The sequence below is a fragment of the Erigeron canadensis genome, chromosome 6 (genome assembly GCF_010389155.1).
Source record: "Erigeron canadensis isolate Cc75 chromosome 6, C_canadensis_v1, whole genome shotgun sequence".
Lineage (NCBI taxonomy): Eukaryota > Viridiplantae > Streptophyta > Magnoliopsida > Asterales > Asteraceae > Erigeron > Erigeron canadensis.
The window spans coordinates 26,864,748-26,918,690 of record NC_057766.1 but is presented as its reverse complement, the minus strand read 5'-3'; the positions used below and the strand labels follow the sequence as shown (position 1 = coordinate 26,918,690).

The 53,943-nt window shown below is 30.9% G+C and overlaps 4 protein-coding genes across 4 annotated transcripts; 1 reads left to right on the top strand and 3 right to left on the bottom strand.

Moving 5' to 3' along the window:
* Positions 1-8,809: 8,809 nt before the first annotated feature.
* LOC122603983 (kinesin-like protein KIN-14R) lies at positions 8,810-14,432 on the top strand. Its single transcript, XM_043776856.1, has 18 exons — positions 8,810-9,130; positions 9,444-9,742; positions 9,839-10,010; positions 10,097-10,167; positions 10,249-10,432; positions 10,535-10,644; positions 10,721-10,820; positions 10,905-10,991; positions 11,071-11,247; positions 11,327-11,600; positions 11,693-11,854; positions 12,289-12,542; positions 12,676-12,839; positions 12,931-13,182; positions 13,264-13,329; positions 13,418-13,492; positions 13,595-13,663; positions 13,759-14,432. The coding sequence occupies exons 1-18, from the start codon at positions 8,899-8,901 to the stop codon at positions 14,230-14,232; spliced, it is 3,222 nt and encodes a 1,073-aa protein (XP_043632791.1). The 5' UTR covers positions 8,810-8,898; the 3' UTR covers positions 14,233-14,432.
* A 5,204-nt stretch (positions 14,433-19,636) lies between these two features.
* Positions 19,637-21,037, bottom strand: LOC122605994 (dof zinc finger protein DOF5.7-like). Its single transcript, XM_043778962.1, has one exon. The coding sequence runs from the start codon at positions 20,866-20,868 to the stop codon at positions 19,792-19,794; it is 1,077 nt and encodes a 358-aa protein (XP_043634897.1). The 5' UTR covers positions 20,869-21,037; the 3' UTR covers positions 19,637-19,791.
* Positions 21,038-35,473: 14,436 nt separating this feature from the next.
* On the bottom strand, positions 35,474-37,542 carry LOC122603360 (8-hydroxygeraniol dehydrogenase-like). Its single transcript, XM_043776036.1, has 5 exons — positions 37,353-37,542; positions 37,144-37,257; positions 36,187-36,703; positions 35,951-36,104; positions 35,474-35,831 (listed from the first exon to the last, which is right to left on the bottom strand). Exons 1-5 carry the CDS (start codon positions 37,448-37,450, stop codon positions 35,629-35,631), a joined length of 1,086 nt encoding a protein of 361 aa, XP_043631971.1. The 5' UTR covers positions 37,451-37,542; the 3' UTR covers positions 35,474-35,628.
* Positions 37,543-43,309: 5,767 nt separating this feature from the next.
* On the bottom strand, positions 43,310-46,278 carry LOC122602767 (8-hydroxygeraniol dehydrogenase-like). The gene is made up of 5 exons (XM_043775361.1): positions 46,102-46,278; positions 45,206-45,319; positions 43,973-44,486; positions 43,724-43,877; positions 43,310-43,636 (listed from the first exon to the last, which is right to left on the bottom strand). Exons 1-5 carry the CDS (start codon positions 46,197-46,199, stop codon positions 43,434-43,436), a joined length of 1,083 nt encoding a protein of 360 aa, XP_043631296.1. The 5' UTR covers positions 46,200-46,278; the 3' UTR covers positions 43,310-43,433.
* Between the last annotated feature and the right edge of the window lie 7,665 nt (positions 46,279-53,943).

Below are 53,943 nucleotides of genomic sequence, written 5' to 3'. Positions count from 1 at the left end.
GACAAAAATATTTCTAATTAAGCTGTCAAAAATTCAGGGCATATATACTAAAATAACGAATTATTTCAACAAAGGAATTTGCGGGGTCCAAAATTTTCTAGTATAGATTATATGTACTCTTGAATAGGAAGAAGATGCATATTATACATATGATGAAGAAAAATCCTGATCTCCGATCCGAACAAAGCTAATTTTGTTAAAGAATTATGTGTTATGATTTTTGATAGAATATGAGATTAGATTTATTGTTTTTTGAGATGTATGAAATTGAAATGGATGAATATCCGTATTTTGGGATATCTATATCTATATATAATATATATATAATATATATAATATATCTATATCTATGTATATAAGATAGGGTAAAGTTATTTTGAGAACTTTTTTTTTTTGTGAGAACCTTTGAGAACTTTTCAAATCAAGTCCAACCGATGATTGTTCTTTACATGAAAATAGTTTTTTAATTATTTTCTAAACAATTTATGTATAATTTTGAAGTTTATAATTGTGTGGAGCATGGATTATCATCCATTATATAAATGTGGAGATTTAGATTCTTGATCACATGTGCACGAATATTGCTATGATCACATGTATGCAGGTCAATCACATGTAATCATAGCAATATTCGTGCACATGTGATCAAGAACCCAAATCTCCACATAATTGTATAACGGATAATAATCCATGCTTTTACCCAATTATAAATTTCAAAATTACACATAAGTTATTTAGAAAACAATCAAAAAACAATTTTCATGTAAAAAATAATCATCGATTGGGCTTAATTTGAAAAGTTCTCAAAGGTTCTCGCAAAAAAAAATTCTCAAAATAATTTTTATATATATATATATATATATAGATATATATGTAGTACTCGTAATAGCAAATGAGTATATGGGAAGACTCAAACTCCCTACACTTTCCAACACAAATGTCTCCACTTTCTATGCCTTTTTTTTTCTAACGGGACTTTCTATGCTCTCTTCATAATCTTATCTCCCACCATCAACCTCACCCCATTACATATACATATACATAATACACTAACAGGTTATAAATATATTAGTAGAGAGCATGACAAACTTTGAAGAATAACGTACTTGTATATATCATCAAAGTGTATGAGGCCAAGCTCATTACATATATATTTACAGAAACACACACATACACACACACACATATATATATATATGAAATATCATCAAATCATCACATCTGAAGACTGAAGTCAATACCTATGAGGATATCGGTCTTCCCATTCTACTACATATTAAGGTATCACGGATTTTACCGGGTCAAATTGGCAACCCACGGTTTTGACCCGGCCCGAACCGAAAACTGAGAATCACGAATTTTATGAACCGTGAACCGACCCGTTTGGGCGTCAGGCGGGTCAAGCAAGTCCGGGTCGCGGGTTTCAGTCCAAATGCTCATCCCTAACCGACATTATTTATCCATTCAATTATTTTATCGATTCAGTCACTTAATGGCTAAAAAAACGAACAGGCCCTAAGAGTTATTCTTGAATGGTAAATAAGATAAAAACCTTGAATATGAAATAGGGTTCGGTTACCTTAAATATTCGAGTTAAGTAGGGTTTGTATTTTGTAGTTTTTTTCTAATAATAAAAAAATTATTTAGATCCAAAAAAAGTTTTTAGCATAATAAAAGTTTTTGGTTTAAAACAAAAAAACTATATATAATACTTGAACATTGATCATGTTTTAATAATACACCAAATTGTTACTATATACGATGAGATGATGTCATTCAAATGAGTTATCTATAAACCCTTATAGGTATTGGTTTTAAGAAATTAAGCAACTTTTTCATTCCCATAATACCCTTCTTACTTTTATTGTTTTTTACACCTCCTCAAGTATCTACCGAAAGTACCCTTATCAAAAATTTAAACCCACAAAACACACAACATCATTCTCCTTCGCATTCTTCGATCACCACCACCGCCTTCATTTTATATTGTCCTCATCTTCTAGCCGCTGCAACGTGCGAGTACTATGCGAGTACTAACAAACATTTATAGCTCCATTCGAATGATCAACGATGATGTCATTGAAATGAATGAAATTAAAAGCACATAAATGCCCTATGAATGGAAACATATTGCACATCCGTACAATTAAAGAAATTAGACTTATGATCAAGATCAACAACCCTATGTTTGTCTCTTTCAGCAACAACACCAAACTTCATGATCAAAACAACGACATCCTCTTGTAGGATTTAGTTCATATTTGAATTATGACACCCAGTGCATTTTAACACATGCTTGAATCAATCTGGCCTGAACCAACAATAAAAAAAAAAACGATCTCAAAAAAGAAACAAAAAACAATTGAAATAGACGTGGAAAACAAAGCAAATATATGCTTCATTTACAATTTACCCTCATTAAAGAAGGATTATATTCCATACACAATATATAAGAGCCTTCATGTTCTAGAAATCATGGTCAGAATAAAGATCTTTAATTTAACATGAACTCCTTACATGATCAAAGCAACTCAAACAATGAAAAAGATGAACAAGAGATATATTTGAATGTGTTTGAATTCTATGATTGCTAATCAAATCAAACTTGTGAAGGAAGATTAGTGATGTGAAATACTCAGAGTTAGACTGAGTCAACTCACTAAACACAAGCACAACGGAATTAAAACTATTTTTGTAAGATTTTTAGGATTTTGTAACAAAACACACTCAAGCCGACTATAAGAACAAATAGCACAACAATAAAACAGTGAAATTAAACTGAAACAAGAACAAATTAATAAGGATAGATAAGAATCTAATACTTGACTCGTAAAAGACTGAACCACCAGAATCAAATACAAGAAACACTCCAAAACCACCATTATATTTGATAAAGGTTGAGCCACCACAAATACAGATAAAAGTAATGAAGATTTTAAGATCTCACCACAATAATCTATAAAGGCAAAGCCACCAAGATTACTGACAAAGGGACCACTTCAAACCACCAAGATCAAAGATCCATAAAGGTAAAAAAGATTTTTAAAATGAATAGAATTCAGGTCTATCAAACTTTCATAAACACACTATGATTTTTACAATAAAAGGCAGCCTCTATTTATAGAGGAAATACAAGAGACAAGGAATATTCTACCCTAGACAACTAGTACAAGGTTGTTATAAATCAACCAATAGGAATAGAGAACACAAACTGCAGCTGTAGGGTAGTGGAAGGTTCTCTCTCTGGTCCCCACTTGTATTCTTCTTCTCCCACGATCATGTGTCACCAAAACATAACAAAAACACAAAACTGAATCCTTATCCTTATTCAGAATCATCTAGAACAGCCACACACACGTGCTAATCACATGACTTGACCTGGTTATTGAAAGCATCAAAATAGACTAGTGTTTGAAAATCCCAGGCTGGTTCAGTTCCAAGCTGACTCTGCCCAAGCTGACCCAGACTGGTCGTCCCAAGTTGACTCTTCTTCCAAGCTGACCCTGATTGGACGAATTTGCGAGCTGATCTTCAAACTTCCCCCACATTTCAGTCTTCCATTTTAAATAAGGTGAATCCTATGGGGAATATAGGATCACCAATCATCTTCCCAAAGTGTGCCATCGAGGGAAACATCATCATGGCCTGAGCTGAGTCCAAGTTGACTCTGTCTAAACTGAGTTCAAGGCAACTCAGGGGCATTTTTGTATCAATAAGAAAGTCAAAAGATTAAGGTTCCAAAGCGCACAATTAGGCAATGTTTTAAACACAAGCATTTTTATCGTACCGGTGTGGTTACTTTTTCCCGGTATTCTGCTGATACGGCTAATTTAATTAAAAAATAATATATTTATACTCCCTTATTAAAAAAATATGAACCCCCCCCTTTTAAATTTAAGAAACTGACGAGCATGGTACCCGCGCAATGCGACGGCGGTGGTGTGGAAGGCGGTCTAGTGGTGTCGGTGATGATACTATTGGTGGTGGTGGTGGTGGTGGTGGTGGCGGTGTTAAGTGGTGTAGGTTGATGTAATCGTGATAGTGGAAATTTTTAGAAGATAAGGGATTAAAGTTTTAATTATTAAAATACAGGTTTAAAGTGTAAATTATAATTTATTAAGGGCAAAACATAAAACGTCAAGGATAATTCTGGTAATTTAAAGGTAGAATTACCTAAAATAAAAAGAGGCTATTTTCTTTATAAAGGAGTAAAGATATGTTTAATTTACTTTCGATTTTAATACATCCTTATTTCCATTTTATAGACTGTGACTAAAATGTCCTTTAAAAAAATTCAACCTCTATCTCTCTCTCATGTATAAACACATAACAAAAATCTCTAATTCACAATTCGTCCCCCCCCCCCCCTTGCACATCTCACCGCAAATATTCATCACATCGTCGACCGCAATGAAATTTCTTTTACGTAAATAACCATACCGCCACCGCCTCACCGCCGCTGTATTACGCGAGCACCAATCTAACATATATATATATATATATATATATATGTTCTTCGCAAACTAGTGTTTTATAACACTAGTCAAATTACAATCACAATCCACCATGAAATAATATTAAATAAGTATTTTATAATAAAATACAAGTTTTAAAGTTCACAAATAATAAAGAATAACATTAAAGTATTATAAAAATAATTTTTAAAATGTATATATATATATATGAAACTAAAAATTCCGATAATACGGTAACGATGATACCAGATTACCAGCTGATATTTTTTGAAAATAATGGACAAAGTACCAAAACAGTTGTACCGAAATACTTTCCGTTACCAGTATTATTGTTAATATCAAGCAGTATATATCTATATTTAAAACATTGCAATTAGATATTGATATGTCCATGCTTAAAGCCTAGATGTGGGCAAAAGATCGGAACCGGTCAACGCGCCGAAAAACCGCTTCTTGGTCAACGTTTGACCTTTTTTCGATTTTTTTTTGTCCAAGAACCGATTTGGAATCGATTTTTGATCCTAAAGTGGAACCGGTTCCAAACCAATCGATTCTTGAGGAACCGAAATTGGTTCTTAAGGAACTGTTTTTTTTCAATCCTAAATCCGGATAACCTGAACCGGTTTTTTTGCCCATGTCTATCAGAGCCACGTTGGGAACCAGATGGGCCAAGGCCCACACTAAAATGTTTATAAATAGTTATACATTGTTTATAAACATATAGATCTATATAAATATTAAAACAGTAAGAATTCTAGCATTTTAAAGCATTTTTCAGATTAAAGCTATTTTTAAAAATTGTCACATAGGTCTTTATCCTATGTGGCATCTTTATATTTTTTTACAATATATAAATCCACAAAGTTATACTATCTAAATATATTTCTTTAAATAAAAATAAAATCTATATATACACAAATTTTTAAAAAAGCAAAAGTGAAAGATCAAATCCTATATTATGAAAGAAACCGTATGAACTGAAAATCTATGTACAAAATTAGATAATATTTAGTTTTCAAAATATTTATATCTTATTCTTTTATCCACTATAACCTAAAACCAATAGAATATATCATATTGTGATTTAGTTTTTTTTTTTTAATATCATTTTCTTGGTAGTGATTTACGTTTTTGAAGCATTAGTTTGTTCTTTGTAATCTACTGTAATTTTAATTTGGTTTCTAACTATATTTAAAGTTTTTCGGTTTTTATGAATTTTAATATTTGATGAAGCAAGTTTTATGAAACTATTTCATTTGAATGAGTGTGATGAAATTCTAATAAATCATCTATCACTTTGCAAAAAATAACATGTCGTTATGATTTTACATTACATTTATATTTTAACTTAATTTTATGTTAATTAGTATTGCATGAAGTACAGTATAATATAAGATTAAGAAAAAAGTCATACAAATATATTTTAGGTTTTTATAGTTTCGTTAGACTCAATATATAATAAAAAAGACACCATGAAATATGAATCACAAACATTTTTCCACCAATATTTTGTTTAGCCTTTTCGTAATCTTCTACTTTGATTGTATAATTACGTATTGAAAGCAAAAACATTAGATAATCGCGCATCGTGCAGGGTAAAATACCTAGTAAATAGACATAAGTCCATCTAAATCAATTTTGGCCCACCCTTGCAAGATCTGTAAATAAATATGGACATTGCACATTAACACAACATTTCTTTTCTTAAAAAAAAGCACATCGAATTTTCTTATTTTCTTAAAAAATATTTTGACCCAACTAAATAGATAACACCTCAAACACCGGTATTAAATCCTCAATGAAATAAGACTTTGTTCCACGACAAACATATTTATAACCACTAGCCTTGTACCCGCGCGATGCGGCGAGACATAGGAAAAAGACATTGGTTAAGTAGCGGTACCGTGTTATTACATGAATGTATGATTCAACTCAAGTGTTTTTTAGTCCGACTGAAAGTGCAAACCGTCGTTGTTGTTTTAGAGTGAGCGTTTTTTATGTTGATTGATTATTAAATTCAGTAACGCATGTGTGTTTTTTGGGTATACTATGTGAGTAACTTCAGGGAAGAAAAGGGACACGCGTAAGGTTTTTTTAAGGGTATTTTTGAAATTTCAGGGATACAGTGTTTGATGGTATTATAGATTAAAAGGGTAAATTAGAAATTTTAAAGGTAGAGTGTTAAATTTTTTTGGGATTGTTTGTTTATATAAATAGTATAGATATTCAATTTGATTTGTTAGTTTACAATTTTTTGATTATCTTTACTATCTAATAAAGCAAAAGCCTATTTTTATTTTTAGAAAGTTCTGTCTTTGAAATACCGAAAGTGCCTTTAGACATTTTATGTTTTTAATGAATTAATTTACACTTCAACCCTTATTTTCTAAAATATTTCCACTATCACCTTTACATCAACCTACAATCTTACACCATTTGACACCGCCACCACCACCAATAATACCATCACCAACAACACAAAACCGCCGTCCCCGTTAACACTGCCGCATTGCACGGGTACCATGCTCGTGTATAATGTAAATAAACATCTAATCGTGACAGACATAGATTTGAAAGTCGCTCTTACACTTTATCTGTTGAAGTTGAGGCTAAACATTGTTTATTGGTTACTTTTATTATATATCTTTGTTTGCGCCTATTAAATCTACTACTTTAATACTTCATTTCAACAAACACTCATTAACTTGTGATGCAAATTTGAGAATTATCAAAGTTAATTTTATTAACCTTGTGAGTTTTGAACACTTATTTGGTTATTTTTGAATAATGGAATTTTATTACAATGAGAAATATTTAGAGCGTGGTTTGAATGATACATTAAGGAAAACATCAAGTGCAATTCATTTCTATACATGTTGAAACCGTAAATGCCGATATGATTTAAAATTCATCCAAAACAATGGTGGAACCAACATAAGGGTTTTTTTTCCTCATTGGAGGAGGTTATATTATATAAATCTTAGAAAATCTTCGGCTGAACTATAGAAAAGTCGTTGCATTTTTGCATATAGGGGGAGGCTTAGCACCCCCTAGCCCACTTTGTGTCCGCCTCAAATCCAAAACTTGAACCGACACGTGAGTACATTTATTTTCGGTTCTTGATTCATAAATATATTATAAAATAATTGGCCCACCCAAAAGTGAATTACTGGCTACACCACTGTCCATGCCAATTAACGAAGTCCTAGCTGAAATATCTCTTTTCTTATTTCGTTTGAAAGGGAAAGTTGAATATTAACTAATAGATGGACTCGAAGGGCGAGACAAAGAGAAGTCAATCTAGAATTTCCACTCCTTTTCACACCAAATTCCGTAACAACCTCCTTAAATCATCAAACAATTCACTTTTAAGACGTAAACATGTAGATACTCGATAAACAACCAAATCTGATCTCATAAGCTAGCCTTTTTTAACTGAAGAGGGTGTTATACTACTACATAATATTAAGGGATAAGTGCGCCGGAATGCAATCAACTAATCACCAAAGTTATTGTATACACGAACTTTAGGTCGACTTTATTGTATTCAAAAAACTTGAAATTATGTTTATTGTGAACATAAAATAGATGTGAGATCGGTTACTTCACATAAAACTTGTTTATTTTCATATATTTTTTTTTATTGTGTACATAAACTAATCCCAAAAAGTTATTGTGTGCATGCCGCGTAAGCAGTCAACGCCCAACGGATCAACGTAAAAGTGGTGACCGACTAACTTCTTACCTGGTAACTTGTGTTTACTATGAGACTCTTGAACAAGTTTCCTAAATACAATAAGGCCGACCTAGAATTCGTGCACACAATAACTTTTCAGGATTAGTTGACTGCATTCCGGCGCACTTAGCTCTAATATTAATATTCAAATATGATTTTAGTCATTACTAAAAAAAATTGTTAACTAGTAATTTAGACCCCTAAAATTGATCTTGTTTAAGACATTGAAAAAGTTTAAATAAACATTCCTCAAGAGACCTTAATTAAAAGATTCAAAATAAAAATAAGTAACGATTGCATAATAATATTACGAAGTAATATTTATGATCCAAGACTATACTGTAAAGTGTAAATAACAAAATTCAAAAGCTAAATAAGTAACAATTGGATACCCGTTTCGAAATGTAGACATATTACGAGTATTTTTTTTTTTTTTTTAAACAACAAATATATACCATGAGCAACTTTTTTATACAAAAGTAAAACTTTTATTTTAATCTCTCCCAAAAGTTACACATTGAGAAGCAACGGTCATCCCAACATTTCATTTCAAAATTCTCATTCTCATTCCCACCTTCACCCATTTTCAAAATCCAAATCCACCATCTTGTCTTTCATTCCAAAATCCTCACACATATTTTCACAAAAAAATAAAATTAAATAATAATAAAAGCCCTAATAATTTCAATGGATCCCGAAACAACAAATTGTGACCCATTACAAGAAACCCATCTTCAAGATTTTACTATTTCTGAAAAAACCCTAATGGCCAATGATACCTTTTGCACGGATCATGTTCTTCATTCAGACGAGAAAGCGAGCCAGGTTTCTTTCGTCGGAGAGGACGAACTCGATTCGATGGTCTGCGATTCAAGTTCAAGATTAATCCCAAATGGGTTTTTGAAATCCAACTGTAAAGGTTTGAACTTTCACTTGTTTTTGATTTGGGTATTTCTTTAAATCTTGATACATATATATATATATATATATATATATATATATATAAATTGAAATTAATTGATCAGTATAGGATGAATGTGTTGGTTTTGTGTGTTAGATGAAGTAGTTATGTTTGAAATTTGACTTATTTTGACTTTAGGAATTAGGGTTTTAAATGTAGATATTTAAGTTTTTGTCAGTTTTTGTGATTTAACAGATGAGAATATAACTATTTAAGTGATTTAATTAGGGTTAAATTTTTGTTGATTTTTGTGGTAAAATATTTGTGTCAGATGAAGTAGTTATGTTTGTGAATGTGGGAGCCGAGACAATAGTGGAATCTGAATCGGATATGAACCTCGTGGCGGATAAGTATTATCAAGGGGGTGATGTGTTTCAAACGAATGAGTACATAAGTGACGGTGGTGACGTTTCATTCATTTACCATACTGCTAGACTAGGGGAATTTCAGTATCGGTTTGATAATCTGCCAGAGGGAGATTACTATGTCGACCTTCATTTTGTTGAGATAATTAACACATTTGGTCCTAAAGGGATGAGAGTGTTCAATGTCTACTTGCAGGACGAAAAGGCAAGTCCAGTTTCCGTTTATTGAAAAAAAAATCAAGTTCTTTCGAAAAGCAATGAGGAAATATGAAATTTGAAGTTTGTCTTGTTTTTCTGACAGGTTCTTTCAGATTTTGATATCTTTTCTGTTGTTGGAGCAAATAAACCGTTACAGTTAGTTGACTCGAGAGTCACTGTCAAGATGGGTGAGGAGATTGTAATTAGGTTTGAAGGGATTAATGGTAGTCCTTTGGTCAGTGGAATCTGCATAAGAAGAGCTCCTAAACTTCTTGGTAGTTTGATATACCCTGTCGATTTTTAATTGTAATATGAATTGCGACAAGTGACTTGAAATTAAACTTCTTTGATTTATTCGCAGATGATGATTTGAAACATGATTTTATAAAATGTCAAAACTGTGCTGCTGATATAGAAGTCCCTTCAGCTCAGGTATGGTTTTTTTTTTTTTTTTGATGAATTTATGCTACTAAATGATGCATAAATGGTATTGAGTTATATTAAATATTGCAGAAGAAAGTGATGCGAAAGAAATCAGTAGAGAAGTATGAGAAGAGGATACAAGAGTTGACTGATCAATGTCAACGAAAGGCTGACGAATGCTATCAAGCTTGGATGTCATTGACTGCAGCAAACAAGCAGCTGGAGAAGGTCCGCTCGGAACTTGACAACAAGTTGTTCCAGACATCATCTCTTGGTAAGTTTGTGAAGGCATACATTATACTCGTTTTTAGTCAATGTGAACGTGTATATTGTATTGATTATTGAATTTGTATGCTTTATCGACTTATTTTTTTAGACCTAAAGATGGAGAAACAATCTGAACAACTGAGGGACATATCAAGTAGATATGAACATGACAAGAAGGTCTGGGTTGCTGCTGTGAATGAACTATCACACAGGATAACGGTAAAATTTTCAGCCAAGCATTATAAAAGTTATAAAAGGTTATGTGTTTTACTTATGTAAATGATCCGTTTATTAGGTCTTAAAACAAGACCACTCCCGGCTCGCTCGTCAAGCACACCAGTGCGCCGACACAGTTCCTGATCTAAATAATATGGTTTCTGCTGTTCAGGCATTGGGTAAATCTCAAAAAATTTCTTTATCTGCTCACTTTTCCTTAAATAAATATATATGTACTTTACCTGATATTTCTTTTCTTATAGTGGCTCAGTGTGAGGATCTTAAAATGAAGTACAATGAAGAACAAGCAAAAAGAAGAAAGCTTCATAATCAAATTGAAGATGCAAAAGGTCTGCTAATTGTTTCTATTTATAATAATTACAAATACTCTTTAGCTACATCTTTAATTTGACAAGTATTAATTATCAGGGAGTATAAGGGTGTTTTGTCGATGCCGTCCATTAAGCAAAACAGAATCTTCAACTGGTTGTTCAACAATTGTAGACTTTGATACAGCAGAAAACGGGGAACTCGGGGTTCTGAATAGCGGTTCCACTAAAAAGACCTTCAGATTTGACAGAGTTTTCACACCAAATGACAATCAAGGTTGATTAATTTTTAAGCGAATAAGTTTCAACTTTTAATTGGATAACTATATATTAATGCTATACTGTTTGTTCCTTAGTTGATGTTTTCGCACAAGCTTTACCGTTGGTAACTTCAGTTTTGGATGGCTACAACGTATGCATCTTTGCATATGGGCAAACGGGAACTGGAAAGACATTCACAATGGAAGGAACAGCGGAAAATCGTGGGGTTAATTACCGAACACTCGAAGAGTTGTTTAAGATTGCAAAAGAGAGAATCGACACTTTTTCTTACAACATATCAGTTAGCGTGCTTGAAGTCTACAATGAACAAATAAGGGACCTACTCGCGTCATCATCAACTTCCAAGAAGTAAATATTCATCCATATGGGATTACAGATTTCTTGTACTTAAGAAATATTGTTTTTTGCTTTCCTATGTTAAATTTATATTGAAAATGTAGGTTGGAGGTAAAACAAGCATCTGAAGGGCTTCATAATATTCCGGGGCTTGTTGAAGCAAAAGTTGAAAACGTAATGGAAGTGTGGAAAGTACTGCAAGCTGGAAGTAGTGCTCGCGCTGTTGGATCAAATAATGTGAACGAACATAGCAGCCGCTCTCATTGGTAAAGAACTAATGCATTTACCTTTTTTTGGCAGCTTTGATTTGTACTGATCCATTGGTCTGTTTGGTTATGTTTTAACTAATGGGTAACTGGGTAGGGATAGGTAAAAAGAAAATGGGTCAAACAGGCTGAAAATGCCTTAAGTTCGCCATTAAACATATAACACCTATAAACATCATTTAAAAATTTAGATTGTTGCTCGAATACTTAAGACTAATTTATCATATATGAAAGACTTATTATTATTAAAAATTATCTTTTTAGATCAAAAAGTGTTTCGAGTCAACCCAACCAGTCCCATAGTTACCCTTTTTGAACCAAACCCACTTCACCACCTCATATTTCACCTCTGCATGCACTACATAGTTGAATTTGTCTAGTGATAATTTATCTCGCCTCATATTGATCTTTTCCCCTCTTTTTGCTTTTTGTAGTATGCTTTGTATTATGGTAAGAGCAAAGAACTTGATAACTGGTGAGTGCACTAAGAGCAAGCTATGGCTTGTGGACCTAGCTGGCAGTGAGAGGCTTGCAAAGACAGATGCTCAGGGTGAACGGCTCAAGGAGGCTCAAAATATCAATCGATCTCTATCTGCTCTTGGAGATGTGATATCTGCTTTAGCAAACAAGAGCAGTCACATTCCATATAGGAATTCAAAGCTCACACATCTACTTCAAGACTCGTTAGGTAAGTTTAGATTTTCTTTTATTATAATCCACTCGTTTACAAAACACAAAGGCATAAACATCCTCAAAGGATTACTTGAATCCTGACATTGCAATATGTTTGTACAGATGTTAAGTTGTTTTGGTTTTTGCAGGGGGTGACTCAAAAACTTTAATGTTTGTGCAAATTAGTCCCTCAGATCATGACCTAAGCGAGACTTTAAGTTCATTAAACTTTGCAACGAGAGTTAGAGGAGTTGAGTTGGGTCCTGCTAGAAAGCAAATTGATACAAGTGAGCTTCAGAAAATGAAATTGATGGTATGTATATACGACTAGTTATTATGATTTTCTTAATAAATGCTTTCAAAAAAGTACTGTTAATTATGATTTTTTGGTACCCCTCATGAAGCTTGATAAAGCAAAGCAAGAATCACGTTTGAAAGACGAGTCATTGAGGAAGTTAGAAGAGAGTTTACAGAATGTAGAAGGGAAGATTAAAGGAAAAGATCAAGTACATAAAAACCACATGGAAAAGATTAAGGAGCTTGAAGGCCAGATTGAGTTCAAAACAGGATTACATACTCAGTTAGAAAGACAAATTTCACATCTTTCTGAAAAGATAAGGGCAAAAGAGGAATCCAACAGCGGGCTCCAACACAAGGTAACAATATCATCAATTTTATTCGTCAAAGTTCACCTAGTTTAGACGTTTAGTGAAAACATATATGTATATGATATAAAGGTCAAGGAGCTCGAGAAGAAGCTTACAGAGCGAGAACATACAGGGGCTCTAACACACCAACAGAAGGTACTTGTATAAAATTTTCAACATATTTCTAGTGAAGATTGAAAATTTTCCATTACATAAACTTGGAATACTGTAATTCTGTAAACAGGTCAGGGAACTCGAAGACAAGCTGAAAGCGCAAATCAAAGAGTCAAAGTCCTATACCATGACCCTTCAAGAAAAGGTCATAAACATTTTACAATCTATAAAGATCGTATGTTTATCCTCATTAAGAATATGCAGAATGGAAATAACGATTATTTATCCTTAACTTTTGCTGTTTCAGATTGAAGAACTTGAAAGGAAACTGAAAGAACAGGAACAATATTCTGATTCAACCTCACTCCATCTAAAGGTCATGCCTTTTTTTAATATATATTCTCTCGCTTGATTCTAGCATTCTTTTATGCAATCCTTTTTGTTAATAAACATAAGTCTGTCGAAATGCAGATTAAGGAGCTTGAGGACAAGCTTAAAGAACAAGAAAGACGAATGTCTATTGTTACAATTGCAGATTCATCTAGTTCCATGAAATCAACACCTTATGAAGAAGGTAAAAATGTGGCTGGTGGTTCAAGAGACAATAAGCTCACGGGCGACATGGAACAATATATTTTAAGGAGTTCAAATATAATGAACCGTCAAACGGCTGCTAGCTACAACCGCTCAAAGAGAACTGACTCTCTTGGTAGCATTGGCGCTGAAGTTGGAAGAAAGAGGCTGTCAAGAAACAGCGAAGTAGAGAATGTTGAGAACAATGAGAACAAGTCAAGGAAGTCTGACCCGCCTAGACCACGCCAGAGGGTACCGGCGAGAAATATCAAACCAGCACCAGCAGCTCAGAGACCGGTGCCTCTTAGCAGACCAAGTAATCCAAGTCAGGGAGTCAAAGACCGAGAGACAAAGAAAAGGGGGTGGGCTTGATTGTGAAAAGGTCATTTGGTACTTAGCTGTGCTGTTTTTCTTGGATAGATTGTGAACATATAGTATGCAAGCCAATTTGCATTGATTCTTATTTCCTCCTACATTAATTGATTCATATTGATATGTTGTTTGTCATCCGACGACTTTGCATCAACATTTCATCTTTACATCAATTTTATGTTTTTAGTGTTTTTTAGTTACATAATGGGTAATCGATCCATCATAATCATTTATCATTACAATAATATTACTTGCATCAGTTATTAACATCAAAATATTTGATTTGACATAATTATTAGCAGAATAAAATTAAATCCAGTATGCACTTTGCTGGTCCCAAAGAGATTCACATAACTATTTAGACTTCTACCCAAAATAGGTTTGAAATATCAACCAAAAACATGTGCAGATGCTATATCAGATGACTGAAATGACACCCTTTGCTATTTGCCTATAGTATATGGTTTCAAGATCGGAGGCTGGGTCAATTGGTAAGGTATAAACGATCAAACGAAACATGAAGGAACTTTGGTCCTACATTATCCGTGTTTCATTTGATCACGAGGAATGTCCCATGTTTTAACTTCTAAATTGTTTCTGTTGTATGACTTGTATCTAAGTACAGTGAAACCTCTATAAATTAATAGTGTTGGGGCCGGGATATTTTATTTAATTGAGCGAGTTATTAATTTATCAAGTGTTCTTTCCACTAATCACTTAAGTTGGGTCTGGACAAATTATTAACTTTATCGAGGTATTAATTTATAGAGGTTTGACTGTATACGCATGTTGGGTAGATGGGTCACTTGTTTGAAGCATGTCCCGGACATAATGCCATGTAAATGGATTATCATCTTTTAGTATTATGCCATTGGGTGGGTTCAAAACAAGTAAAAATGAAACTTCATGAATGGGCATTTCTCATACGTTAACAGTTGTCAACCTAGACATTGGGGCCTTGGTTAAAAGGTTAAAGACAGTAAAGTATTATACATAAGACCATTAACAGTTAAAAGTTATTTCATATTTCTATAAAACAGTGAGTATTTTTTATGCATTTTATCACATTTTTCCACATATTAAAAATAACGTTCGGGAATTCCATTAATCTATATGTCAGAATAGAACATAGGCGCATTTAAGTCCATTCCATATGCAGATCACCCAAAATTAATAGGTTCCTTTGGGGGAACACCTCTTCATTCACTGCCAATTTGTGAGATCCCTCTGGTGCTACTTGCAAACATGGTGCCGCACCCCAAACTCCAAGCCTAACAATCTTAAGGAACTTATGGAATATCAGAAAACTGCAAGCTCGTCCCTGAAAAATCAGAAACTAATCCAACTGGCTACACTCTCTTTTTGTTGGACGATTTGGAAGTCTTGGAATGAAGTTATCTTCTCCAACAAGCAGCCATCACTTCGTTTTGCTTTCAAGTTTCAAAGAACTCAAAGGAACAAGCTTCTTATGGCTCTCCAGCAGATCACATACCCACAACTCCGGATGGGAAAACTGGAAGAAATTTATAATTTAATCTCATGTACTCGGAACAATTAGCGTTTTCTATTTTTTCACTAGTCTCTTTTTCACATATTTGTATGATCAACCTAGCTCCTTGCTAGAAGTTCATATCAATAAAATCCTTTTTGAATGTTAAAAAAAAATAGGTTCCTTTGGCATGCCATAATAAAAAGGGGAATGAAATATATTATTACGATGGAATGAAAAAAATTTGTTTGTTGAGGAATGTGATTCCATCTAAAGTCTGTAACTACCATGTTCATTCAAAGGGGGTTTTTTTTTTATTTTTTTATTATTGTTAACTTTTCATTCAATTATAAAATGGAATGAAATTACACTATAAATAATGTTGCATTTATCCACACTTTTAGTTAGTATGTACAAATTAAAAATTTTGTCACGCTTTTATGTGTGTAAAAATATATATAACTAAAGGCGTGTAAAAAAATTTTCACACTAAAAAGTGTGTAAATTTAAAAGTTCACACTTTTAAGTATAAACAGTCATAATTATTTTATAACATTCTATTTGTTCACGTTAACTAAATAAATAAAAAGTTATAACTATAAATATAACTTCACCAATTGATCACTTTCACTACCTTTTATTTTAGGGAAGTGATATTTATATAACAAATATTAGCTATCTACAACAAAAGTATACAATTTATTACGCAGTGTACAACTGTATTATGCAGGATTTGTTGTAGAAGGCTAAAACAAGTTTTAGCAATATCACTTCCCTTTATTTTATCATATGTATATTGGATATATTTTGGTTCTTTTTTATTTATTCCGTTTCATTCCATTATTACAACCAAACATTACAACAAATAGTTATGACTGAATGAGTTACGATGCTAATCTCATTACTAAGTTAATTCAATTTTGTCATTATAATCAAACATATGATTAGTTTGCATGCAATTATGCAAAATCATGATCTTCTTGAGGTTTTTAAAAATGACAAATTAACACCACATGATCCACGCATATACAAGATATGAATCATATGATCTGCCGTGTAAACCTTGGCCATCCATATAGTTTATTCAGCCAGCCACCCCATCACGTTAATCATGTACGAATACCACTACTATCTTCACCGTGCCTCTCTCTAAAGAGTTCCAGCAAAATTACGAAACCATCCCTTTAGAAAGAGATATGGACCTTTATGAGTATTTTCAAAGATTATGTTATACAAAAGATTTAGGATGCTTTTACTAACAGAAAATTCGAAATACGAGTACTTTCTAGAAAATGTTTCAAGGGAACTATGTAACCCGGAAAAAATGTACAAAAGTGACGAATGTCCAAAAATAATTTTCATTGAAAACGAAAAACTCATTCCAACTTTTAATTACGTACACCACTAGAAAAAAAAAAAAAAACAAATGTGACAAAAAGTTTTACGGAGGACAAAATATGTTCTCAAAAATTTTTAATTTTGATCTTTTTTAAGAGTCTAAAGTCAAACAAGAAAAATGGTTGAAGATAGTTTGAATAAAGCCTTTGGCGAGAAACATACTCGCTAAAGGTTCTTATATATATATTACATATCTTTTCCACGCTGTTCTCAAGATTTGTTTAAGTTTTAAAAATCTTATGCAAGTATCAAAATGAAACTCCGAAATAGAAAATCTAGTGACCTTAACTCAATGAGCTTAATTTTCAATGATCCTACATAAATTTAGACAATATAACGGGAATACGCAATTTTTTCAAAAAATATATCAATTTATCCAAGTTTTTTTGGATTTTCACATAATAATCAACAAAACCGCAATAAAAGGAAAAATCGCAACAAGATTCTCAAAATCTCAATGAAATGCTAAGAAGCGCAGTGAGATAATATAAAATCAAAATGAGATTGAAGTTTTTTATGCGATTCAGAAGCTCTTTATGAGACTTTGAAGTTCTATTTACGATTTGGAAGTTTTTTATGCAATTCTGAACTTCTTTATGAGATTTTGAAGTTCTTTATGCATACTTGAACTTCTTTATGCGGTTGTTAAATTCTTTATGCGATTATGATGTTATTTACGCGAATTTCATAAAAGAGAAAGATGAATTAGGATGCTTCCTGTATATATGGTTTTGGAAAAAGAACTTCAAAATCTTGTAAAAAGTTTCATAATCACATAAAGAATTTCATAATCACATAAAAAACTTTCAAACTCTTATTGCGATTTTAACAATCTTTTTGTGATTTTCAGGTTCCTATTGCGGTCTTTAAAATATCGTTGTATTTTTTTTCCCTTTTATTGCGATTTTTTTCCCGACTATATATATAGGCATTTGGCATGCAATTAGCATCTCCACCCCTAATTAATTAAACCTTTTACCTATGGGACTTGCTTATCACATAATTATCGATATATTAATAAACATCAAAGTCACAAGTACGTAGCTCTCCATCTTTCTTTTAGTCCCTTTTGTGCGATGTTTTCAAATCCAAGTCAACTCATCCGGGTTAATTGGCATATGAATAAATCCCTCTGATATTTCACCTATGTAATTGGCATATGAATAAATTAAATTTTATAACTACATAATCAGTGTGCAATGCAGGGGTTTAACATAGTTAATTAATAGACAAGTTTACATAATGTGTCAATGAATGATAATAGCTAGTGCATGTAAACTGTAGTACTAATTAAACGTATATCTGTCAATATATACTGATCAATATACGTACAATACATGAGGTGGAATATATAGTAAATACCAAGGATCAAACAGTAGAATATATATATATAGGGGCCTAGCTAGCTAGGGGGACAAGTAATTAAAAAGACATAGTATATATGTGTATTAGTTGTGGTCTGATCATCAGGACTTCTGTTTCAAACAGTCATTGATATGTACAGACAATATAAGCAATAGATTGATCTATCTAGCTTAAATACTGAATTAACATTAAGTGATTCTTTTCTACCTACACAAACAATACACAATGAAGTAGTTAAGTGTGTGTGGACAGACTTATGGGGGTTGAGTCAGAAAAGGGCATGCATAGGGTTCTGTTGCAGTGTAGGTGATAAAGTGAAAAAACAAAAAAAAAATAAAAAATTCAAAAGTTGGCTTTAGCTCTAGTTATGTTTCATAAAAGCATCTACTATTAAAACTGAGTGATGCAGTTACTGGATTAAGAAAGGGACTATGAGTGAGTGAGAGTAGTATAGTACTTCTATTATATTATACTATAAAACAAATTAAACCCATCATGTACTATACGTACGTACATATATACCACCTCTTCTTTTCTAGCAAAAAGAAATCGGTGGAGATCGAGACCTTGTACGTACACATGATCTTTTGGACTCAACTGATCGATCATTTTCTAAGGACTAGTCCCAGTCAATGGGCGACGTCGTTGGGTACCACTCTATAAAGTTGGGAACGGATTTGAGCCTTTCTAAAAAAGTCCTCTATGCTAGCCTCATAAGCATTTGTGATCGGAGAATGAATTGAATATATTTGATAACACTTGATCCGAAGATAAATATTTGTAACACGTACTTCTTTTTTAAATTCATAATCTTAATTACTCTTTAACAATTTACATTCATGGTGTGTTAATTAATTTGTTTGTTGATCTAGAGATTATTAGGGGTGTAGGTTTCATTAATTTGTAAAATGGAAAATGAGTACGTATGAATAGAAATTTCATTATTAATAATGTCATACTCAATTATTTATTAATCTAATTTATCAAATACATGTAGAACCTTAATTATTTCTTCTCTAAAATGAACGTTGTGTTAATTTCAATTAAAGTAACCAATAGTAAAAAACATAAAATATATTTGTGACTTGTGAGTAACCTATAATGATTCTTTGAAACCGTTACAACAATTTAATTACTCAACTTCAATTACAAAGAACTTATTAATCCTCGTCATAGCTTGGTTAAATAACAACCAATGTTAATTAAAGTAAAAAAGAAGACATGATAATACAAGTAAGAGTTAATTAAAAGATAAACTACCTTAATAATATTCTTCATATGGAATTAATTTTAGTAGATGGACGTACTTAATTCAACTGATTCCAATTTTGAATCCCATTCCAATGATTATTTATGCTTCCATTTTGATCATTCCCTCCGCTGTTGCTATTGGTTGAAGTCTCCGGATTGATATTCGTGGCCGGCGCATAACTATTATCAAAGAACCATTCAGTTGCCAAACCACTAGCACCACCCGCGATACCTTTTCTTGGATCACCATCCATTAAGGATTGTGCTGGTTTTGAAATCTCAAGATTTTGAAACAAAATGGGTTGTAATTTCTGAGCGGCCGGTTGTTCAAAATCTACTTGTTTTTTCTGTTGTTGATGATCGCTTTCTTTGTCACTGCCACCACCACCGCCAAATAACATAGCTAGTCTTTGTTGTTGAAGCTTCCAGTGTAAATCTTGGTTTATAGAGCTTAAAGACTCTATAGAAGAAGCAAGATCAGTATTGTGATGATGAAGTTGGTTATATGTAGGAATTTCATGCAAATTTGCCAACCCTACTTCTCCACTTTGACTATGTTGTTGTTGATGATCTCCTTGTTTCATTAAAGTATGAAATGATGAAAAAGGCAAATGAAACCCTAATGGATCAAGATTTACAAAAGAAGGATTACTTGATGTGTCAACATTATATGAAGAAGACAATTGGTTGTTAGTTGTGACCCTAGGAGGGTAATTACTTAATCCACCAAGATTAAAATCTAGGGTAGAAAGACCATAATACTTCATCCCTCCAATATCAGAAGACGAATTTTTGGAGGAAGACTCTCCTATTAAAAACCTCGAAGAACTAGATTTTGTCTTCTTGTTCTTTCTGCAACTGCCTCCAATAGGGACGCTACGAAGAGCCCCGCCTTTAGTCCAGTACCTTCTGCATGCCTTGCAGAAGTGTCTTGGTTGGGCGAGGCTATAGTTATTGTAGTAACAAAACTTTGTGTTGGGCGAATCACATCTTGGGCACTTGAGGATTTCTTCTGGTGGCCTCAATGTCGAAGATGTTTTCCGCGCACCACTTCCACTTCCACCACCAGTACCAGCGGTGCTTTGGCCTTCATCTTTATTCGCCTGTTTTGATTCTATGTTGTAAGATAACATAGATATTCCGAATAATATAACGGTGTTTATATGATAGAAAACCCTAAATAACAATTTATGAGTGAGGGAATAGGAAAAGTATAATGTGGGTAGTTTGAGTTTCCTTTGGAAGAGGCAAAGATGCACTCAAATGATAGGATTCATGCATGATCTTTAAAGATGGAAGATGGTTCTTGTGAACTTTATTAAGGTGAGGCTTCTAATTCTATTAGCTTTAAATTTATTTAAGAGTATGTCTATATATATCTGATCTCTTTGAATGGTCTAGATTGCACAAGGGGTTGAATAGAAGAGTATGGATACAAAACACACACATGGGAAGTAGACAAATTAAAGAGATCTACCAAAAGAGACACTAGCTCGGATGTATATATCCACATGAGGTGAGAAAATGAAGGCATAAGAGACAAATTCACTAAAAAGTTAAAGAGTTGACAAAATTTGGGCCGGGTATCATACTTATGATCAATAAACTTATTACTGTGATATACAGAGTTTATGTTTATGTAACAAAATTTAATAATGACTAGTGAAAATTTTAGCAATCTTTAAAAATACACCCGTCCTAAAAAGGAAATATGAATATAAATATATATTGTATGCAGAAGCGGTATCAGGAAAAAATTCCAAAGGAGGTCAATTTAAAAAACTTATGAAAAATAAATCTAAAAAGGGGCAAAATGTTAAAAACCTATAAAAAATTTTTAAAATTTCATAAAAAATTTAAAAATACATAACAAAATTTAAATTTGGAGGGGACATTGGACCCCCTAATTGATTAAACTTCAAATGTAAGTAAACGATATACATATACAAACACTTGTAAATGTGATTTTTATATACATGTATAAATAATTATTTGACATTTGCAAATGCGTGTGTGAAAATAATTAATATTGATTAAATTATTTGACATTTGCAAATGCATAAAATAATACACATTATTATGTGTAATTAAATTGATAAATGTTTTCTTTCTAATATTATAAATAAATTGTATTTTTGTTGTGCTAATCGAATTAAATCAAGTGGCCGGAGACCCTTCACTCAATTAAAGTTATAGCTTTTAGATCGGTAGATCCGTAGATACATAATGGTTGAAAGTTAATTTTGAATGTAATCGTGGTGTATCCAATGTTAACTATTAATATCTAATTCGTTGTTTAAAAAAAAAAACTCAATTATTATTATATATACATATTTTATTACATACAATGAACTTTGTTCATTTGAGTATTAAATTTCCTTTGGAAACTAGGTGATAAATCTTGGCCATTGGATTATCCCCTCAAAAATAAATCCCAACCCTTGATATCCCACCCCTTCCCTGTCGTCTCCTTCCCCCCAACACACACACAAACACACACACACACACACACAAAATCTGCCTCCTCTCTCTCCCCGCTTTTCCGGCGACGGGATCTTGAACCACAGCCATCTCCACCTTTATCTCTGACCGGCGACAACGACCAACTCCTCCTCCTTCTTCTCCGGCGATACAACCGTCGGAAAATGCAACAAACTTCGCCGAAAAACTTCAAACGCCGATATATCCTTCGTTCCTTCGAATTAGAACATCACACTTCTACCAAAACACTCACAATCACACCGCAAACAAACCCTGACCAGAAATTAATCCGATCTATACTCGCCGGAAAACTTAAAAAACTCACCGAAAAAATTAAAAACACTATAGTTGTGTTGTTTTTTCGAATTAATGCATGAAACTTGTACCAAAACACTCAGAAACACATTCCGCACAAACCCTATCCAATAAACACTGTTTTTGAGCTCGCCGGAAAAATTAGTGTCGCCAGAAAAATCAGAATCCACCATCTCTTGGATCGCCCATCAAATCCATACCATTCTCATATGCGTCCCTTGACGGTCAGTTTAGAACGGATAAGGGTCTCTGGCCCGTTTCGTATCCACCCGAAAACGAAATTGATTAGCCGGAGAAGTCGCTGGAGAAGATTCAACGTACGGCGTTAGTGTCTTAGTGATTACCAATCAAGCTTGATTTGGCTTGACCAATCAAATATGATTAGAAAATGTCGCCGAAGTAATTCACCGGAGTAATTCGCCAGAGTAACCAATCAAGCTTGATTGGCTTGACCAATCAAATATGATTGGACAATGTCGCCGGAGTAACCAATCAAGCTTGATTGGCTAGACCAATCAAATATGATTGCCGAGTCGCCGGAGTAATTCACCGGAGTAACCAATCATGTTTGATGGGATTTTGATGATGGTTGATCCAAGGGCTGAGATTAGTCCCTCGGTTTTCATCATTTTTAAAGGATCCATATGAATCCAACCCACATACCAATAACAAAATCTTTAAAATAAGATCTTTTAGAAAATGTATATAATATCTTATCCTTAGGGGTGAAAGGTATTTTTAGCACTTCAAATTTTGTATTCGAATACAATAATTGGTTTCTTTGTGTGGGAAATTAAACATATACTCACATATATAGTCACATATATTTACAGACTTCCTTATTTTGGAAAACATTAATTTTTATAAAACCATAAGAAATCTCAAGTTATATATTGGATCACATGTTTTTTTTGTTCATTCACATGTAAAATGATATAAAAAAGTATGTTGTAGAAGAAACTTTTTTTAAAAATTATAAAATAGTCTTTTGTTAATTTGTAAATGAATATGCTCACATTTTCGTTCAAATGTTAACAAATGAATATTTATAAGGTTTCGAAAAAAACAATCTTCTGCAACATATATTTTTTATAACGTTTCACATGTGAATGAACAAAAAAAACATGTGATCGAATACATAATTTAAAAGTTTTCAAGGTTCTTACAAAAAAAAATAGGTTATCAAAATAACGTTTCACATATAATATTTATTATCCGGATATTTCATGATCCAAGATCTCAAATAACAAAATCTTGTCTTCTCATGCAAAAGCTAACCAAAGCACCGGTACAATTCACAGTAAAGCCAACAAAACTATATCATAAATGGTCAGTTTTTAGAACATTGTAAAATTAGTGGTGTCAAACGGACTATAAACGGGATAAGAAGGTACAAGTGAAATAGAGAAACAGTACAAGCAAAAGCAGCAGCAGCCGAAGCATAGGAGTGGCAGGCAAAACAGCTTTGTCCCTTGCTTCGAATGTTATGTCCCTTTTAACTCCCATCTCTCTTTGTAAGTATTCCAAAAACTACCAATAATACCATTTATACCCTCATTTTCAAATCTAAGCTTTTCTCAATTCTTTTTTTTTAATTTTATATATATCTATTTTTTTGCAGGTAAGTTAGTCATATGTATGCATTTTTTTGGACGAACATGGTATCCGTGTAATGCGACGGTATTAGCGGGGATGACGGTTTTGTGTTGTCGGTAATGGTATTATTGGTGGTAGTGGCGGTGTCAAATGGTTTAGGATTGTAGGTTGATGTAAAGGTGATAATGAAAATATTTTAGAAGATAAGGGTTGAAATATAAATTAATTCATTAAAAACATAAAATGTCCAAGGGCACTTTCGGTATTTTAAAGGCAGAACTTTCTAAAAATAAAAATAGGCTTTTACTTTATAAAGTAGTAAAGATTATAGGGATCCGATAAAATTGTTTTTAACTTTACCGAGACATTTTGATTATTGTATTAAAATTAATAAAGATTTAAAAATTATCTTGAATTTTGAACTTTGATTTTAATTTAATGTCAAGATCTTCAACGTTACTAATAAAGTTAGAAATAACTTTAAAGGATCTAATCTATTTTGAAAGGTTATAAATATTGGTTATTGGTTTATTATCGGCCCTAAAAACTAAATAGGATATATCGATACCCTAAAATGTAAATAAATTTATCTAAAATTTATATATACTAATAAATAAACAATTTGTAATGCAATACATCAATAATTAGAATATAAAACTATAGAAAAGAAAATAATTACAATTAAAATTTCAGAAACTTAAGTATCTATAGACTATATTCAAAAGGGAAAAACGGTAGTAAAGAAATTAATTATAATTTACAACTACAAATTTAGAGATTATTAAAGGTTAACTCAAAAATTAAAGAATTAATTAAAAATTAGGTAGAAAAATTAAATTAAAGAAAGTAATAAACCCTAATATTTGATAAAAACCCAGTTTTTTTTACCGATAAGTGCCGATATTGACCGATAAGCGTCGAGTTTGACCGAAATTTGACCAAAACGATAAATTGCCTGATAAGTCATTTTTATTATCGGTGAATGGCCGATAACCGATATATCGGCCGATAAATACAATATTTACAACATTGCCATTTTGTTTATGTATTTGTAAAAAGGGTGTATAATTTTGTTAAATTATATGAATTGATCAGTTTGTCTACATAAATAATATGTTACAAACTTATAAATTTCATATTTTAAAAGTATGAAGAAAAAAGTTTCTCTCTATATAACTAAGAGATGATATGTTTTTTCCTATGTGATACTTTTCTTTTTGTGTCAACTAAGCTTTTTTCCTAAGTGTCATTTTCTAATAATTTTAAAGTTTTTCTTAGATATATTGACATTTAGATATATATTTTTTAATGCTCATGTGACACTTCATTTGTCACGTCATCATTTGCCTACGTGGACATTTGTTTTTTTAATTAATCTTAAATAGCAAATAAAAAAGTCAAATACATGATTAGAACTCATGACCTCTAACTTTTAATATTATACACAAACCACTTGATCTAACTTAATATTTGTTTATATTTTGCAAATAACGGTAGATATTCATTGAATTTTAAAACTAATTAAAAGATATTGATAATATATTGTCGATCTTTGTAACTTATCTCTTTATATTTTCCTTTGTATTAATTATTTATATACGTGGTGGAATATAATATAGTTTAATATAATATAAGACTAGATTATATTGATAATTACATCTAATATTTTACTAACCGATTATATTATCAATGTTAAGTTAGATATTTAAGTTATCAATTTCACACATATATTTTTGATATTTAAAATCTATATTTGTAACTTATCCTCATATAACTAAGATTCTGTATTTTGATAATATATGAGCGCACAGATGTTTATATATTTTTTAGACCGCGTCTTTTTATTAATTTAATGATAATTATCATTGTGTCGTTCTAAAAAAAATAAATAAAATAATGATCATTGTTTTAAGTGAGATTGTTTTTTATATTATATTTAATATATATAGATCATAGAAAAAGAATTTTATGATTTATAAATATTTACGTTTCATTAGTCATGTTTTAACATATTTGATAAGTATATATATATATATATATTAGGATTTTTTTACCCGCACGATATGCGGCTGCTTTAAAAAGGTGCTCAATAAAGTGAGATTTGAGTTAAACTTGCTTAAAAAAATTTAATGAAACGCTTAATATGTGAACAAATGAGTTAATGGAATGGATCAATAATGATCGTAAAAAAAAACATATGGATGAACAATCTATTTAGTTTCACTTAATTAAATTAGCAATAACGTATTCATTATCCAATCATTAAACTAATTGTTATATACACTTGTTTTGAACTAATTATTCGTCTATCATCATAATATTTTTCTCATCATCACAATGAAAAATTGTATTGTTAAAAAACAAAAGAAAAAAGAGATTATATTAACCATTATCATAAAATTCAAAAAATGATAAAAGAATTAAACCAAAAATTGTACATAATTTTCATGGTGATATGAACGAAAGAATTAACATAACTTTTTCAGAAAGTTATGATATTATACAAAACTCTTAACTCATATAAGATGAATATAATTTAGTGGTGTTAAAAAAGCTTATAAACTTTAAATATTGCCATTAATGATTAATGCGATGAGAGTTCCAACTAACCAACAGCCTGAGCAAACTTTCATATAATCACCATAAAAAAACCCGAAAGGAACCTCATATAAATGTTGAATAAAAAAGATAATGAAATATCATTAGGTATAGACATGATTTTTTAAACTAAAGAGAAGATATCATTTTATCTAATGAGAAGATCTTGAATTCTTACAATATATATATATTTATTTATTTTAACATATATAGGTTCATTTGTTTTCTAAATATATAGTTTATTTAAAGAAAAATATGGAGTTGAAACATAGGATAAAATCTTATGTGGTAATTTTTCAAATTAGTTTTAGATTGCAAGAGGGCTTTAAAATGCTTGGTTAACTATTGTTTTATAAGAGTTATAGATATATATATATATATATATATATATTATAATTTTATTATTTACATCAGTTGTAAATTGACTAGTTTTTATATTATTATAAATTATAAATAATAATATAATTATCAGTTATTTTTTGATTTACATTCTCAGTCAGTCATGCATAACGTGCGGGTTTAATCTAGTATACTAATATGTGTGTGAAAATCTTATATATATATATATATGGGAAAAGGGAATATAAGGCTGTCCGGCACCTAAGGTTAGGTGTGGAACCTCTCACATACTAATATTTTATTATTTCTTGTTTAATGAATAAATGCATGGGCCCCCATGATTTTTATGGATTAAAAAAACAATATGTAAGTGTTCTACACCTAAGCTTAAATACCCAATAGCCTTATATTCCCATCCCCTATATATATATACACAATCTAATTTAAATGTGAAAATCAATCTTTGCACGGAAATTTTTCATATTTGTGTTGTGTGTAGATTTCGTGTGACAAGAATATTTACGAGTATGAAGGTGTTTAACAATTTGTAAACATAACATTAAACTCATTACATTCCATTTTAAATGTCACGAGCATAGTACCCACGCGTTACGACGGAATTTTATAATCATTTTTTTGGAAGAATACATTGGTTACAGTATGTCAAAACTATAGATTATAAGATTATGTCGATTGTTTTAATACTATATGATATTTTAGTGTTGTAGTGTGTAGAGGGGCATTTTGGAAATTATAAATATGCTGAAAGAGACATTTTGGGAACAAAAAATATATTTAATTTCTTAATCTAATTCTCTTGATAGAGTTAAGGGTTAAAGATGGTTTGATCTTTCTAAGTTTTTTTTCCTTTCAAATTGACCAAAATAGCAAAAAATTAAGAGTCAAAAGTCATATTTATTGAAACAAAAATCTAAACATGAATAAAGAAACTAGATGATTAATACATGTGATTGGGATCCTATTGTACAACCATATTACCCTAGCCTCAAAATTAAAGAAAGCTCTATTATAAACAATACAAACCATTTACGTTGAGGAAGGTTACCTCTCGTTCTTTCTTTTATTGTCTACACGATACCTCTATATGTCACTCCCCTATACATGGGTCTAAAAAAGCACTTTTAAATGTGACACGTTCTTTTTTCCACACTTTTAAGTGTGAAACTTTATAAGTTTGTACGCATTTATTGATGTATCCATTTTGTACACATTTATAAATGTGAACGATCCAATAATATTTTACGCACTTTTTAAAATTGCGTAGAATAAAGTGTGTAGAATTGATTAATTTGTTGTAGTGTGTAGATCAAGTGCCTTACTAGTTATATGCGACAAGATCAAAAACCTTATCAAACGTTGTCAGGCATGATCCGAATCCAATACGCCCACTAACCAAGATGTTAGAGTGTTAGCCTAGTGGTCAGAGGATTTTCACAATGTGGTTTTCTCCTGGGGCGGTCTCAGGTTCGAATCCTGCCACATGCAAATGTGGTGAGAGAGCCTTATCAACGGTATACCCATCTAACACATGGGGAACAAACTCTTTAGGGCGTTGCCAAAAATAGAACCGACATGGGTGCACCCTCGTATAGGGTGTTAGTTATTTGTCCATTGTTGCTTTTAAAAAAAAAATTCTTTTGTAATTTTAGATAAAGGCAATATCCTATTTTGTTACTTGTCATGATAAATTACTATATAAAAGGTTTTAAAAAAACACATTAACAGAATTTTCATAAACGAAAAAAACTTAATCTTAATTTTTAAGTAACACCACCATGACTTTCTTTTAAAACAAGTTTTAATTAAGTAATCCAAATAGCAATATAACTGATAACTAAAAATATATAGAACTAACTAATCAATAAGTTCGAGCAAAAACCATCTCGAGAATTCAAAAACAAACAAAAAAGACAAAAACAGAAAACAACTACCCAAACCGAGCTCAAACCAATTGAATCGTTGGTTTGGGTCATTTTACTGTTTTAAAGTATGAAAAACCGAAATATCCAGTTTAGACTTTGGTCTTGGATTAAAACCACATACCTTAGAAATGTACTATGAGATATAATGGTGAATGACTGAATGGTCTTAAGAGCTGGGCCTAGTCTGGATTCTAATCAGGCTCAATTGGGATTAAACAGTCCAAGTTATAGATTGGGTCAGTTCTAATATTCTTGCAGAGTTGTAGGCTTGTCATAGCTACTCTTTTCCATAAAAATAAACCACATACCTTAGAAATATATAGGAGGTCTCTATTATAAAGTCTATTTATACACACTTTTCAGCGCACTCATGTTTACTTTGTTAGGATTCATGCACATAAATTATATAAACATTCACGAATACACAATGAAAATAAACGTATATTCAATACTATTAATTAATAAAGTAGGAATCGGATATGTACCTTTTAGAAAATACTAATAATAATATGATTATTATTATTTAGGGTTTAAAGTAAAACCACTCTACGATCGTACACACGACATGTCAAACAAAACCCGGAGATTGCTAGATCTGAATCACCGAAAGCCTAAAATTCATAGTTTGCTTATACTCTTGTTTCATCGAACACAAGGAAGAAACAAAATATATGTTGCTGTCGAACAAAACCCCAAACCACAATTAATACCAAGTAATTAATTACTCGTATTATACTTGTTCTACAAATGGAACAAATATAGATATTTAGATTTCAATGTTATGGTTTTTTTTTCGACCGAGAGAATCAGAAGTAATAGTTATGAGTATATTGTTAGGGTTTTTCTTATTAAAATATATATAGGTATAAATATATCCTGAATAATTTAAGCAATATTATTTATAAATATAATTTGACTTGGACTAGGATTTAATTAATAATTACATTTAATTATTAATTAATATTATATATATTGCCGGTAGAGTAGTGAGAAAAAAAATAAGTTGACCAAAATGATCTTGACCATCTAAATTCACCCTCAAATTTAATCTTAGCCATCTAAACTCAAAGTCAAATTGCTTTAAATAATAAAAGTCAAGACTTAATAACAAAGTTATATATGCGTAATTTTTTTGTCAGCTTATACATTGACAACCCAACAATACTAGATTAATACCCGGTACCGGGTTATAAAGTAAACTTAAAAGCTTTTAATACAAAAGTAAAAATTAATATGAAATCGAACCTAATGTTCATATTAAGTCTTAAATCATGTACACTTTTAGATGTAATATATATATAATCGGTTTGATATGTATTAAAATTGTCAATACTCGACCTTACACGGAATTTAACTTTAAACCGACCCGGAAAATTGGGTTAGAGTTGTGACATCTCGACCCGGTAATCCGCCAACTTGACCTTTTTGAGTTTGGGTCGGGTTGACATATTTGGTTAGAAGTCAACCCCCTAACCCAAATATATTTATATTTATATAATTTTCAATATGTCGACTCATCAACTCATTTGATTCAACAACACACAAACCCATTTGACGTAAAACCAACTCGTCAACCAACCAACCCATATGATCTGAGATCAACCAACAAACCCATTTAATGTGTGAACCTGCCAACCCACCAACCTATCTAACTCGCCAACCCGATTTTTTTGGGTTGGTGTTTGAGTTCGGGTTGATGGGTTGACAGACCTTGATTGAGATTTCCAAGTCAACTTTGTAATCAAGAGTAATAATTAGATTACTTATATGCTCTGTCCATTTTAATATACATCACTTATTTATTAGAATGATTTCTTGACGTTATGATAAAAATAAGTATAGTTGGGTTGGGTTCAAAAAAGTTTTTACTTGTCAAATTGAAACCATTAACCCAAGTCCATTGACAGTCATATATAAAAGTAGTAATTTTTTTTTTCTTTGTGTAATGATACAAAAAAAGTATAAATATATGTTATGTTTGTAGCTTAAATTTTTTTCAAACAAATGTAAAATATATATCATTTAATAATATATAAATAAAAAGTGACTTCAAAATAGTTTTGACGAAAATGGTAGCTAATAATTAATTATTTGATTGAAAATTATATATATTGGTCACTTCATATAAAAATTCTTCAATTATAAATAAGTTTAAACAAATTTTAAAACTTAAGTCAATTATATAGATGTTAAATAATAATCATATTCGTGATAGATGAAAATGACATAATTTGGTTGTAGCAATTAATTCTAACTTGCCAAGATTAGCATTTTATTTTCTAGGGTGAAGATTAGATTTTAGTTTATTTTAAAAGGTTGAGATTAGAAGGCAAAATTATTATTTTCTCTTTGTTATGGGAACCATAAATATATATAATTGCCATTACCATATATACAAACTCCTACTTGAATTTTGAATTATTCACTTACAAAGCAATGAAATGGTATTTATATATTTATCACACCATATTGCTTAAAATTACCTAATACATATTAATAAAAGTCAAATTATGTAATCAATGAAAATCTTTACAAATGTAAAGAAGATTTTACGATACAATTATAAATAGCAATGACTTTTTCTTTCATTTCAATATATCACAAATTCCAAACAAGTAGATGAAAGATGTAACGTGTTTTACATTCATGTTTCTCCATGTTTTCTTAATATATATTCTTGATCTCTCTGCATGTAGGATAATTTGTTAGGTATATACTTTTAGATGATGATGATACGTCCCATTGATCAAACGTAAGAACAAAGTTGATCTCAAGCAAAGGAATATGTTTCGCGTGATAGATGAAGACCTGATAAAGAATAATCTATCATCTTGTCATGTAATTCAATAAAGTTTATTACCTATTTATTCTACATTGTTGAAGTTTTAAATCTTTTTATTGTCAATGGATCTCAATTTTGATGTTTTAAGATGTTAATTTGTTATATTCCAAAGTTTTTTGTTTCTTTTATTTTATACATTTGTTGTTTCTTTTGAATCTCAATTAATTATAAGGATATTTGAATAAAGAATTGAATTTTTATTACAACTTCAGTAAATAAGAAAATTGTAAGAAAATAATAAATTCCAATATGATACGTATGTAAGCCTCTGAAAAAAATATGATTCTTACTTCAAGAGATACAATGCATTTATACCACTTGCTTAATTTAAGGTATATCACAGTAAACTATCCTATCAAAAATTTACTCACACATCCTATCAAAATTGCATTCATAGACCCAACGAATGATGCTTAACCATCTAAAAAGTTACTCATACATGGGGGAAATTACTGGTAGAAACCGCTTTTTTATTCATATTTCCGGAAATAATTTACATCGAAAATATAAATTTTTAAATAAAATAGTTGATAGTCCTTCAAAGTTTAGACAATTCACTACAAAATACATGCAACTTTTAAAACAAATCGACATTTGCATTGAAATATAGTCAAAATTACAAATTTGAATGAAAAAAGTCAAATTATGTCGATTACAATTACTAAGTGTAAAAGGTATCTTAGTAAGAAGTAATTACTTCCAAAATTTGATAAAACTTAACAAAAATCTATGTTACATTAGTATCCATACTATACCTGAATTGATACTTGCATATAAAATTGATATTTAAATTAAAAATAAAGAAATTGCAAAGCTATATTAGTAAAGTTTACTACACATTTAAATACTACCAATTACATGTTACATTAGTATCCATAATATTATTAGAAGATATATACCTTCATTATTGATCATTCTAAAATCAACAATTATATATTTAAAAAATCAAAATTACATTAATATAATTCCTAAAAGTGATAATATAAAAGATATCAATTTAAAAAACCATTTTTTACACTTAAAATTTTATACACACTTAAAAAACTAATAAAAGTTTCCCACCAATAAAACTAATAAAAATTGCCAAAATGACAGACTATCAATAAATTTAAGGTTCTTTTTATATAGGCCACCAGTTCATCCAATTGTTTTCACATTGACCGATCCTGAATGTGAAGAGCTAACAATTACTAGCGTTCCATATATTTAAAGTTTTAGAAAAGTTGTTTGGATACTTTCCCATTGCAATCACCACTTTGGTAGGGTGGTAAAGGCTTAATCTTCTTGAAGAAAAAACTAAAGTTCAAATCTTGGCAATGGTATTTCTTGATGTATTTAAATAAGGTAGTGGTAGTTTAAAGTTTGTCGTTAGAAAAAAAAACAAAAAACTACGGATGACTTAGTTTAATACAATAATTTAGGAAACAATAACCCATAGGTTAAGAAAAACAACTTCAATTGCATCATGCCAGTATGTCACGTATAGTGCCCCCTTGCTCCCGGTTGTTGACAAACCACCATCTACGCTTGATTCGGTTTTACATAATTACAAATTGCAATCAAATGTTACCGAATGTGAAGAAACAATGATGGATGAAATTCAATGTGGTCCTCGTAGAACTTCTACGATCATAAATGAAGCTCCGATTATGGGCGCAAATAGCACAAATGTGGAACTGTTTAACTAGATCGTAGATAGAAACATAATTAATGATGCTACTATGAAGGATTAAGATTCCAATGCCCGAGCTACTATGAAAGATTCAAAACGTGTATTTTGGAAGGAACATGCAAGTCCTTGGTACTTTGTACCAAGGTTTCTCATCCTATAATGGGTCACTACCGGGTGAAACTCCTGAGCATGATAACTCATGGTTATTGGGAACGAATGAGATTCGAACCCTCGACCTTGTATTCACTAAGCTCATTGGTTACTATGAAAGATAAAGATAACATAATGGATGATGTTGATGACTCCAAGGTTGATACTACCATAGAAGTTGGCGGATCTTAAGGTGTGCACGAAAATACATAGTCTTAAATCTTTACCACGAACTGCTTGCCGTCGATTTATTTGTTTGAACATATAGAGTCGTTCTTTGTTTCCATCAGTCTATTTGTTTGAACATCTAGAGTTCTTTGTTTTTCAACTATCTTATATTTAGTTTTAAAACGTTTTATGTTACGCCTTACTAATAAAAGTTAACCATTTGCATTTTTGTTAATTCATTATATCTTTATTATATAAACTTGAACATGTTTTGTGTACTTAATTTAAGTATATATTACTTGTGTCTAACCCGGTCAACGACCAGATATTAATCTAGTTTATATTTAATAGTTAATAAATCCATATTTATTAACTAATAAATAATTTCAATTAACATATCTAATTAATGATGTCCAATGTAATTTCTCTCCATTATGGTGATTATAAATATGTAGATACAATATACATATTATCGAATATCTAAATGTCATCATGTGTGACCTGTAAGGCTTAAATATTTTTCAGACGTGCTTTTATTTAACGTGATCATATTTCAGCATATTTAAAAGAAACAGAAAAATTTTGATTCTCCTCTGCCACAACTAACTTAACGACCCATACCAAAGATGATTAATAGAAGTAGTTTCAGTAATAAATTTTATTGTTGATGATGCCAAAAATTAGTTTAAAGATACTGTCGCCATATATTTAAGAAAGAAAGATTCTCTAGTAAATAGTAATCTAAAACCACATTCCGTTTACTTGAGCAAAAATCACATAACCTTGAACCTTCTGTAAAAAAAATTATTTCCTTTTGACCATTCTGCACCCAAATGGTGCCGTCTTATATCCTTTTGAGTTTTAACCATCCAAACCCAAATAGTTAAAATAAATAAATAAATAAAATAAAAATTATAGGGTGCGTTTAGCTGAGGAAAATATCCATTGTTTTCAATGTTTATACAGAAAACGCGTTCAATTCATAGTTTTTGAAAAATGTTTTCATTGAAACTGAAAATACTGTGTTCTACCTTTTTATGGAAAATTAGAATACACTTTTTTTTTTTTTTATTGTTTTTCACTTTTCATTTTTTAAATTTTGAAAGCCTCAAGTTATTTTCCATTTTTTTAGTTTTGAACGTGTTTTCAAAATTTTTATTTATTTTCTAGAGATGAAAAACTTTTTTCATTTTATAGAAAATTGGAAATGGAAAGCTATAAAACTTTTTCCACAACTAAACTCGCCTTTAAAGTGTGGGATGCTTAGGAGCTGCCTTATACCTCCGTCCTTGGACTTGTCCTCCATGCTTGTCCCTAGGAGGACAAGTGAATACCATGGGATTGGACTTGTCCTCATGTTATTCGTCCCTCTAGAATGAGTTGTATATGCTTTTTCCTTTTTTCTTTTTTACATTTGTGAGTGTATAATTAAATAAAAAATGGGTCCAAGACTACTCCTTAATATAAGGTTGGTTTAAGGAGATTAGTCTTTAGATAATTTTTTGCTGATGTGACTAGTCCTAATCAACTTCTCATCCTTATACATATGACCCCTAACAAAAATTAATCATGTTATCAACTTCTCATCCTTATACATAAAAAAAAACATTGCATTAATTTTAATCCCAGGAGCATTAAATCAAGCAAATTTTATTCAAAAATCATGAAAATAAGCACACCAAGTTTGTTTTTAAATAGTGATTGAAACTGGAATGAAAATATTCAGACATTGTATAAATCAAATGGATGTTTGAAGATGATTCACATTATATGGAAGCATCTTCACGATCTATGGGGCTTCGAGAGAGTTGGCGACATCAATGACAAATCGGTATCTAACATCAGATTTCAGCATACGATCCATAGCAGTATTCACATAATCTATTGAGATAAGCTCTATATCTGCCGTTACACCATGCTCTGCGGCAAAATCAAGCATTTCCTGAGTCTCTTTTAACCCTCCAATTGCACTACCAGCAACGACTTTCCTCCCTATCATGTCAACCAAATTTGGTTAGCATAGTTATAACAAACACCATAAAAACAGATTTGGTTAACATAGTTATAGGAAACACCGCAAACTTTGAATTAAATGTTTAGCAAACCCATACCCATAATTAAAGAAAATGCAGCAATCTCAAGTGGCTTTTCAGGTACACCAACAAGGATAAGTTTCCCATGTGGTTTGAGCACACTAAGCAATGGTGCAATAGGGTGATTCGCAGAAACCGTGTCAATTATTCCATCCAATGAACTCGCTGCGGCCTGAGCACGAAAACAGACACAAATAAAAAAAAAAGAAAACCAACAACTCATCAACTACTTTCAAAAAACAATTGCATCCCACCTGCATTTGCTCTGTGTCTTTGCTAACTATGAAATGGTCCGCTTTAAGTCCTTCAAGTGCTTCTTCTTTCTTAGCAGGGGAGGTGCTAAAAACAGTAACTTCTGCACCAAAAGCCTTAGCCATCTTAATCGCAACATGACCAAGCCCACCAAGACCAACCACGCCCACTTTCATACCCGGTTTGTCTAGACCATAGTATCTAAGAGGACTATAAGTTGTGATCCCAGCACATAACAACGGTGCACCGGAATCAAGTGGCAAATTCTCTGGCCAACGCAGAACGAAATGTTCATCTGCAACCATGTGATCTGAGTAGCCTCCATATGTAAGTGTGCCATCATGGTATGGCAAACCACCATAAGTGTAAATCTGTTTATCACAGTAGTTTTCAAGATCACTTGAACAGCTTTCGCATGATTTGCATGATCCGACCAAACATCCAACTCCAACTTTGTCCCCGATTTTGAATTTCTCTACTTCACTTCCTACCTCTGTCACCACGCCCACAATCTCATGCCTGCGTTAATCATGTAAATTACACTTATAAACAGTAAATTGTCCAAGTTATTTAAAGATTCTAATGCATTGTATAGTACTTGTTGTTTTTCACCCGTATCCATGCTTTTTAGACTATCCACATCAAAGGGTGTCCATTGAAGATTATATGGTTGTTTGTAAGAAAAATGTATATGTTATTATTTTAGGTAAAAAGTATTTGTGGGGCAAATGTGATACGCTGATTAGGATGTTTGTGTACAGGACAATGCAAGTAGTTTTATAGAAAGATCATTGCCCTTGAATGGTCATGTTCTATAGTTGTAACTTTAAGGGTCTAATTGGTCGAATTTATCATTTAATCTTGTTCTACTTTCTATCATCTTGCTAGTTTCTAAAAATATATCAACTTCATCTTTATAAAGCTTTGTAGGAATTAAATTTCTAGAAAGTTAAACTTACCCAGGAGTAATAGGATATGTAGTCATGCCCCATTCATTCTTGGCGAAATGAAGATCAGAATGGCAGATTCCGCAATACAAAACTTTAAACCTCACGTCTTTATCTCCCGTCGCCCTGTTAAATAATCATCAAACACGTCAATATATGCATCATTATCAAAAATAATCTAACAAGTAACATCATGATAACAAAAACGTATATATATATACCTTCGGGAGAAAGTGAGGGGAGAAAGGACACCAGAAGTGTCACGAGCAGCATAACCGTAGGCCTTGATTGGGTGTTCTGTCTCTGGAGATTTTGCCATTTTCCAAAGCTTTCTTTGATGGATGAGAATTAAGTATTATATTATTTAAGAAGTGTATATATGGAGTGAAGCAGAATGGCTTAATGGGGGGTGGAATTTATATGAATTTGTTATTAAAAAAAATGGGTGCACTGATTGGAAGTTGTTCAAAGAAAGGAAAAAAAAAAAAAAAAAAACATTGATTGGAAGGGGCAGAGCTTGTTTTGTCGTTACTTTCGGCGGCTATCCTTAAAAAAATTGCAATTGGAACGCGACATAGGCAGGTGCTTATTATGAGAGAATCAATGACATGGTGTGTAAGACAATGTGCACTGATTGGAAGTTGTTAGAAAAAAAACAAAAAAAATATTGTGCACTGATTGGAAGCAAGACCATGATTCGTCGCTACACCGTCGGCAGCTGACCTTAATGAAACAACTAGAAATCGAGAATTCAAGCTTGTGTGTGTTTTAGTGTGTGTTAATGATGGATTTGTTATGTATGTGTATAGACCGTTACAAGTCTGTATTGATAGAAAATGTATGTGAAAGTGAAAAAAATATGAGATGAAAAATAATTTTCTTTTTATCACGGATATTAGAGGGAAAAGAAAACCAACAATCCATGTGTGATTGTTTTTTTGGTCGTCCACAATACACTCCAAACAATATCAATTAGATGTTTTTTAGGTACAAAACCTTAATCAAATGCAAAAATTTGAGTTTTATATTGTTAGTTTTTGGGTTAAGACAAAAAACTAATCTGTTTATTTTTTTCCGTTGTTTTTGGTATTGATGACAAAAGAGAAAAAGAATATGAAACTTGATCGAATGGTTTAGAGAAATTTAAGTAGGAGACATATGATAAGTTGATAGATATAGATTAGTACAATCTTGTTTTATTTTATTGAAGATATTTAACAAAAAAGGACAATTAAGGTATACGCCAGATGTCGTTCAAAAAATAACACAATCTTGTTTTTGTTTATGGTAGATAGATATCATATAGATATAGATTTAGAGAGTTGTGGTGAGGTGAGAAGGGACAGGACAACCCTGAATTAGGTAAGCAAAAGGGGATACCTTATAGATTCATTCATCCTAGCTTTTTCACTTATTTGGTTTGAGATACATTCGGTTTCATATATACATATATAGAAATACAACCGATACCTCCACCCCACCCCTCACACACATAGTTTAGAGACAATGGATCATCTGCTGATTTCATGTTTTTTCGCTTCGGCCATTTGGCAAAAAGTTAAAGATTTGTGTAAGAGATTTATATTTATTGGAGTTACATGTGACATCTAACACTGGTTGAGTTTGGTGGCTAAAACTATGTTTACATTCAATAATGTTGATTTCATGTTGGAGCATTTGGAAGTCTCGAAACGATTTGGTCTTTCAAGGGATATCCCTGTTTATTCAGGGGTGTTTGGTTTACTGAAGTCAATGGAATTAGATACTGAATTCCATTTCATAACATGTTTGGTTGACAAAATGGAATTCAGATTTCATTCCATCACTTGTTTGGTCACTTGTTTGGTTCGTTAGGAAAAGGAATTGAAATCCTTCGAATTCCATCATATGAAGGAATTCAACATTCCTTAGCAAATTGAATGGAAAGTTTTGAATTCCAACATAATTCAAAATTTGTTAAAAACAACTCTTTTAAATTTATTATTACGTGATTCTATAGTTTGTTATATAATTAATTTACAAGTGTATTTATTTATTATTATTCTTGTTATTATGTAGTAAAAATAACTTTATTGTTAATAATAAATTATAATTTTATTATAATTTATTAATATTTTATAAATATTATTATTATTTTAAAAGTATTATAATTTTTCAAAAATTGAGTTATTTATAAAAAACGAGATACGTTATCCGGGCGTTGCCCTGAGAGACATTACATTTATTGTGTTCCGTACTATTTAAAAAACTATTATATGCTTTTAGAAACATTATATTGCGCAAAACCTGAGTTGATATTAATTTTTTAATGAGTAAGTAATTATAAATTAAAAAAAATCGACAGTATAATTTTATAACAGATTAATATATTATATAAATTCTAAAAGATAATAAGTATGAAAGTAGAATATTTAAAATAAAAATACAAAACAATAATACAAATATAATTAAAGATAATTTCCCAAATCATTGAAAATAGAAAGTAAAACAAAATAATTCATAATAATAAAACATCAACCGAAATAACATTGAAACTAATAAGTATTGCAAACAAACTTTTCGGATATAGTTAGGTGTATATATTCAAAACATACACCCTACTGTTATATGTATATATACAATGTAATAGTTCACTTGTAATAAGATGAGATAATCTAAAAAATGTTACAAACTTAAAAAGGAAAAAGATGCAATTAAAATAAGTGATCGTTGTAAACAAATTGGAAGCAATTTAAAAAATCAAAACATAATTTGTCAAGCCCAAAATTAAGAATATATAAGATGGGTCCAAAAGAAAATAAAGTTGGCCCATTAAAAAAATAAAAACAGACCCAAAGAAATAAAATGGCCTGTTACTATTCTTTGCACGCATTCCATAGATTTGTTTCTACTTATTAAACGAGATACATTAACCGGGCGTTGCTCAGGGAGACATTATATTCATTGTGTTCCGTATTATTTAAAAAATTATTACATGCTTTTAGAAACATTATATAGCTCAAAACTTGAGTTCATATTGATTTTTTAATGAGTAAACAATTATAAATTAAAAAAGAGCGATAGTATAAATTTATAACAAATTAATATATTCTATAAATTCTAAAAGATAATAAGTATGAAAGTAGAATATATAAAATAAAAATACAAAATAATAATACAAACATAATTAAAGCTAATTTCCTAAATCATTGAAAATAGAAAGTGAAAAAAAAAATTCATAATAATAAAACATCAACCAAAATAACATTGAAACTAATAAGTATTGCAAACAAATTTTTCGGAGATGGTTAGATGTATACATATTCAAAACGTATACCCTACTGTTATTTGTATATATACTATGTAATAGTTCACTTGTAATAAGATGAGATAATCTTAAATATGTTACAAACTTAAAAAATAATAATATGCAATTAAAATAAGTGATCTTTGTAAACAAATTGGAAGCAATTTAAAAGATCAAAACATAATTTATTAAACCCAAAATTAAGAATATAAGATGGGTCCAAAAGAAAATGAAGTGGACCCATTAAGAAAATAAAAACGGGGCCAAAGAAATAAAATGGTCCGTTATTATTCTTTGCACCCATTAGCCTAAAATTAAAAATATAAGATGGGTCCAAAAGAAAATGAAGTGGGTCCATTAAGAAAATAAAAACGGGCCCAAATAAATAAAATGACCCGTTACTATTTTTTGTACGCATTTCTGTACCTTTGTTTTTTATATGTCTAAGTAGTTTATAAAAAATTTATTATTTTATAAAAGTTATTAATATTTAAAAAACTATGAATATCTAAATATTATTGCTATTATAAAATAATATTACTATTAATGATTATTTTCTAGATACTTTAATTTTATAGAAATTATCATCATTTTATAAATTTTAATTATTATTTTATTAAAAAAGTATATTTTATAAAATAGTTATGTATCTAATAAAAAAATAGTGTTAGTTTATAAAATTTTTATTAATTTATAAACAAATTATTATTTTATTAAAACTATAAATTTTAATAAAATATTTATTATCTTATAAATACTATTAGTATTATATTTATAAAAATACACTAGCCAATTATTATTTTTATTCATATTTTGAACGCCATTCCATTCCAATTCATTCCGTTCAACCAAACCAAAACCAGAATAGATTATAATTAATTCAAATTCTAATTTTATACATATATCAATCTCTTCAAAATCATTATGTGAACCAAATGGCTAGTGTGTTTACGAGGATATACAATCCATTGGCTTTTTTTTAGTCAAAGATCGAGCAAAGAAGATCTAGTTAACGTGGGCCAATTGAAAAAAAAAACTTCTTTAGAGGCAGTTTGGTTCACAGAATGATTTGGAAGGAATCGAAATCTATCAAAATAATATTGAAACTTGAAGGAATAAAATTTCAAAATTTGTCATGTATTTGGTTGACAAAATTTAATAGAATTTAGTTAAAGGAATATAAATTTAAACTATTAAAATGACAAGAATACTTTTTATCTATACTATATTATAAAGCAAATTTCTCCCGTTTACATTTTAAGTTTCAACAATTATTTTCCTAAAATGCCTATATATCAATTCTATATTTACCTAACACCTTTTCTCTCTCCTCAAATCTCAACCAATCATTTTTTTTTCTCTCTCCCCATAAATCATTTATTCTTCTAATTTATTCAAAATCTTTTATCTCAAAAACCGTATGTCGATAAATTATAAAAATTATATGGGTGTTCTTAAAATTTCATGCTCTTTCATTAGAGATGTCATTCGATATACTTTCGACGAATTTTTAAATCTGAAGGCGAAGCCCATACGGCTAAAGTATTTGGCAATCACACTCTATGACCTATCAACCTCACCATATCACCGTCGCAACGGTGTACTTGTTCTCGTTAAACCATAGTAATAAATACATATAAACATATTTTAGCTAATATTCTCTCGGCCTCATGGGACATAGTCATTGGACGAGGATTAATAAACCATTTGTTTTATATTTTCTTTCAGCTACTTCGTACTTTATTAGTTACTATAAGAAATGAATAAAATATCAGTCATTACTCATTACCTTCCACCCAATATTTAATAAATTAATTGCAGCATTGTTTAATACTTTTATGCAAAAGAAAAAAATAATCTAAAAACACATCCCTTTTGTTTGTTTCTTTTTTTTAGTGAAACTCAACTAAACTACACAAATGTGGGCTGGTGGGCTTGTGGCCCTAATAATACATCAATTTGTCTGATCGCCAAAAACCTTTTGTTTTTCCTTTTCTTTTTAGAAGGCACATGTTCTCTTTTTAAATCCTCTAGAACGCGAATGACCGAATAGCTATAAATTGACAAGTTATCCTTTGAGAAAGTTCTAATTCTTTGACTAACACAGAGTCATCTGGCCACATTGCATCAATATGGATCAAATAATTCATTGGGTGTACATTCAGAGATGGATAAATTACTTTTGACCCTTATCTTTTCGATTGATCATTAAAAAATTATCTCCCTCAAATTTCTGCTTTCGTATTTATTATCTAAAAAAAAAAAACTAAAACACTACATCATATCATGCTGGTATATATAAAAGAATAAAAATGGGTAATGTGTTAGTTTCTGTTTGTAAATTCCACTTGTGTCGACTGGTCATAAAGTTTACGAGGATGTATGGGTGTAAATTTCATTTGTGATGCGGGTATTTTTTTTTTTTTATATATAGTAGAAAAATGGTATTAAAACTTAACATAGATTGACAACCAACCCTTAAATTTTGGTAAATTTGACGTCTTTTGAAATGATTAGTGTAGTTTAGTCTCATTGGTCGTTGCAATGTCAAATTTTGAGACTTAACTACCATAGCCATCACCCTAATTCCGTTTCAATTAACCATCCCACACCCAAAAGTGCCTCACAAAGGTCTTTCGAAACCCCTGTGAGCTTTCAGCAATAGACTAACTTCTTTCTATTTGGAAACTTATTAAACGGCTAATTGAAAATTAATACTTATGAATAGTCAATAATAGTGTACATTTTAGGATTAGGGTGCTTATACACATATGATCCCCAACAAATTTCATCATGTTCTCAAGCTTACACCTAATATAAACTTCAACATTGCATTATATTAAACCCCTGAGGCACTGAGTCAACTCACAAGCAAATATTTTTCAAAAGCCATTGAAAATAAGTCCACCAACTTTATTATTAATTAGTGATCGAATACTAGGATGAAAATATTCTGAGAAAGTAAAAATCAAATGGATGATTTCAGGTGATTCACATTATATGGAAGGAACTTCACTCATGGAGCTTTGAGAGAGTTGGCGACATCAATAACAAATCGGTATCTAACATCAGATTTCAGCATACGCTCCATCGCAGTATTCACATAATCTATTGGGATAAGCTCTATATCTGCGGTTACACCATGCTTTGCGGCAAAATCAAGCATTTCTTGAGTCTCTTTCAGCCCTCCAATTGCACTACCAGCAACAATTTTCCTCCCTATCATGTGAACCAGATTTGGTTAGCATAGTTATAAGTTATAACAAACACCCTAAACTTTAACTAAAATTCGTAGCATATCAATACCCATAATTAAAGAAAACGCAGCAATCTCAAGTGGCTTCTCCGGTGCACCAACAAGGATAAGTTTCCCATGTGGTTTGAGCACACTAAGAAATGGCGCAAGGGGGTGAACCGCAGAGACTGTGTCAATTATTCCATCCAATGAACTCGCTGCAGCCTGATCACAAAACAGACGCAATTTAACAAAACGAAACTAACAGCCCATAAACTACTTAATTTACACATACAAAAAAAAAAAATATTATATCCCACCTGCATTTGCTCTGTATCCTTGCTAACTATGAAACGATCCGCTTTAAGTCCTTCAATTGCTTCTTCTTTCTTAGAAGGGGAGGTGCTAAAAACAGTAACTTCTGCGCCAAAAGCCTTAGCCAGCTTAACCGCCACATGACCAAGCCCACCAAGACCAACCACGCCCACCTTCACACCGGGCTTGTCAAGTCCAAAGTATCTAAGAGGGCTATAAGTTGTGATCCCAGCACATAGCAATGGTGCACCAGAATCAAGTGGCAAATTCTCTGGCCAACGCAACACAAAATGTTCATCTGCAACCATGTGATCAGAGTAGCCACCGTATGTGATGGTGCCATCATAGTAGGGGAAACCATAAGTGAGAATCTGTTTTGGACAATAATTTTCAAGATCACTGGAACAGCTCTCACATGATTTACATGATCCGACCAAACATCCAACTCCAACTTTGTCCCCAACTTTAAATTTCTCTACTTTGCTTCCTACTTCTGTCACAACGCCCACAATCTCATGCCTGCATCAATCATATACATATACATAGTAAAAAAGTTACACTTATCGCAATTGTCAGGGTCATATAAGTAATAGATTGAGAATACTTTATCTATCTCTCTCTCTCTCTATATATACTAGTCACATGCCTGCGCGATGCAGCGGTGGTGGTGGCGGCGGTGGCGCTAATGGCATGGTTATTAACATAAAAATTGATATAAAAGGAGGTATAATAGTTAGCTAGGTATAATACTTATTTTAAGAATCGAGATATTTATGTTATAAAATAATTTTATTAAAGGTATTATAGGTATATTAAGTAAAAATATTTAAATTAGTAAATAAAGAAGATAGGTAGTTTGGGTAAATCAAGTTCTTTTTTGAGAAAATAGGAGAGTCAAATGCTTTATAAGGTAACGAAAAGGTTATCCGCGCAATACGGCGGCAACGACAGGTGGCGTCGTTGTTGGTGACCTAGCGATGTGTTTTTTAATCTAAAAGTAATCGAATTAATGGAGGTAATGTAAAAGTAATGAACTTCATTAAGGGTATTATAGGTATATTATGTGAATATTTAAATTAGTTAACGAAAGAGAGTGATAATTTAGGTATTTCAAATGCTGAAAGGTAAAAGACGAGAAAAGGGTGATTTGTTTTATAAAGAAGTATAGATATAGATAAAATAAAATAGTTAAGATATATAGTACTAGTAATGATTAAATGTAAAAAAAATATTTATACCCAGGAGTAACAGGATATGTAGTCATGCCCCATTCGTTCTTGGCAAAATGAAGATCAGAATGGCAGATTCCACAATACAGAACTTTAAACCTCACGTCTTTATCACCCGTTGCCCTGTTAAATAATTATCAAACACGTCAATTCATCACTTTCACAAAAAAGCTAACAAGTATTATTAATAAAATATGACAACTAAAAAGATCACATGATATCATATATAACGATGCGAGAATATTAAATGACACGTTTCACATGTAAAACATTGAAAAAGTTTATATTAGAACAAAAAAAAACTATTAAAAAAACATGTAAAATTAAGTACATATATTATAATCTATTCACCTGTGAATGAATTATTCATATATATCATATGAACCGCTTACTCTTATATGATATTAATTAATTATAGACGGGTTTTCGAGAGAGAAAAATTATCTCACAAGAACCTTTCAATATATCTAATAACATATACGGTAACATATTTAAATAGTTATCCATCCAAACAACAATTTGAGGCATTTAGTATTTTAAAAAAAAAAAGGTTAGGTAATGGGGGAGGCATTTAGTATTTAGATCGAAAATATATTATATGATTTTGTTTAGATGGTAAATATGTTATTATATATTTTAAAGGTTAAGAAGGAATATATGATATTTACTATGTAATACATATTTAATGTTAGATGACCCAACTGATATATCAACGAACATTGTATACTTTTATGTGTATCTATATATACCAAGGTGGCCTAGTGGTAGTCGTCTGATTCTTACAAGAGAGTTCAGATTTGAAACAATGCAAACATTTTGAGGTTAAAAGTAACATAAACAGGGAAAATGCGTTGTGCTTATGGATATATACATATAGATAGATATACATATATATTTATAAATACCTTCGGGAGAAAGTGAGAGGAGAAAGGACACCGGAAGTGTCACGAGCAGCATAACCATAGGCCTTAATTGGGTGTTCTGTCTCTGGAGATTTTGCCATTTCCTCAAAGCTTAATTTTTTTTTCTTTTTTTTGATGAATGAGAATTAATACTAAAGATATGTATATGGAGTAAAGTGGAAGAATGGAAGGTGGTGGTATAAATAGGATTGAATAGAATTCAGTAGAAGGAACTAAATATCAAATGTGACATAGGCAGTGGCGTATGATGAAGGCCCCATGGCGTGAAGCACAACTTATAATATGAACTCAAGTCATGATTTGATTGGACTGGCAAACTTAAATTTGTTCATTTTCAATAAATCAGCTTAAAATAGTAAAGTGTATATATATTTTAAAAAAGAAAAGGATTGATATACTTTAGACATAAAAATATGTCTAATATCTTAAATGTTTGACATATGTATTATGAATTTTCTTTATCTTAATCTTTATCATTTACCATGCAATGTGTCATCGGACTTATCTTATAATAATCATTAACCATTTAAGAAAGCTTACAAAGTGATGTTCTTTAAATTCTTTTTTTTTTTTAACATATATTGTTCTTTAAATTAAACATTTGCTAACCATAAATGTCACAAATTTACACAAATAAATACAATAATAATGATTTATAATTTGTTACCTTTTATAAGATTGTTACGTATTAATTAATTTTTGACTTTCCAAGATGTAAAATATCCTTTCTAATCATATTTACGACTATTTGTTTATGTTTTTTCGCTTAGATAATAACAAAACTCTTAAATTTTTATAGTTTATTTTTTTTCTTTTTATCTTTTAATCTCTGAATGTCTAATTATAAAAATCATGTAGTTTCATATACCACTCTTATCATAGCTGGTTCAATAATACTATTTATCTGAAGAAACCCTTAACATGAAAAGATCTGCCATTTATCATTGAAAAATAGAAGCTATATAAACTATTTATCCCGTCACAAGACATTAATATATGCTAGTCATAAGTTTCTAAAATTCATAAGTTTTTCTTTCTTTAGGTTAAGGATATCAACTTGATAAATTTATAAAAATACAAATAGTATGTAATTTATTGTCAAAGATAATATGAAAATGTAAGCTAAATATATTTTATATCTTTAATCCCTGGAAATTATTTTAGACTAAGGGTCTAAAATAAACGAGATTTAAAAAAGTTTTACAAATAAAGTATTCCAGTGAAACAGGTTTGAATTCTGCAGAAGGGGTAGAGTTTTATCTCAATTAAATGTCGTGTCTTCGGGCGGTTTAGTTGGGGGTTTTTCCTACTTGATACTGAGGGTGATGGGACTCTCTAATACGGACACAGTTAAAACAACATAATTTAGTTCTCTTGTTAGCGAAAAAATAATCCATACATTTCAAAAAATTTAAAAAAAAAAAAAAAAAAACCCGAGGAAACCGAGGGTGCCAAAACCAATCAACGCCAGAGACGGGTTATTCGTTGACATTGTGGTGGAAGGGTCAATGTGCACTATTGTCAGAAATCCGATTTTGTCTCTTTAAGTGAGGAAATTTTTCGCTAAAGAAGGTTTTTTCTTAAAAAACAGAATATGTGTGGAAGACTGTCAAAGAAGGTTTTTTCTTTTCATTCTTAATTTTTTCCCAGTGTTTAAATACTACAGTATCATTAATTAATTTCCCCAAAAAAACTCACAAGTCACAAACATGATCAAATCACTTACGTATTCCATATCCTTCAAATTGATTAGATATTGACGATTTTACCACACCTGGATTTCGCTAGAAATATCATACTTATTAATAAAAAATATGCAAAAACATTACATCTATATCTATATCTATATATCTAATAAAAGCTTTCTAAAACCATCCACCTCAACTCAAAGATATCTCTAAATATTGCCACATAAAATTTATCATATGTGTCATCTCCATATTTTTTTTTTCACAATAATTATTTTATTATATGTTAACTTTGGCAACAAAAATCTAACAAAAAGTTATATTTATAATAATTATTACTATTAAATATTTTAACTAACTAAATAATATCCTTTTTTTCTTGATCAATAAATTATTTATTATTTTTATGTCATATAAAACAATCTTATACATATCTTAATAAATTTGATTTTATTCGGAGCTATATTATATAGATACTACTATATTTATGTCATATAAAACTATCTTAGATATATATATATACTTTTTTTACTAATGAACATCGACTTTTGTTTGTGCATAATATTGTGAACTTTACAATTCGTTATCAGTAAATCACAGAAATGCTAGCTAACAAAGAGACGAATGTTTTATTATAGCATCTACAAAACACAACGTATGGATTCTTTTCTAAACACCATTAATGACTAATTATTTTTGTCGTATTTTAGTCAATTATTCACGCATCGTGTGGGTACTTTATTGACATATTCTTTTGTTTGTATTGATTTTAAGCACATTAATTTTGTTTTTAAATTTTGGATCAGATTTAATTTATCTTGATGGCCTTTCATAAGGCATAACCAAAAACCCCTTCATAGTTATAACTATGAACAACACATTATCATTATTACGTATTTAAGTTAAATCACTACAAATAATGTTGTATTTGTCTCCACTTTTAGTTAGTGTGAACAAATTAAAAATTTTGTTATGTTTTTATGTGTGTAAAAATATGTAAAACTAAAAGGTGTAGAAATTTATCCACATTAAAAATTGAGTAGAACTAAAAGTTCACACTTTTTAGTGTGGACTGACATAATTATTTTGTAACACCATGTTTGTCTACACTAAATTATTAATGTCAATATTAAAGCATTTTTAAAAATATAACCGCACATCGTGCGGGTAAAAAACCTTGTTATAATATATAAGTCCAAAGGGAAAAAAAAGCCAAAGAAAAATCACAAAAATAAATTATATATATCTTTATCTTTATATATAATAAAGAAGGATTGTTTTTTAAACTACTTTATAAACAATTATGATATGTCATGTCTATAAATTTTTTCAAAATATTTTTATTCTATTTATGTTGTCATATTTAGTTAATAATCTTTTTAAAGATAAATAGCCCATTAAATATATCTTCAAAATGTTTTATTTTATTTATGATGTCTACAAATTTATTCTTTTATTAGAAACAAAGTAAATTCTTTTTAATATAATATTATGAAATGTCTTTTTATGTTTTGTTAATGCAATATGTACTACAAACAATACTGCATTGTAAACAAATTAAAAATTTTGTCACGTTTTTTTTGTGTAAAAATATATAGAAATAAAACTATAAAAGTGTGTATAAATTTCTCCACACAAAAAAGTAATAGCCCATTAAATATTTTCAAAATGTTTTACTTTATTATGATGTCTACAAATTTATTCTTTTATTAGAAACAAAGTAAATTCTTTTTAATATAATATCATGAAATGTCTTTTTATGTTTTGTTAATGCAATAGGCACTACAAACAATACTGCATTTGTTCACACTTTTAATGAGTGTAAACAAATTAAAAATTTTGTCATGTTTTTTTATGTATAAAAATATATAGAAATAAAAGTGTGTATAAATTTCTCTACACAAAAAAGTGTGTAGAACTAATAGTTCACACTTTTTAGTATGAACATTGATAATTATTTTGTAACACCTCATTTGTCCACTCTTTTGTAGTGAGGTACTAATATTTATAAATTATTGTGTTAATCAATTTAATATTTCCAAGCCGAGTTATAATATATCAATAACAAAAATTATATACACTTTTTAAGATTTTTTTTTGCTTTTAAATTTAGTTAAAATGTCCGGGTTGAACCCGGGTTGATTAGCTAGTACATATATATATATATATATATATATATATAGGGCAATCAAATAAGAACAGTTTTAAAATAAGAACGGTGAGAACACTTAAAAAACATCATTTTGATGCATTAAAAATACATAAAACTAACATAGTGCTTAACTAATTATCATTATTTAAGTGTCTAACAACACATTGATCCGTCAAAAGTGAAAAAATCACATTTTTTGTTGGATGCATCATTTTGATGAATATGCATCCAAGATGGATGCACAAAACAAAAAACGTGATTTTCTCGATTTTGACAGATCAATGTGTTGTTAAACACTTAAATAATGATAATTAGTTAAGTACTATGTTAGTTTTATGGACTTTTAATGCATCAAAATGATGTTTTTTAAGTGTTCTCACCGTTCTTATTTTAAGACGGTTCTCACTGGAATGTTACCCTATATATATATATAGGGATTAGTTTCCTGAAATGTAACTATCTTTGACCGAATGTCTATAGTAGGAAAAAACTAAAGTTATGTGTATTGTATGTAAGCAACTTGAAAAAATGTTTATTGTATGTAAGAAAACATATGTGGCAACCATGTACAGGTGTAATTGGTTGTCAGATTGTAATTGGTTGAAACGAAATTCTTACATACAATAAACATTATTTCAAAGTTGTTTACATACAATACACACAGCTTTAGTTATTTCCTACTATAGACATTCGTTCAAAATTTCTTACATTCGAGAGAACTAATCCCTTATATATATATAGGGTAACATTCCAGTTAGAACAGTCTTAAAATAAGAACGGTGAAAACACTTAAAAAACATCATTTTGATGCATTAAAAGTCCATAAAACTAACATAGTGCTTAACTAATTATCATTATTAAGTGTTTAACAACACATTGATCAAATTATATATATATATATATATATATATATATATATATAAGAGCAAATCAAATGAGAATACAATTAGAACACTTAAAACTTCATTCTGATGCATTAAAACTTTATATACTAACATAGTATAAAATTATCATAATTTAAGTGTTTAATAACGCATTGATGTGTCAAAATCGAAAAAGTCAAATCAAATGAGAATACAATTAGAACACTTAAAACTTCATTCTGATGCATTAAAACTTTATATACTAACATAGTATAAAATTATCATAATTTAAGTGTTTAATAACGCATTGATGTGTCAAAATCGAAAAAGTCATGTATTTGTTTATGCATCCATTTGGGATGCATATTCATCAAAATAGATGCACAAAATAAAAAAAACATGATTTTTTTGATTTTTATGAATCAATCTGTGATATTTGCGATGTCACATTGATAATTTAGCAATTTCACTTTATTCACTCCCTCTCTTTATTTCATTTTGTCACTTATGCATTTCTCATAAATAATTTACCAATAAACACGATTTTTGTTTTTTTTAAATCATTAATTTCTTAGCAATAAATAAATATCACTTGCCATGTCATATTTGCTTAATGTCATATTTTTTTCATTTTTGTTTTCTTTATGTATTTATATTTTATTATTATTTTTGTTATTATTATTACTATTGTTGTCATCGTCGTTACTCTCACGTATAGATTCATAATAATTTAATGTTATGTTTAATTAGTCATATATGCTTTAACATATTTAACATATGTATCATATATTCATAAATTATAATCTTATTATTTGCATCAGTCGTAATCTAAGATAATACTGTAACTATAATATAGTTTTATTTACGTTCCCGCTTAGCTACGGTTTAATCTAGTTTACAATCAAAGGAGAGAACTTAGAAGGCTATTGTTTGAAGGGTTGCCACACGTTTCATTGTTTCAATCCTAGTGAATACCAAAAAAAGAAAATTTAAATAATAATAACAACAACAACAACAACAACAACAATAACAATAATAATAATAATAATAAATAAACATTCTTCATGTGGTTTTCGAATATTAAGGGGAGTGGAGTGGCTGGCGGGCTGATGGCGGGTTAGGCATGCCGCCGAGGGAACACCGCCGCCATCCCAGCGGCATGCAGGCGGGTTGGAGGTGAGCGGGATAAAAGCCAACGGAGGCATGGAGGTTTCGACCGTTGGAGGGGAGCGTGGCAGGTGGGGTCCAGCCCACTTTTTGACCGTTTGAACCCAAATTAAAAAAAAAAAGTTACCTACCTCTTTATCTATAAATACACTTCATTTTTAACCAAAAAAATCACCAAACAAAAACATATCTTCACACTTTCACAAAAAAAAACACCACATTACTAAAAAATGGATTCCTTTTCCTCATCTTCTTCATTTTGTGTTCCATCGGAGTTAGATGATTCGTCTACGGGGAGTACTTTTTAGTTTTTTAATCAAGTGTACGCCGAGCTTGAAGATACTGGCACCTCTTCTGACACTCGTAGGTATATCGATCGAGACCGAGAAGAAGCTCACGCGATACTAATGCGTGACTACTTCGTTGAAGACTCAAAGTTTGACGAACCATTTTTTCGTCATCGTTTTCGCATCAGCAAGAGGTTATTTTTGAAGATTGTTGGTGATATTGAAGCTAACTTTAGTTACTTTCAAGAGGGGTACGACGCACGAGGTAAAAAAGTTGCACCGCTCTTCAAAAGTGCACATCGGCGATCAAGCAACTGTCTACGGGTGAACCTTCCAACGCATATGACGAGTATTTATGTATGGCTGCCAGAACGGGACGCGAGAGCATGGAGTACTTTTGTGATGCGGTCGTCAATTTATATCAAAAGGAGTTCTTACGTAGGCCGACATCTCATGACGTTGCTCTCATCACACAAGCTCATGAAGAAAGACACCACATTCCAGGAATGCTTGGTAGTCTTGATTGCACACACATCGAATGGAGGATGTGCCCTAGACACTTAAAAGGGCAATACACGAGGGGTGATCTCAAGGTACCACCTATTATGATTAAATGTGTTGCTTCCTGAGACTTGTGGATTTGGCATTCGTTTTTCGGTCCTGCTGGATCGAACAACGATGTCAACGTTTTGCAGCAGTCACCGTTGTTTCAAAACGAGTGTAATGGATCTGCGCCAGACAGTTCATTTTGCGTAAATGGACATGATTACAAGCGCGGGTACTACCTTACCGATGGAATCTATCCTAGGTGGGCTGCGTTTGTTAAAGCTTATCCTCATCCAGTGGAACAAGATGAAAATAAAATTAAAAGACTATAAGAGGCTGCAAGAAAGGATGTTGAGCGGGCGTTTGGTGTTCTCAAGGGAAAATGGAAGATTTTGGACCGTCCCATCCGGCTATGGACAAAGGAGAAGATCAAAAAAGTCGTCGTTGCGTGTACTATACTACACAACATGATCATCAAAGACAATGGGCGGGCAATATCACCGGTTCATATTATGGATCCACCGGTGCCAAGAGTTAATAACCCGAAAGCAAACCGGGAGTTACAGGACGAGGACGTGCATCATCGGCTCCGGTATGATCTCACGGCGCATGTATCGGCTTTAGACTTATCATACCTTGATGATCTAGCGATGCAGCCACCATCAATTGCGAGTTTGATTTAGTTGTCTTCATTATCATGTAGAATTTTAATTTCGGTTTATGTTGTTATGTACTTTTTAATTCATGTTTATGTAATGTTTAGTTTAATTTTAATGAAATATTTAAGTTTTTATTAAAAAAGAAGAAGTTTGATTAAATTAAATGAAAAAGAAAAAAAAATTTGGGAAGGTTGAGAAAGTCATGAATGCCATTAAAAATGGTTGGGAGGGATGGTTGGGAGGGTTGAAAAGGAAAATTGAGTTGGGGGTATTTGATTGGTGGGATTTGGGAGGGATAAAATTTTGGGAAGCATGACTCCTCTCCCCCTTACTCGTGAGTCGTGATACACGTATTTGGAAATGACAATTACAAAAAAGGAAACTGGTCCACCACTCCACCCAGTCAGCTAATCGACGGACAGCACAATAAATATTATTCATTTTCACACTCGTCGTATTACA

Coding starts and splice junctions, on each gene's coding strand:
- LOC122603983 (XM_043776856.1), top strand. CDS start 8,899: ATGGATCCCGAAACAACAAATTGTGACCCATTACAAGAAACCCATCTT. Junction 11,601..11,692: donor TCATCATCAACTTCCAAGAA/GTAAATATTCAT, acceptor TTGAAAATGTAG/GTTGGAGGTAAAACAAGCAT. Junction 13,493..13,594: donor CCATGACCCTTCAAGAAAAG/GTCATAAACATT, acceptor TTGCTGTTTCAG/ATTGAAGAACTTGAAAGGAA.
- LOC122605994 (XM_043778962.1), bottom strand. CDS start 20,868: ATGTTATCTTACAACATAGAATCAAAACAGGCGAATAAAGATGAAGGC.
- LOC122602767 (XM_043775361.1), bottom strand. CDS start 46,199: ATGGCAAAATCTCCAGAGACAGAACACCCAATTAAGGCCTATGGTTAT. Junction 45,320..46,101: donor CCTCTCACTTTCTCCCGAAG/GTATTTATAAAT, acceptor ATTATTTAACAG/GGCAACGGGTGATAAAGACG. Junction 43,637..43,723: donor TGCGTTTTCTTTAATTATGG/GTATTGATATGC, acceptor TTCACATGATAG/GGAGGAAAATTGTTGCTGGT.
- LOC122603360 (XM_043776036.1), bottom strand. CDS start 37,450: ATGGCAAAATCTCCAGAGACAGAACACCCAATCAAGGCCTACGGTTAT. Junction 36,704..37,143: donor ACATATCCTATTACTCCTGG/GTAAGTTTAACT, acceptor TGATTAACGCAG/GCATGAGATTGTGGGCGTGG. Junction 35,832..35,950: donor TGCATTTTCTTTAATTATGG/GTATGGGTTTGC, acceptor TTGACATGATAG/GGAGGAAAGTCGTTGCTGGT.